At 37.2% G+C, this 58376-nt stretch overlaps 1 protein-coding gene across 1 annotated transcript; it reads left to right on the top strand.

Annotated features, from left to right (window-relative positions):
- Nucleotides 1–2097: 2097 nt before the first annotated feature.
- On the top strand, nt 2098–53812 carry LOC134853922 (dynein beta chain, ciliary-like). Its single transcript, XM_063869893.1, has 56 exons — nt 2098–2262; nt 2574–2688; nt 2993–3155; nt 3563–3732; nt 4201–4385; nt 4725–4902; nt 5281–5380; nt 5723–5934; nt 6863–7096; nt 8066–8233; nt 8494–8610; nt 9402–9566; nt 9796–9899; nt 10142–10162; nt 10516–10584; nt 11240–11366; nt 13998–14253; nt 14850–15233; nt 15618–15786; nt 17828–17946; nt 18558–18802; nt 19556–19671; nt 20159–20292; nt 21151–21320; nt 21978–22169; nt 22377–22560; nt 23218–24664; nt 25114–25244; nt 27577–27743; nt 28089–28222; nt 28722–29535; nt 29756–30670; nt 32327–32465; nt 32808–32901; nt 33646–33821; nt 34449–34582; nt 36108–36278; nt 36704–38988; nt 39386–39542; nt 39858–40046; nt 40918–41055; nt 41247–41364; nt 41739–41950; nt 42396–42550; nt 43241–43356; nt 44488–44628; nt 45502–45749; nt 46046–46204; nt 47057–47209; nt 47568–47673; nt 48120–48256; nt 50578–50752; nt 51381–51574; nt 51983–52253; nt 52610–52730; nt 53614–53812. The coding sequence occupies exons 2-56, from the start codon at nt 2632–2634 to the stop codon at nt 53651–53653; spliced, it is 13476 nt and encodes a 4491-aa protein (XP_063725963.1). The 5' UTR covers nt 2098–2262; nt 2574–2631; the 3' UTR covers nt 53654–53812.
- Nucleotides 53813–58376: the final 4564 nt, after the last annotated feature.

The following is a 58376-nucleotide window of genomic DNA, read 5'->3' as shown; positions in this document are numbered from 1 at the left end:
TTCCGTTCTGTTTTTTTAAGCGATCAGCTTAAACCTCTTAAATATGACTTTTATTCTATATGTTTATAACTTTCCTGAAACGGCTGACTTTATTTAATTATTTTAGTGTGTTTTTATGTTGCTTGTATATCAACAAAGATTTAGTCTAAATTTTTTGCTTAAGAGATTTTTTTTTGGTAAACATCTTTAAGCCGATGTTATATTAGCTTAGTTGCCTTATATTACACTAATTTAGTTTTTAATAAGCGCTGGTGCTTACTTCGCAAGATATGCGGAACAATGAAACTTTTAAGTTTCAAAAAAGTTTAATGGCAAAGTTTTTTTACTCATGGTGTGTCCACGGAAATTGTTTTAGCTTAGATACCACTTCGTAAACCTTTTTTTGTGTTAATTTATTGCTGGTAGTTGTTTCTTTGACAGTTCTTTTTCTCAAAAAGAATTTCATAAGAGACAAACTCATGAAAATGTTTGTATATCTAGTACCTTTTGATATATATTTTTTCAAACCATTTTCCGACTTAGTAGATCGCGACTCATGTTTTTGCTACTTTGCGGTAATTTTTTTTGGTACATTGCAAGTGGTGCGAAGTTCCCGTTCGCCTCCGTGTAATTTTTGAATGATGCAGATTACAATCAGACAACAACTTGAAGCGAGCGTCATACTACCTAGCCTCGTTATTGCAATTCCTTAAAGTCTTTTAAAGTCATTCTTTTAATTGAAGAAATGTCTAATCGTTCTCAGCTAATTGTTTTTTTTCTACTATTTAGGTAATTGTTCCGGCCATTGAAAATGGGGAGAAACTTTGTATTCGGGTGTGTTTTTGTGTTTTTTTTTGTTTTCCTCGCAAAATCAGGTACCACAAATAATCATTGGACTGGTGGGTTTAGTGCTATATCATATTGAAGTTTTTTCAGTCGTGATTCGAGAAAAACCGGTTTGGAGTATTTGATTTTTCGTCTAAATTCGAGCTAGTAAAGCGAGCGACCACGCTTATTTATGCTTGATATAGGGCGTTTACAAAATCTAATTGATGCTTTAAATTCCTCGAGTACATTAGTTTTTGGAGATTTTAAATGCCATTTTGAGAATCAAAAATTTTGGGAATGGAAAATTCTGCAAAAAAAATTTAAAAATTTGTTTTTAACTTTTTATGATTTTGGTTTTCTTGTCATTTTTTTCAAAATCTGTTGTTCTGTTTGTCTATATTGCTATGAGTGTCGATTATGGCAAAAGTTCAGTTTTACGTCAGATTTTTTATCAAACCACGGAGTAAAACTACTTAAATGGAAAAGAACTTCTTTACTTGTTATTTTTTACAGACTATGGTCGAAACATTCTGTGCTACTTGCACAGTAACCGGCTATCCTTATTTTGATTTAGGTGAGGGGCTTTCTTTTTTTTCTTTCTAAGCTTCCCTAACTTCAAAAAAGATTGAAGCAATTTGAGCTTCTCTCTTAATCTTATTTTGTTTTGTTTGCTCGTTTATGTATGCGAAGGTCAACTTTGCTTCCGTGAAAAATATGTCAGAAGCAGGATACACTGCAATTGAGAAATTTCTTCTTGTGATTGACAAACTATTCCATGCAAATTGACTAAATTTATTAAAGAAAATCTGATTTTTTTCCGTACCCTAATTTTGAGGCGGGAAGAAAACTAGATGACCCAAGAGAAAACGAAAACGCCTGTTAAAATAGGCTCAACATCGCAGTCATCCAATGAAAAACAATTTTTTCATTTTTGGCTATTTTTGTCTTTTCTATTTTGTTACGCGTGAAAAGTTTGTCTGAGGTCGCTGAGGTTAGTTTCAATCATGATCTGCATCATTCAGAACAGACGCAGTTAGACAAAAAATATCATACCACATTTTTGTTTATACGTTTCTCTTCAATCTATGTGGCACATCTAATACATGAATTGTTTAATAATCACGTGCTTTGAACAACGATTTGCGTTTTAACATCAATGTTATAAAAAAAGCTCCAAACATGTACACCTGGCGTCTATGTATTAAGACTGCTGATACGTTTTTGCGTATTTATTTGGCTTGATTTAAAAACGTGCCATTTGACTAAACCATCAGTTCTAATTGAAGTTAAAATCCAAACTAACGAAAATATTTAGTATAATAATGGTAAAACTAATCTGCTACTAAGCAATTAAGTCTTAGCAACCAGCTGAACAAAAATTACATTCAAATTGACTGCTCAAGATTTAAATCAGCAGCTTTTGAAAAACTGAAAATCACCAAAAACACGGCGAAAGTAAGTACATTTATCTGCCATTTTGCTACATACATCTGTTTATGGAATTGGGGTTTTTTGGAAGAGGAGTAATATATCACCGGAAAAAAAAGTAAATCAAAGAATTTTTTTTGCTGCATTTTTTTGCTTCAACATAACCAAAGAAGCAAAATTTTTTTAGTCTCACGAACATTTGTGATGCAGTTTGGTTTGAGAAAAAGTTTTTTTTTCAGGTCTATCGGTATTACTCTAATTCTAAGGTTAAGAATCCAGAAATCATGTAGCCAATTAGTGAAAACAGTTTTAATTTTGCCCTGCTTCCTTCTGTTTAGACGTGACAAAAAGAATATTAATTTGTTTCGCCAAAGAATTTGAATCTAGCCCAACACAATGGCGGATGATGACGAGGGTCAAGAGAAGGCCCAGTTGGCAGGAGATCCCACCGAGGTAGGTTCGAATCCCGACAGGGCACCTGGTTTTTAATTTAACTTCCTTCGTAATAATTCATCAATATTATTTTTATAATTTAAATTTGAATTATTTTTTATTGGTATCAAGCAACGTCATTAAACCTTCAGGTCCGTTTGCAGTGGGCCCGAGAAAAATTCTTTATTTATCTTTGTTTCGATTAGCCTTCGTGTAATAATCGAACACGAGATTTTTCAAGTCTTCGGCCTTCAAACGAGTCTGCAACATTAACCTTTAAGCAGGCTTTAAACTGGTCTAAAAAATTTGAGCCTTTCTGTTCTAGGATGTCCGATTCCTGTACTTCGAGGAGTACATTCTGAAAGCCATGAAGTTGAAGGGTGACAAGTGGGCCAAGTTAATCAATGTGGATGAGAACGCACACCTCATCTTCACCTTCTTCGACACAAAGGAACAGGACAAAATTGTGTTCACACTCAATGCCGCAGGTGTGTAAGAAAAAGCAGAAAATTTTTTTAAACGTAACATCTGAATGATTAGACTAAAAATTTTTCTACAATATTTAGTAATATGTAATATTGCACAATTTCCTTAGACAAAATTTTACTTTTTTTAAAGCAAAAGGCAGTGTTGAAGTAGTAAAACAACAAATCAGAGGTTTTTAGTATACGATATTTATGCTCTTTGCTTGTGTCAAATTCTTGAACCTAAAGAGACTGGCATACTTCGAATGAAAAAGCCATAATTTTGGCTTGAACTCAGCTTTAGCGCTGCTTTACTCATTAACAACAGCAGCGGTTCTCATTATAGAGCTGAACTTTATATGTTGGTCTTTTTCTCTCATAAAATATATGATCTTAAGTTTAAGTTTATGACCGATCCTGTGTTTGTGTAGGAGCCCTGCAAGTGTCGCTTGACTGGCCGACGTCCACTAAATCGAAGACGCTGTTCTATCTAAAGCGAAATGTAGCCAATCGGGTGACGAAGGACAACTACAAGACCTCTTTCATCTACGGCGATCTGTCTCTTGTACCCCTCGACCAACTCAACTCATTCGTCGATGATGTAACACTCCCAACTTCCCCATTTTTATCACCTTTGTTTAATTCATAGACTAGCTGGTCCGCAACTTTTTTTTTAGTTGTTTCTGCTGAAAGTGTTCAAAAATAAAGCGTACTTGGCCAAACATATATAATTCAACACTGAAAGCTGGAAAGTTAAGTGGTTCTCAAAGAAGCCACTGCGAATACACACTTCATTTTTGAAGTAATTTTAAGTTACGTCTCTTGACTAAAGGTTTCTGAAACAACGTTTTTTAAACTTTCAATTTTGTTCGGACGACCGGTGACACAACGCGTGAAAAAAGTCATCGGTCGGGATGGTTCGGGTCGAGAAAAAACTGACCGGTTTCCATCCATGTCACGTTGTTCATTTGAATCGGTGCTACAAAAATGTTCGTTTAGAAAAGAAATTAAGTTCGGCTACTGTTACCCATTGGTAAAGTATTTTATGATCGCATTTGTTATTGTTTAGATTGTGCTTCCTCTGATGGCGAATGAGAGAAATCACGACGAGTGGCCGAAAGTGATCTCGGACGACTTAGTGAGACACTGCTACGGGATGAAGAACAAAGTGCATGTTGTGAATGGACTCACCAAAGGCACCACTCTGCTCCCCATGCCAGCTGGAACAGAGCGGATGGAACACTTTGAGCCAGAGTCAGTTCCCTGATTCTTTTTTTTTGTATAATTAATCACAATTTTCTCAAATTAACTAAACATGTTTGTTACGGTATTCGGGGAAGATGACATTTCAAAAAAAAGCAACAAGATTTCTTAGATCTTTTTGAACATTGTCACAAGTTCTTCCAAAACAGCATGGTGTCATCTGCACTAAATTGATAGTCCAACCAAGTTTATAGGAGCAGATATCGACTTGTTCTAAAATTGCTTTAAAAAACTTCCAAGTTTTATTTGAGTTCTTAAGACAGATCGCGAGAATATTTCCAGCTACATTTATATCCCTCATTTTGTGATTTTTGAACTGGAAATTTTCAGGGATCGTCCTGTGGTCCATGCCATCGAGGGCATCATCATCGAATGGACCCACCAGATCCGAGACATCCTGAAGACCGACTCCTCGGCTCCGCTTTTAGCGGACTTGAACCCAAACCCATTCGTGGAAACTAAATTCTGGGAAGAGAAGTCCAAAAACTTGGCTAACATCTACGATCAGGTAAGTTGTGGATATTGAAAAAGTTGCTATTCTTCTACTGTGTTTTTTTTAATTATCCAATTCCTATGAGTGAAAATTGATTTGCCTACGTTAAAGGATTGGTGGGGAGATTCTTTGAACTATGCAGACATTGAGAGCCCATTTTCTGTAATACAAAAAAGAGAAATATCTTTTTAAGATAAAAGAAAAATATTTAAAAAAATTTAGAGTAATTAAGAACTCTGAATTCTTGGAAATCGTCATAACTCAATTTTTGGAAAGTCTTGCTATTTAGTTTTAAAAAATCAAGATATTCAGGCTTCGTTTCTAATCTTGGTCATTATTCTGAATATTGTCAATAAAATGATCTAAACAATCAGCCGCATGTTTTTTCTTCAGCTGCGAGACAAGAAAGTGAGACGGATGATGGAGACTCTGAAGCAGATAGACAGCAGCTACCATCAGGCATTCAAACGCATTTTCAGAGACACAGTTGCAGGTCAGCCCACCAAATTTTTACAAAAAATTCTTAATTAGGTCGGGTGATAGTTTCCCGATGTTTCCAGTTTTTTTTGTCATTTTTATTTAAAAAATTTTCAAATGAGAAGTTAGAACTGTTTTGGTCGATTCGTTTTTTTTGCTTGTGATGCAAAAGGCAACCAAAACATTGTTGAAAAATCTTTTCTTTGATTTTTGGCCGATTGTACTAAGTTATCTAGAAGTTGGGTTATAGCCTGGAAAGTTAAAGAGTTTTTAAATGTTATTAAGGTTACCATGACCTCACAGTTTTAGGTGTCTAGTTTTTTAGCCCTGAATTTTTAACCCTTCGTTCTATTTTCAGCCCTGAGTGAGGCGCAAGACATCTCGCTGCACCTGCGCCCCCTGAAGCGACACTTTGAGGACTTGGAGGGGGTGGAATTCAACGAGTGCAGACCCCTGATGGAGCCGATGATGCGAGTAGTGGCCCTGGTGTGGGTGCACTCCAAGTACTACCGGGCCCCCCAGAGGTTGATTGTGCTGATGCAGGAGATAAACAACCTCATCATCGAAGTGGTAAGTCTTAAACACAATTCAAACAACAAACAAACAAATTTACTATAACAAGACATCACTACATGTAAATAAGATAAACAACAGCAACAATAACTATTGATTTGTCTGATTGAAAAGGTTTACGCCAGAGTTGGATCCAAAGTTGACGAGAGGATAAGATTTCGAAGTATAATTAGAGTGTTTGTCTACGTTTTGGTTCCAACCGCCGAAGGTGAGGAAAAATTTAGGCCTTAAATATGTTTTTGTCTACGCAAAATCAGTTAGCTTAAGCAAACATCAAACGGGGACAAATTATATATCATATGAGACCACTCTTAAGGTAGCACGAAAGTTTTCCGAACAACTATTTAGTGTCGTAAATAACAGTTGCAAATGGTTCGCCAAGAAAGAATGAGCAACTCTTTACAACATTTTAGACAGAGCAGAGTCTCACTATCGGTGTTACAGATAGCTATTAGTAACCGTATTTGGAAGGTTAGTTGAGTTCCAACTAAGTTAATGCTATACCGACGGTTTAAAAGTTTGTGAAAGTTAGAAAAAATTGAAACGAAAACATTTGAAATATTGTTGGTCGGATTTTTGTCCAACAGCAAGTGTAGAAATGCGAACATCTAGCTTCAAAATTTTCATCCAGGTTTCTCGAAGTTCTCATCCAGGTTTCTCGAAATTTTCATCCAGGTTTCTCGAAATGTTAGATATTCAGGAAAAAAGTGCAAATCATAAACAGTATTTGAAATTCAAAGAGCTTCTATGTGATTTATTTTTTTTCTTCGAAAGTTGAAAAATTGTCAATCATTTTATTTTTCGGACAAAAAAAATCGCCAGTCTGGTTGTTATTCTAAGTTTGCTTGACTAAAGAAATTTGGTTTATCGCTCTTGTTTTAAAACTCTTGGCTAGAACGAGCGCGATGATTGTTATATGTTTCAGTGCCGGCTGTTCCTGGATCCTTTCGAAGTGTTCCACACTGAGCCAGAGGAAGCTACTGACCGAATCAAGCAGTGCATAGACAATCTGCACTACTGGAAGGAACTGTTCTTCAAGTACAAGGAGGATGTGAAGGGCATGTTTGAGGAGGGCCAGGAGGTGGAGGCGTGGGACTTCCCCCCTTCGCTTATCTTCAGCAGATTCGATGGATTCACAGAGAGAATCGAAGTTGTCCTGGTGAGTCTACGTTCACTTATTAAGGATCTTAGTAAGTTCCTATTGCGTTACTCAGTTATTTTTGTGACCTTTACCCTTGCGATGAGCAAGGGTCTTGCAATCGGGTACTAGACTTTTACCCTCTTACAAATCATGTTCACAGGTCCCCCTTTGGTACTTTTTAAGAAATCCATTTTTGGCCAACCGACCCTAAAATTTTTCTAAAGGGGCCTTTGGCGCCAATATAAACTAATTTTGAGAGGGAAGCGCGCGCCCAAAAAACGCGATTTTTTGGTCAACATTTTCCAAGAATTGCTTTTAATTTTTGCCTGCAGCGCAGAGCATTTGGGTGGTCAAAATTGGGTTTTTATAGTGATTTAGGAGAACTCACAAAATCAATTTGGTCGGCCTAAAAAAAATCGACAAGATGTTCGAAAATTTTTCGAAAATCCGCTCCCCTCGACAAAATCCTACATCCGCCCCTGATCTCATGCACACTTAGCCTGGAGGTAAGGAAGAAGCCTGGAGCGGTAAAGGTCTTTGGTTCGAATCTGATCAGAACCTGTTTTTTTTTCAAACGGGGAATATTCCGTTTCCAAAATGGTCTGCTTATTATTTGTCTGCTTATATTTCTTTTCGTTAGTTTAGAATTCTTTTGACATGAAAGGTTTCTGCGCAGGTATTTTCTTTTTTGCTACCAATTTTGAGCTTTTCTTGCAATTTTTAATGACAAAAACAATTTTTTGAAGTGTTTTTTTTTTTTATTTTTTTTTCGTTTGATTTTAATCATTGTCATTCATTTTTGTATCGCAAGTGATGCGAAGCTTATCTTCGCCTCAGTGTATCAAGATAGCTTGAACCAGTTCTATTTGTGTATTCGTGAAGTCAGGCTATTTAGATGGGCCGCTTAAAACTACGACTCAGCAATTCTTTACAATTAATAGGTATGTTTCTATAATTCGTACATTGTTTGTTTTTCCTTGTTTCCAGTACCTGTACGAGACAGCGATTGAGTTTACCAAGTTGGAGAAGGTGGAGATAGGGGGTCTGAAGGGCAAGATGCTCACCCAGAATGTCATGCAGATCTTCGAGGAGTTCCAGGAGTGCTTCAAGATATTCACAGAGAACACCTACGACAACCTCGACTACCAACTGCCCGTGAGTAGTGTTTTATCTCAATGAACTAAGGGCTTGTTTTCTTTGACCACACGCCCCCATAAGCATTAATTTTGTAGTTTAATGAGGGGTTTTACAAGGTTAACTAATAATGATAGTTTTTTTGGTTTCCCCGAGTTTATTAAGACTTTTACAACTGTCTGTTGGCTACATTTTAAACATTTTCTGCTAAATAATATAAAAGTATGTTTACTTTCATCGTTCACAAGTGTTCAAATCTTGTTGCTTTTGTTCATGTGTAGGAATTCCACCATGACTTTGAACGGTTCACCACCCGCGTGAATGAATTGGACCGGAGGCTGGGTGACATCGTCTGCCAGGCATTCGACGACTGCATCAACATCGAGAGCTCATTCAAGGTACCTATTGAGACATTCTTGAAGACAAAAGTGGTCACCCACTACCGACCAGATATCATTGCAAAAAATCATAATTCAAAAACCAAAAAAAAGTGAGGGGTCTTAACTGGAGCCAAAACAAGCGGAAGTTTCCGGGGTATCAAATCTCAGATGTTCTGTTCAGGGGCGGATCTGGGATTTTCTCGGGGGGGGGGGGGCGGATTTTTAAAAAAATTTTGAAAATTTTCTCGGCCTTTTTTTAGGTCAACCATAAAAGCAGTAAAAAGTCCCTGTTTTGGTCAAAATTTCAGCGCTGCAGGAAAATTTTTGGAAAAACAGGCCAAAAAAAGGCGTTTTTAGGCACTTTTTAGAAAATTTTGACCAAAAAATTGCATTTTTTCGGCGCGCGCTCGCCCCTGAAAATTAGTTTATATTGGCGCCAAAGGCGCCTTTAGAAAATTTTTAAGGTCAGTCAGCCAAAAGTGGATATCTCAAAATAGTACAAAGGGGAACCCTTTGGGTCGGCATGGGGTCGAATCCCTGAGAGAAAAGCATCCGACCCCCCCCCCCCCCCTAAATCCGCCCCTGGTTCTTTTAACCTTTGGGTACTCGACGCTTAACTTTGAAATAGTTTTGTCACTTTTTATGACGATATTTGAATCCTTATCAACACAAAAGATTAAACTCGTCCATACTCACGCCTTTGGCTTTTTTAGTTTTGTAATTTAAAATTTCAAAATTGCTGAACAATGATTCGTAGAAATCAGTTGCGGAGTTTCTTATGATTTTGGTGACAAATGAATGTGTTGCAGCTCATCGATGTCTTCGGTGGTCTTCTGGACCGGAAGCTGATCAAGAAGGACTTTGAGCCACGACTGCCAGAAATAGTTGAGAGGTTCCACGAGGAGCTGGACAAGGCCAAGGAGGTGTACGATGCCCAGATGAAATCGACCAAGGCCGATGATGCAGATCCACAGGTACGTTGAAGATCCCATTGATGTCTTGTAACTACCACCTAACTAGTTAAATCAAGTTTTGGACCAACTTTGGTAAATGCGGTGTGGTCAAGTGGTTCAGACAATGAATTTAAAAGAGCGATTACTAGCATTTAGGGCCATAGGTTAAAATCCTGCCACCGCCTGATTAATTTAGTCATCAGGGAAGGAAACTGCTTAAGTTCCGTAACGTTTTTTTTTCTTTGTGTAGGTGCACAAGAACATGCCCAGTGTTTCTGGACAGCTGAAATTCTGTAAGGAAATGCGCCAGAGACTGGAAAGACCCCACTCCTTCTTCGAGAACAGAACCAACCCGTAAGTTGAAGGCTTGTTGAAGGCTTCTTTTTTATCTGGATTCCACTATGATAGCTGGGCCATAAATTATAGATCAGTCCCCGAAGAAACTTCTATGCCCTTCAAATTTATCGGAAACGGCGTTTGCATTTCTTCTCTTACGTTTTGAAGTTTTTCTGTGATTCTAATTTGCAATTGATAACAAAACACTTTACTTGATATTGACCTTTCAATTTGGATTGTAACCGGTTCCTTCGTTTTAGTGGCCGACAAGGATTGGAAGCGTAAGCTCAGTGAACTACCAACCAAAAACCCCAATAAACTGACTAATTTCCATTTTGTTAACATTTTCAGTCAAATAAGACAGCACAAGTTCTAATCAATAAGTTTCTACTAACTTTAATGGTTATCTGGTTACATCGCCTCAAAATATATATATTTTTTGAAAACCATTTTGATTTGCATTTTAAATTATGAATTAAGGAGAAGCCAAATTCTTAAGATTTTCTGCTAGCGAAAATTTAAAGTATTCATTAAACCGATATTGACACCGATTGCGATTTCATCAATTTGATGAGATTGTACTTTTCGGCTTCTAATATGATCGAACTTATAATTTTTTATGCTCCTGTTTAAGTGTGTTCGCAAGTGACCGGGCCAAAGAGATGGAGGAGAAATACGAGGAGATGATGGCTCTGCTCTCCAAGTGAGTGAACAAATTGAGCGAAAAAAAAACAATTTCGACAGGCCTCACGCAATATGGCAGGGATCTTTTTCCTTTTCTGCCAACTCACATAAGCATCAGTTTTGTGTTACAACGCATGGTTTTACGCGGTATGCTATGAAGACCAAAGATGTTTGGAGTAGCTTTTCTAGTTCATTTTTTAAAAGGTCATATTTCGAAATAATCAGAGAGTGTGAGCAAAACCTATATCAGTAAATATTCACAAGTTGATTGAAAAAGAACAGAAAAGGCAGATTAGGTCGCATGAACAGTAAATGAAACAATAGCAGAGGTATTTATTAAGATCAAATCAAGTTCACGCGCTATCGATATTCTTATAAGTTCTGAGAGAAATCTCACGATTGGAGGTCAAATTGATTACCTTGAATTATGATTGGAATCTAGTCGACACTGATCTCTGTTTCCACATCTATCACAATATTGGGGAAGTTTGCATCATCGTCATCATTTTGGCGCAAGGTTCCATAGGAAGAGCGAACAAGATAGCTGATATCTCGAGTTGCTATTCATGTCTCTGGTGTTGTGAAAAGTTATTTCCCTGAAATGAAAAATGCGATGCTTGTTCTAATTGTAACTATTTTTCAGCTCTAACTGTGATTCTTATTATTTTTTTTAGATACGAGAAGGACACGTATGCGGCGTGGGTGCAAAAAGTGGACAGCCAGACTGACTTCAACTTGAACAAGCCAGTGCTGCTCCGATCTGAAGAGAACAGACACATCTCTGTCAACATCGACCCACAGGTCAGACATCTCTCTCTCTCTCTCTCTCTCTCTCTCTCTCTCTCTCTCTCTCTCCCTCCTCTCTCTCTCTCTCTCTCTCTCTCTCTCTCTCTCTCTCTCTCTCTCTCTCTCTCTCTCTCTCTCTCTCTCTTTCTCTCTCTCTCTCTCTCTCATCCGGGTATTCTAAGTTCAACGAGAAGGTTTTTCTGAGCAACCTCATCCTGAAAACGTTTTAGTAAGGAGGATCTTAAGTTGATTTTTTGTTGGAATTTCAGCCAATCAGAATCGAGTATTTCACACGCAGAGCTAAGCAGCTTCGATTCAAATTAAATAGCGGGCGAAGGGTACCGTACTGATTTAAGTTATCTGGACATACTGAACAAAACTTGAAAATTTAAACGCGTTTTTCTCAAACTGGGTTGAGATTAGACAAAGTGATGAGAACGAAATTTGCTTAGAACTTTACCTTATAAAACCTTGTTCAGCTGTATAAGACGCTCACTTTGATGTAATTTGCTCATCAATTGACTCATTAGGTCTAGAGTAATTTTTGATCACTAAAGAAACCAAAATGACTAATTTTGGGGTAGAGTTTTCGTTCAAATAAACTTTGCAAAATAAATTGCATCGGAATAATTCTGTTGAAATTTTGAGAAAGTTTTGTATTCATCATTTTTTGCCTAATGTCAACTCAACGATCAAACTTAAGATTTTTGCTTCTGTGTTTTTTTAATTGAGATTTTCAAAATTGGATGGAATATGTAAATTTTGACAGAACCTTGAATAATCCGGCTGCCCTGTAAAGTATCTGTAGCAATTTTGTTTTTATCCAACTCAAACCTTTGACCTAACACGCAATGTGATGTAAAAGAAGACTTATTTATCATCTAGTATTAAGTTTTTCGGAACAACTTAATTGCCTTTAATCAATTTCAATTTTTTTTTGCCGCACACGCTCCCAGTTAAAAATTGAGCCGTTTTTAATCGCACGTACATAACAAAAAATGGTCAGAATGTTTCTTAAGTTTTAATAGAAGAATTGATGTATCCATTATTTTTTGTTTTAATATTTTTGGAAAGTTCCAAAATTTGTCTGTGCGTAAATTTGATTTTTTTCGAGCTATTTTTTTTGGGTTTTTTTTTGAAATCAATAAAATTTTTATTTGCTAAAAGGAAGTCAATTTTACTCTTCAATAATAAAAATACAAATGGCGCAAAAAATGTGAATATTTTAGTTTCAGAATTTGTTTTTGAAGTTTTGTTTTTCCCAGTGGAATAAAATGTTTACCTATTGATCCAGCTTCCTCAAATTGGGTTAATTTTATCAAAAACTGTCAATTTAAAAGAGTCTTTGAATTCAAAGAGCTCTAGAATCGTCTGTGTTTTGACTCTCCAAGGGTTTCAAGTTTTATATATAGTTTTTTATTGGTTTTCTTTTGGTTATGTTTTCAATTTTGAGCTCAGGGTATCAATGTTTTTCAGATATTCATCAAAAATTTATGATAATATACAATTGAAAAGTTAATATTGGACTGAATAAAAAAGCAGGCAAGCATAGTTATTGCGCCAATCTATTCCGCAAGTCGTAACAATTAAAATAAAGGATAAAATTTAGGAACCACCCATCTTTGAGTGAGGGGCAATAAATCAATCACACTTGTATCAACAAAAAAGGTTACAGGTCTCTAAGTATAGATGCAAATTTTGTTAACTTTGCAATAGGTAAGGTGCTTATAAGCGGTTACTATTCTTTTTCCCGTACATAACTTCGTTCACAGAATTTGCACGTGAAAATAATACAATTTCTTACTTAATTTGCTATAAGTTCAAATTCCAGTAGCATTTTGCTAACTTGCGCTGTGGTAAGACACATTCTTAAAACGACAAAGCCCAGCAGTGGTTCGATTCCATTCGAGCCCTGTTCTTCTTGCAACCCTAAATTTCATACTGAAGTTTATTTGCTTATTTTTGTCGGTTTATTTCCCGTAGAAAGGAATGTTTTGAAAGTTTTGCTTATTTCGGCCTTCAAAAATTTTCTTGTAGTTTTTTCATGGTATAGGTTATGTTGTTCCAGGTTTTTTTTGGCTTTTGCAGTTTTTTGATTTTCACCTAAAATAGGCTTTTTGAAGTTTTTTTTTTCATTTTTTTTTTGGTTTTTCTTCATTTGCTTCATTCGACATTCATTTTGCATCACAAGTAGTGCAAAGCTCAGCTTTATCTGTCAAAAGTTTGTGCTGAAGTCTAATTCATGACAATAATTATATTTCCTCATATGTATCACAGCCATGAAAAATAATGGTAAAATTTGGCTTTTTAAATTACTGGATTTTTAAAGACTTGTCAATTCGATCAAAAATTTTTGCCGTTTTTTCAAGATTGCGATCATTTTCCTTAGGCTTCTACGGTGAGATACTTATACGTGTCATCTATCATTTTTGTTACATTGCGACAAACATTTTCTATAATTCCTGAGACGAATTCAACAAATTTCATTTCAGTTGATGAGAATCACCTTTTTAGTTCCTTGGTTCATATTTAATTTGCATTTGACCCTCTGAATTCCAAGAAACCATTCAGAAAACATCATTAGATGCAGTTCAAGTTTAATCCTTGTATCATAATTTTTTTCTGACATTGTTGTTGTTTGTTCAGCTGATTGCGGTGATGCGTGAAGTGAAGTACCTGAAGATGCAGGAACGAGAGGACATTCCAGAGAAGTCGCTCAACTTCTACGAAGAGACGGATAAGTACATCAAGTACCTGCAGAACCTGGACGTCACTGTGAAGTGGTACAACAAGATTCTAGACACACAGGAGACACATGAGCAGCCTCTCATTGAAGATGAGCTGGCAACTATTGATGCCCAGCTGAAGAAAGCGGAGGACCAGTTGACCTGGGTTGCACCCGGTTAGTTTTTAAAAAACTTTTGAGTCCTTTTTCCTTACGCAAGCTTATTGTGTAGGTAGACATGGCTCCAAACTACAAAAAAAACTAAAAACTGCCTGAAAACTTTAGAAAAAAAACTTATTACCAATTCAAGCTACAATTGCTAGAAATTGCTTGAATTAAAAAAAAAAACACTTAACCCCACCCCTACAAAAAACTTTCACGCAGCTTGATTGACCAACTTGAGTTACTTTTGCGAAATGTGGTTGAATTTGAAGCTCGACTTGACTTGGGGGTCGATACCTCTAGTTGTTTGATGTGGTTGGCAATGCTGCCTATGGCCATATCGCCACCCCATTCAACTGGTATGCTTATTGTTATTGTATGTACTTGTTTCGATGTTCTTTTTTGTACGCGCTCGTTATTTGTTATCAATGTAATTTTGGTTAAATGTAATTTTATGATTTCTATGCGTAATTATTCATTTTTTATAATACCGTTTTTACCCTAGCGATAAGCAAGGGTATTGGAACCGTATATTTTTGCTGTCAAAATAGTTTTTGCTTCTTTTATTGGAATATTAGAAATTGTTCTATATTGATATTGTTTTTTTTCAGGTCTCTGGGAGTACATCGAGCAGACACGTGACATGATTCACGACCTCGAAAAGCGTCTTCAGAAGTCGAAGGACAACATAGCCGACATGCAGAAGATAATGTCGGTCTGGGCTAAGAGTCCCCTCTTCGAGCGAAAGGAGGGCAAGGTTGACTCCCTATTGGATATCCATGGTCGCGAAAACGCCCTCAAAGCTAAGGCTGACTTGATCAAACAAGACGGAGAGAAGATCCACGCTCTAGTGGCCGAAAATAAAGAGCTGCTCAAAGTGCATAATGACAAGGGCAATGACTGGATGGCGTATGTTGACGTGGTCGACGCTTTGGTCGTCAAGGGATTCTTCGACTGCATGAACACCAGTTTGGACTACTTCCTCGACAATTTGGGTAAATCAATCAAATCACTTGAAATTGTTTAAATAGCTGGATTGTTAACTAACTATTCCCTTTTTTGCAAAAGAGGGAAATTCGTTTTAAGGTCCAAAATTTGTATATGTTAATAGTCGAATCGGATCCTGATATTTTTACTGAATGCTTTAATGAAGATCTGAGTTAATCTTCAGTCTTTTAATTTGAAAATCAAAGGCATATTGAAACTGTGAATTAAAAGCTAAATTCACCGCGGAATATTTCCACTTCTATATTCTTGTTTTCTAGTCAAAATAAACGTTTCGAATTACAGGCTAATGTGGCGAGATATCTCAGAGAATTGAGAGAATTAAGGATATTATTATGTCAAATGGATGTGATTTTTTTTTGTGTTTGTAATAGACAGTGGGAAGAATATCGCGGTGCTGTTTGAGATCCAGCTGGAGCTGACCAGACAGGAGATGTTGTTCAAGCCCTCTCTGGACAGTGACATGGAGACTGAACAAGTGTCCTCAATTGACCCTAAGACATTCTACGAATTGGTCGAGAGTCTACTAAATGATGTGTTCAGGTGGGTAATATAAGTCATTTTGAGTCAAGAATCTTTTTTCAGGCCGTAGGTTTGAAACCTTTTTGGTATTTTACAAATATTTACGCCAGCGAGCTTGCGCGTGTAGTTGTATACCGTCAGTCCACATTTTTTTTCTAGCAAACTCGCAATATTAATTGCAACGTTTTTGTGCATACTATATCAAAAAATAGGGTTCGAATGACATGTTTCATAGACGCCCTGAGCTGAAACATGATAAGTTATTCAAGCTGCAATCTTTTTCTGTTGGTGGGGGGGATTTGATAAATGACAATGTACTTTTAATGTATTTTCTTGCCTTTTCTTATTTTGCCTTGAGAGTTACTTTTTGCCGTTGTTTTTTATGCTTGCGAAGTGCAGCTTGGCATCTGCGTTAGACCTGTGATGATAACTTTTTTGTGTTAATTTAACTTATTGATAAGTTCATGTAAGTGCGAGAATAAATGTGTTGTAAGCGGGTTCTGCCTTTTTTAGTCAACCAATCCGGAGGCCTAACCCGAAGGTTATTTATTTAGGTTGACAAGACAAGAGCGCATATGTATCCAGCGCCCACTAAGCTATGACTTAATTGCGAGAGCTCACCTTGCAAATTGCAGCGCACGTGCGATTTCAACCAGCAATTATTTAATTGCTGGTTCAAATCACTACCGGAGCACCACAATGCCCTTTTTCCCATTAGAAATTTTGTTCGCATAATTCGCCCGGGTGAAAAATAGGTTTTTCAACTTGATTTATATTGAATCTAATTTATGGTGCTCAGTTGATGTAGAGGTAACATCTGAGACTTTTCCGCGCTGTGTTTATATTGCAAATCTTTATCATCGTTGCATAGTACAAATTTATTTTTTGCTGCGACGATTAAAAATGAGGAGGAACTTTGTATTTGGGTGTGTTTTAGTTTTTTATTGTTACGACTATTTGCTAAATGTGGAGGAACTTTGTATTGGTGTTTGTTGTTGTTGTTTTTGTTTACCACAAATAATCATCGGTCCGGGTTGTGTGATATATCATCTTGAAGCTCTTTTAGTCTTGATTCGAACGACTTTTAAAACTCATCAAAATTTTGTACCAGTGCTGAGAAGAACGGCTTGAAATTTTCGATTTTTCGTCCAATTTCAACCTAATAAAACGAACAAATAATGGGATGTCACTTAGGCTTAAAAAATTTCCATTAGAAAACTGATTTTGAAATCTTTATCTGGCACTTCCTAACAAAGAAAGTTTTCAAAAAACAATAGAAAAATAGAAAACATTTTCAGTTTTTTTTTCTTATTTTCTTTGTTTAATTTTCTTTTTTTGAGAATAACTGTTGTCGATTTTGCCTAATTTACTAAATTTTTACGCGTGTGGAAATTTATTCATCACACCACGCACAAACAACGGTAAATGTTAGTAAATTAGGCATAATCGACAACAGTTCTCTTCGACAAAAAAAGGAAAAACAAAACATGAAAAAAAAAATTCACTAATTTGAAGAACTAATTATTATGAAGAATTTGTATTTATTTTTTTTATGAATATGATCGGAACATTTTGCGCTTCTTGCATAATAACCGGCTATCCTTGTTTTTTTTAAATTTTCCATTCAAAATCAGATATCACAAATAATAATTGGAATGGGTTGAGTGATTCATCATGTTAAAGCTCAGGTTAAATCGAACGAGATCATTGAAAATTGCCCCAGTGTCGAGAAAACATGGTGTGAATTTTTTTGATTTTTAGTCGGTCGATTTTCGAGCAAGTAAAGCGACCGAGTAACGTTCGTTATATATGAAAATTATCAATTTGGGCTGAAAAAACTTGAGTCTAGTAAAGGAAGACTAGTTGTGACAGCTACATTTAGACCTTCTCTGGCATCAAAAATTTTTCTAAAAAGAATTTAAACTTCTTTGTGCAAAAAATTGAAAAAAAAATGAAACAATTTTTGAAAACAAATTTTCATTTTTTGTTTGTTTGTTCTTTGAAGGCAATAGGTTGTCCTTGTTAACTGGTTGTCCTTGTTAAATTTGTGCGTCTGTTGTAGCCTGACTAAGCTGATCAAGAGGCTGAGCATGACTAATGACCAAGAGGATTACTTCTCCCAAACTACAAACGAGGACGAACTCATCGAGAAACGACAGGAAATCGACGACAAAGTTCAAGGTTACTAAATTGTATAAAATACTGCCACATTCTTTTAAAGAACGCTATAGTTTTTGGCGCAAAATGCTCTCTGTTTAACAATCCATCTAGACTTCAAAAACTACTTTGGTTCTAGAAAAAATGCATGTTTTCAAAATAAGCAAAAAAGTTAAATACGTTTTTTATTAAAACTTGTAAATCATGGTTCTTTTTTCATGAACTTGTATGCTTCTTTTTTACCCGTCCTCTTTGATTTAAAAAAAATTCTTGACTTTCTACGTCCAAAAAGTTTGAATTTTGAGGCCAAAATGAACGAAATTCGGTTGATTAACTTATTGTAGATTATAAGAAAGACCAAATAATACCAACAATTAAAAAAAAACTTTATTTTTAGCGAAATTATTGGCGATGTCTTTTTCGGTTAGCAAATCTGAATGAAGGTGATTAACCTAAAACTGCTCAATGTGGCCCAAGAAGTTTATATTTTTACTTATTTCAGCGCTTGAAAAGTGTGTCAAAAAGTCTAATCAAAATAAAAAGCAGTTTTTTGATCGATTAAATTGCTCAAGGACACGGATGTTGCCAACAATTTGGCATCAACTATATAAATGAAATTTTAAACTCTTTTTCAGCCGGAGCAAACAAAGCGATCGAGTACCGCGCCTCATTCGAGAACCTGGCTTACCTCTGGACAGACGACAGGAAAGAGTTCATGGAACAGTTCGTGCGATACGGTCACGTGCTCACTCCAGAAGAGATCGAGCAGTACGCGGAGACTGAAGTGCCGGAAACTCCGCCCACTCTGGAACAGTTCAAAGAGCAGATTGATGGGTATGAGAAGACATACGCGGACATTGAGAGCATGAGTGCAAGCCAAGTGAGTGTTTCAGTTTTTTTTTGGAAAAGTTAATTCTTGAGTCATTTCGACTTAATGATCTTGTATGCTTTCTAATCTTTCTATTTCATGCGAAGCTTTTTCTCGTCTTGTTAGATTTGATTTTGTAGTTTAGAGAGGGAAACGTTTTGACAGACTTAACGAATGCGCGAAAATTTTCAGCCAATCAACGTCCTCTAAACAGTCGCAATCGAATTGATTTTCCTGATTATTTTTTTGAAGTTTTGAAAGGAGAATTATAATTGATTAACAAAATTTTTGGGCGTCTCTTTCTTCTGGCACGAGGGACCCACCCGTCAAACCATAAAATCATTTTTAATGCCATGAAAAAGAGGCTTGTATTTAAGAAAAAGAATAGTAAAGGATACAAGATCATTAAACCTGCCCCCACCCCTCGTCCACAACACATTTTCCATTATCATATTCCTTTGCATGCTATTATGGCTAAATGTGGGAGTTCTCAATTGTTCAACCTGCAAATTTTCATAACATCTTGTCAAAGTTAAATTAGTTACGAAATTCAAACGATGTCTAGATGTATTTGAAAAAAGCCGCCCACATTTTCATACGGGTCGGTATTTTACTAATTGTAGACACCGTTTTGAATTTCTATTTAATTTTTGTTTTGAAGAAGGAGGTTCGATCGTTCACTTGATTAATACAGAGGAAAAGTATTCACACGGGCTCCAGTTTTCACCATAATCGAATGTTATAAATTTGTTTTTGCTGCCGTAGGTGTTCGACAACTGGCTGAGGATAGACTCGAAGCCGTTCAAACAGGCACTCCTGAATGAGATCAAAAAGTGGAGCTACATGCTCAAGCAACACCTCATCGACAACGTCACCAACAGGTGTGTAACTTATTGCAAATTTAGTTAAATTGCCAAGGGACCAAGTTAACATCCTCCCCCCTAGACACGTTTAGGGGGGAGGATGTTAACTTGGTTCTAAGTTGGGAATTTTCAGCCAATCAGAATCGAGCATTTTACATGCAGCGCTTCGCAAATTTAACTTGATTTAAGCGCTGGGGTGGAGGATCTTAACTTGGTCTATTAGTCTATTAGGGGGGAGGAGGATGTTAACTTGATCCTTGCCAAGTTGTTGGCAATATCGGAGACTTCGGACATACTACTCGTTAATAATCTTTTATGTTAATTATGTTTTTTTGACATTTTCTACGTATCAAAAATTGGTTCTCGATGTCAAAGTGAAATTGAACTGTATCAGATCAACTAACTTAGTTCAGATCCATTAACCTAAAAGGATGCTACCAACGATAAAATCAAGATAATTGCATTAACTTACTGTTAAAAGCAATATGTTTTTGTTGTTGTTTAGCCTGGAGAGTTTGAAGGAGTTCATCTCGTATGCGAACAGTGGGCTGGAGAAGGAGATCCCGGAAGGAGACTACCACGGACTAGTGGAGTGCATGGCATACCTCATGAAGGTCAAACAACGACAGGCCGCCACTGGTCAGTCTACAATTATTGCACTACTCTATGCACTATAAGCACTCTCATTTTACATAACAAAAAATAACCAATTGATTGTTCAATGCATAAATAGTTATAACTGAAAAAAGGTTTCAGAGTTCATAACGAATCTACAATGATGGCATAAATGATTTTGCGCTCTAAAATTTAAAAAAGCTAACGGAAATGAGGAACATTTTTTAAACTTTTTAAATGTATCTTAGTGTTGTTTTTAGTGCGTGGTGTGTTTTGAGAACTCGTAAAATTTTAGTGAGTGATCGACTACAGTTTTCTGTAAGAATGAAATAAAAACAAAAATGAAAAACAAATGAATTTTTTTTTCTAATTTTTTTGCACAATAATTTCAATTTTTTTTAGAAATTTTTTTTTGGCAATCAAGCGCTATATGAAACATCAAAAAGTAGTTTTATTTATAGTAAAATCAGTTTTTTAGCCTAAAAGTCTAAAAAAGTAAATTTCCATATAAAGAGCGTTACTCGATTGTGTTTGACTAAATCTCAAAAACTCCAAACCGTTTTTTCTCAACACTGGGACAATTTCCAACCACGACTGAAAGGCTTTAATATGATATATCACTTGGCCTATTCTGACTATTACTTGTGGAACTTGATTTTGCGTGGAAAACAAAAAAATAAAACAGCCGAATGCTAAGTTGCTCCTGTTTTCAATGGTCAGAACAATAATAAATAATATTTTAATTGACTCTTAAGGTGGAGTAAAGTGGAGTAATATAAAATAAATCGGGTGATCAACCTAATATCCTCCCCACAATACATATTAGTTCTAGAAATGGGAATTAAAGCCAATCAGAATCGAGCATTTTTTGTTGCGTTTTAGACACAATGTTTGAGCCGATCAAGGAGAAGATAGAACTGCTGGAGTCCTATGGTCAGGAAATGAGTGACGAAGTGCATCAGAGACTGGAGGAGTTGCCGGAACAGTGGAACAACACGAAGAAGATCGCATTCACTGTCAAACAGAATGTCGCCCCTCTCCAGGCCGACGAGGTAAGAACAGGCCGAAACAATACGATTGCGTGTAACAATACCTAAAATTAACTTATCCGAAACAATAAAATGGTTGGAGCGCGACGCTGATCGGTCAATTAAGAGATATCCGTGTCTTAGAAAGAAAAATTTTTCTTTGATATAAAAAAAAGTAAAATTTGACCAATCGGCGCTGAATAGAATTAATTTTTTTTCTCTTGCAAAAGTTAGTGTTCCTGTTAAAAATAAGTAAGACCTGCAAAACTTCTTAATTATTACTCTATAGTTCATTGATTGGGTCTGAAAACGTCCAGGCGAATGCTTTGAGCCTTAGTACGAGGATAATTAAGCCAAAAGTAGTCTTTGTAAAGTCTCTTCCTAAGAGTCAATGATCTTTAAGACTAATTACCACTACAAGAGCTCCAGAATGCGAGGCTTAAATAACTCTGAGACAGTAGCGGGTTTGGGGAGGGGGGAGCGAATGCTCTCCCCTCAGGGATTTGCCCCCTGACCAAGCATCATTTTCAAACGTCTAGTTGGCAAAAGAGCATCCTTTTCTTGAATTTTTTTCTGCATGATTCATTGTCTACTAGTTTTTAAGTGATACAAATTATCATAAACTACTCAATTGGCATTGAAGTTGACATTGCAATCGTTTGCTTATCTTGTTTTTCCCAGGTCGCCAACATCAGACGCAAGTGCACCTCATTCGAAGTGCAACAGCATGAGTTCCGCGAGGAGTTCAGACAGACAGCACCCTTCGCTTACACAACTCCAGACCCATACGAACAACTGGACGAGCAACACCTCAAAATATCCCAGCTGGAGGATGATATGGCTGCTCTGTACAAATCAGCCGGACTATTTGAGGTCAGTTTAGAAGTTATTCGTGACATTAAGAAAATTTAACAAAAAAAAATTGGTTGTTCTGTGATGATACGAGGAGGGGTAGGGTGGGGGGGGGGGGGGGGGGGGGGGAACATTAAAGATAGGTTCGTCCACGAATCTTTAGTTCTTCAGTTATTATATATGAAAGTATAGTTGAATCTTTGTATATTGTATATCTGTTTTGTGAAGGTGAATGTGCCGGAGTACCGTCAGTTGAAACAGTGTCGGAAAGAGACGAGGATGTTGAAGAACTGTTGGGACCTGAGGGACCTGATCACGAGTAGCTTCGAGGAGTGGAACAGCACCAGGTGGACGGAGATCAACGTCGAGTCCATGGACATGGAGTGCAAGAAGTTCGCCAAGGAGATCAGAAGTAAGTGCAGAAACTTATGAGAATTGATTCTAAATTACTTTCAATTTTAATTAATTTACCATTTTAAATTGCGATTTTAAATTAATTTCAATGTAATTCTTAAATAAAGATCTATGAACTGACATAACAATAAAATTGACTCTAATTTTCTTAAATAAAATTTGATTTAATTTTTAATGTATGATCTTTCAACTAACTAAGCAAGCCTGCAATATTGAAAGCACAGACATATTTAATTATTATGTTTTTGGTTATAACCACTTGATTTCAATCTAGTTTTTTGAACTTATTCTAGTTTTTTGACATCTAGTTTTTTGAACTTATTTTCCTAATTTAATAACTAATCTTAGGTGCTGTAAACAGCAGAAACTTTAATTCTGGGATGAATAACCAAAATTAAAGGGTTGTTTTTCTACTAGAATTAGTCAAAAATTTTAGCTCAGAATACAATTTTTCAGCTTTTCACCAAACCGCTGTCTTTGCTTTCAAATTTTGATCTAAATAAATTGAAACAAATTAAAATAATTCAAATAGTTTTAATAAATTCAAAAAATATCATTTACATATCTCTGTAATTGTTATTTGTTTTCTGACATTTGTTGTTTGTTGTTATTTGTTTTCAGCGTTTCACAGAAACATTGCGCCATTTTTTGCTAGGTCTGGACAAAGAATGCCGCGCTTGGGATGTCTACACTGGAATGGAAAATGCCGTGAAAAACTTAATGACGTCACTGCGAGCCGTAGGAGAGCTTCAGAACCCGGCAATCCGAGACCGCCACTGGAACGAACTTATGCAAGCCACAGGAGTCAAGATCGTCATGTCCAGTGACACTACATTCCTTGACCTTTTGAACTTGAACTTGCATAATTACGAAGACGAGGTCAAAGGAATTGTGGACAAATCAGTCAAAGAAGGCTCAATGGAAAAAGTGCTTCGAGAGCTGGACAGAACTTGGACTTCTATGGAGTTCGAATACGACAAACATCCGAGGACAGAAGTACCCCTGGTCAAAGCCAGCGAGGAGTTAATTGAGACTCTTGAGGACAATCAAGTCCAACTTCAAAACATGATGTCATCCAAATACATCGCGCACTTCCTGGAAGAAGTGTCAGAGTGGACCAAGAAGCTATCGACTGCAGACTCTGTGATCCAGATCTTTGTCGGAGTCCAAAAAACTTGGTCGTACCTTGAGAGTATCTTCATCGGATCCGAGGACATCAGACGACAGCTTCCCGAAGACTCGGTTCGTTTCGACGGTATCGACAAAGACTTCAAAGAGATCCTATACGAAACGGAAAAGACGCCGAATGTAATTGAAGCGACAAACAAAGAGGGCTTGTATGACAGGCTTGAGGTTCTACAGAGTGGGTTGGCTCTTTGTGAAAAGGCGTTGGCAGAATACCTCGAAACGAAACGTCTGGCGTTCCCACGGTTCTACTTTGTATCGAGTGCCGACTTGCTGAACATTCTATCAAACGGAAACTATCCAGAGAAAGTGGCGCCGCATTTGTCCAAACTGTTTGACAGTTTGTGCAACTTGCAGTTCAAAGAAGGCGATAACAAGAGCGCTAAAACTATGTTTGCAAATGACGGCGAGACAGTGGATATGGACGAAATAATCGACTGCAGCGGACAAGTTGAAGACTGGTTAAACAGAGTGCAAGATCGCATGCAAGAAACGGTCAGAAAATCAATCGGAGACGCCACCGCTGCTTATGAAGACCAACCACGTGAGCAATGGCTGTTCGATTGGCCCGCGCAAGCCGCACTGGCAACATGCCAAATATGGTGGGTCACTGAAGTCGGCTATGCGTTTGCGAAGTTGGAAGAAGGCTACGAAAATGCGATGAAAGATTACAACAAAAAGCAAATTAGTAATCTAAATGCACTAATTATGTTGCTAATTGGAAAACTGAGCTCAGGTGATCGTCAAAAGATTATGACCATTTGTACGATTAATGTACACGAGCGAGATGTGATTCTGAAGCTGATCGCAAACAAGATTGACAACTCGCAGGCTTTCTTGTGGCTGTCACAGTTGAGACACAGATGGGACGAGGAACAGAAGCACTGCTTCGCCAATATCTGCGATGCTCAGTTCAAGTCAGTATACATTTCGTTGCTGATTAGTTATTAGTTAACCCCGACGATACCCTCTAATCAAAAAATAGCCATATAAAATTTGGCCTTCACCAAAAAATTGTTGTCTCATGTATCAAAAAAGGCCTTCCTGTTGAGGTTTTTAGCAAAAAAGGACGTTAGTGAGGCCTTTGTCCTCTTCAAAATCATAGTATATAGTATATTGTCCAAAAATGTACCTGTTGATTTGATTAAAAAAAGTTGTGGTAGAGAAATCTTTCTGTGATAATATTAATTTCTCAGCTGCCCTCATATGGGCCAAGTTTGCTATTATTTTGAGATACTTTGCTGCAAATAAATCGTACCCAAAAATTTTTCCGAGACATTATGAAAAAAGTATTTCAATATCCTTTTGCTTTTGAATGCAATTTCCTTGCAACACCTGAAAATAAGTGTTGTTTATTGTGGTTTAGATACTCGTACGAATACCTCGGCAACACCCCTCGTCTGGTCATCACACCCCTGACAGACAGGTGTTACATCACCCTCACCCAGTCCCTCCATCTGATTATGGGTGGGGCACCCGCAGGACCCGCCGGAACAGGTAAATAATGAAGATTGCTGCAAAGTTTTCTTGTTCTTAATGTCAATGTATGGAAGGGCGACAATTCTAAACCAGCGACATTTCTAACAACGCGCGAGAGGAATACTGCGCGTGAATGAGTGTTCCCGCTTAATCTACTGTTACGAATTGTCGCTTGTTACTAGTTTTGCGCTATTACGAATTGTTGCCCGTTACGAATTGTCGCCTTTCGCCAATTTAGGGCGAAAAAAGTTATAATCGAGAGTTTTGTCTTCTAACTGTTCGGTAACCTGAAAATTGTCCAAAAATAATAATGGAAAGAAAGATTTTATATATATATATATATATTTTGGTGTTCTTAAGTCATTATAATGAGGTACAGCATAAATGATACGAAAACTTATTAAACAAAAGTGACTATTTCTTGCAGCGTATCATTATTAAGCAATATCGCAGACCGATTTTCCTGGAAATCAGATTTTGATGTAAAATGAGAGTGTTACGACCATAGTCTTTAAAATAAATACATTTTTTTTCAAATTAGTGTCAAATTAGTGTGGTGTGATAAAAAAAATTGAACAAAAAAATAGAAATTAGGCAAATGCGACAGTTATAGTCAAATGTGTCAATTGAAAAACTGTTTTTGTAAAAAAAATGACAATAAAAAGATTTTTTTTTGTTTTGGATTCACAAAATGGCGCTAAAACACTCCAACAACTAATTTAATTGAGTAAAACTACGTTTTCACGGCTTAATTTTAGTTTAAGTAAGCTATTGTAAGCCTGCACGCTCACCTTATTAGCTCAAAATTAGACCAAAAATTTAAAATTTCCAACCGAGTTTTCTCGACACTGAAGTTTCTTAATGTCTTTCAAATCACGGAAAGGGTTTTTATATGATATAACACTCGACTCATTCCAACGATTATTTGTGGTACCCGATTTTGCGTGAAAAATTTAAGAAAAAAAAGAAAAACTAAAACAACCGAATACAAAATTCCTCTACATTTTTTCAACTAGTCGGAACAATAATGGACAACTCCCAATATTTAAAGAAAGCAACAATTCACAGCAGTACATGAATATTTGAACAAACCTTTTTATTAACAACCTAGATCTATGGCAGATTCGGGGCGGAGCATGCGATTGCTACTTGCCAATAACAAGCTATGAACTAAAATAATCACATAAACAATTGATCCGCCTGAATGCATCTGACTATTTTGTTCTATTAAGTTTTAATGAACATAGTGAAAACATTTATAATTTTCCTAGTTTTTTTAAAGGAAAAGTTCTAAAAGTTGTTCAGACTCAAACTTAAGTTTTTTTACAGTTGGATTTAACATTTTTACTCTTGCGATCAGCAGGGGTGGTCCAATCGGGGCTTTTTTTCCCGTAAATAACTTGTTCACAGAATGGTCAAAATAAGAAATGGTAAATTAACTCTTGTACCAATTAAACTAGGCTGTTCTTGGTCCTTTTTGTTGGAAATACTGCACAGACATTATTTGAGCACAATAGATTTTTAAATATCCGTCCTATTTTTAAATTTGGTCGTAATTTAACCAGTCAATTTAGTAATATTTAGTAAACTTATAATAGTGTCGGCTTTGTGCGCTTCGGCTTGTTTTATGTCGGCTTAGTGGCCTCATATTGCATCTTTTGATAAGCGGAAAAGTTTTATATGTGCATGTTTGTGCGTGAATTGAGGGAGAGGGGGACTTAAAAACTTCTTGGTTTTCAAGTCCTTTTTGAATGTTTTTTTTTCGGCTTAAAGGAGTTCTGTTCAGGTGTTTTCGACTTTGTTATTGCTTGGATTTGTTTTTCCGGTGCCACTTTCACAATTTTGTGTTTTCTTTTTTTTCAAAATTAGCTCTCTTGGTTTTGATAGATCTAATGAGTTTTCGAGAATTTTCCGATTTTTTCCGACTTAGCGGCTTCCTTGTATTGTGCCACAAGTAGTGTAAAGCAAATTTTGCTCTTCATTTACGAAATTGCTACCAGCGCAAAAAAAGTGATTGACTTTTTGTTTCCAGAGTGAATTTTAGTTTTCAGATTTTCTTGCGGAATGAACAAATTACCTATTGACTTAATTGAGTTTTTTGAGCTTTCCTCAGTGAATTTTTTCTAATTGAGTTGGTTTTTACGGAAAATTGTCAATTATAAGAGATTTTTGTACTAAAGAATTTAAAGGTGATGTATTTTGTTTCATGGAAAATTGTAAAATATTTAATAAAAGTATCAAATGTTCTAGGTTTTCTTTGTTCATTGACACTTTTCCAACTTTCTGTTGCCTATACTTCTGAATGATTAATGGAATGATTTTGCATTCTTAATAATGAAATGATTGTCAGGCAAAACGGAGACGACCAAGGATCTCGGGAAGGCCCTGGGTATCATGGTGTACGTATTCAACTGCTCGGAACAGATGGACTACAAGTCGTGTGGTAATATCTACAAGGGACTGGCCCAGGCAGGCGCATGGGGCTGTTTCGACGAGTTCAACCGAATCTCAGTCGAGGTAGTTATATGAGATCAGCTAGCCTAATGAAATATTAGTCTAAAAGTTGAGAAGCTTAAGCTATCAGTCGGCTTAATGGCCAAAATATTGTTAGTGTAAGTTCATTTAAGAATCTTGAGCTCAATTGGTCAAAATTATGAAAACTTTTGCTTATAATCCAACTACTTTTGCGTTAGGATTTATGTTAAAATCAGATACTTTTCTGAACCAGAAACTGTTGTGTCTCTAAAATTGAATACAACTCTTGAGTCGCTGTGAGCCTCGATCTTCAAAATTTTCTAATTGAAAAGTGGATGCCAATTCACTTCAGCTCCAAAAAAGGACCTTCACCTGTCTCTTTTGTAGGTGTTGTCGGTGATTGCGGTGCAAGTGAAGACTGTTCTGGATGCTATCAAGGACAAGAAAGAGGTGTTTGACTTCATGGGAGAAGTCATCAAACTCAAACCCACTGTGGGAATGTGGATCACTATGAATCCAGGGTGAGAAAACTATTTTTATGATTTACTCGCATCATCGGATATGTATGATGTAATCGCAACGGAAGTAGATTCTAATCGGATGTTTGTCAAATTGGATAAAGTGACAGATTATGCACTAAATTTTAGCTCACCGAAAAGCAAATGGCTGTTTTTTTGTTTTCTCGTTGAAAGTAGTCCCATTGTTCCGAATGCTGGTTAAGTTTTTGGAAAAAAGAAATTTGAAAAGTATGCTTCTCATCAGTGAAAAAAAATCAAATCATCGAATTATTGAAAAAATTTAGTTGTTTGCGTGTTTAAGAGTTATATCTTAATAATCAGATCCATTGGTAGCTGTCTTCAAATATTTTCGAATGGTTAATGTTTCATAATTGCTATTTCATTTTCATCCCCGTGCGTTTGGTTGCTGTTCTGTTTATTTATGAAGATAAACCTGATGATAGGTTTCAATAAAAAAAATTATGTAAAATTATTAGTTGCCTTATCATTTTCTCCTTGGCAGGTACGCTGGTCGAGCCGAGTTGCCGGAAAATCTGAAAGCTCTCTTCCGACCCTGCGCTATGGTGGTGCCTGATTTCGCCCTCATTTCTGAAATCATGTTGGTTGCCGAGGCCTTCACAGAAGCAAAACTTCTCGCTCGAAGATTCATCACGCTCTACACTCTTTGCAAAGAGCTGTTGTCGAAGCAAGACCATTACGATTGGGGCTTGAGGGCAATCAAGTCTGTGCTTGTCGTTGCGGGATCCCTGAGACGAGGAGATCCAGGTCGTGCTGAAGATCAAGTCCTCATGAGAGCTCTTCGTGATTTCAACGTGCCTAAGATCGTCACGGATGACATGCCTGTTTTCTTGGGTCTCATCGGAGATCTGTTCCCTGCCATGAACGTCCCGAGAAAACGAGATGAGGACTTCGAAAAGATCATCAAAAAGACCGCCACCGATTTGAAACTGCAGACAGAAGACAGTTTCATTCTCAAAGTCGTCCAGTTGCAGGAGCTGCAAGAGGTGCGTCACTCTGTCTTCGTCCTTGGAAACGCGGGAACTGGTAAATCTCAGGTACTGAGATGTCTGCACAACGTGTACAAGCAGCAGAAAAAGAAGGCAGTCTTTGTGGATCTGAACCCGAAAGCTGTGACTAATGACGAGTTGTTTGGAATCATCAACCCGGCTACTCGTGAGTGGAAAGATGGACTGTTCTCTGTCATCATGAGAGATATGGCGAATATTGCGGGTGATGCGCCCAAGTGGATTGTGCTTGATGGTGACATTGACCCTATGTGGATTGAGTCACTGAATACAGTCATGGATGACAATAAAGTGAGTCATTGAATTACTTTGGTTACTTTTTAGTGTTAAAAATGTGAGGATTGAAAACTCATCGCAGCTTAAACGAAAAATCTCAACTGCCAAAAACTTGAAATAAGTTTTGGTGTCGCAATTAGTTGTTTCGCAATCTTCAAGTCATTTTTTATTTCTGAGATATCAAAAAAACGACATCTGTTGAAGGTGATGTAAACTTAATTAACTGCTTCTTCAGGTGTTGACTCTCGCCTCCAACGAGCGAATCCCTCTCAACCCAACGATGCGTCTCATGTTTGAAATCGCCCACCTCAAAACAGCCACGCCAGCTACAGTATCCAGAGCTGGAATCCTCTACGTCAACCCGCAGGATCTTGGCTGGAACCCTATGGTCCAGAGCTGGATCGACACCCGTGAAATCCAGACTGAAAGGGCTAACTTGACTATTCTCTTTGACAAGTACATTCCGCCGTGCTTGGAAACGATGCGAACTAGGTTCAAGAAAATTACTCCGATCACTGAAGCGTCTCATATAATGACATTGTGCTACCTTCTCGAGGCGATGTTGACGCCTGAAAATACTCCTGCAGATTGTCCAAAGGAACTGTACGAACTCTATTTTGTATTCTGCTGTGTCTGGGCGTTCGGAGCTTGCATGTTCCAGGATCAGCTTGTCGACTACAGAGTTGAGTTTACAAAATGGTGGTCAAATGATTTCAAAACTGTCAAATTCCCCTCCCAGGGAACCGTCTTTGACTATTTCATTGACCCTGAAACCAAGAAGTTCGAACCCTGGACAAAAATTTTGGACAAGTTCGAGTATGATCCGGATTTGCCTCTGTCTGCCATGTTGGTGAACACGAGCGAAACAGTTCGAATCAGGTATTTTATGGACATTTTCATTGAGAAACGAAAACCAATCATGTTGGTCGGAAATGCTGGATCGGGCAAGACTGTGATAATCAACAATAAACTGAACAGTCTCAACTCGGACCAATATGTGATCGCAAATGCGCCGTTCAATTTCTACACGACCAGTGAGATGTTGCAACGGGTGCTGGAGAAACCCCTGGAAAAGAAGGCGGGAAGGAACTACGGACCTCCAGGCACAAAGAAATTGATCTACTTCATTGACGACATGAATATGCCCGAGGTATGGTAGATTGAATTTTTAAAAATACTAAGAAGTTGTAGGAAATTATTTAAAATATGAGGATCAAATAGGAAGTAAAAAGGACCAAAAAGAGTATAATGTCCAAAAATATTAATGGGAGTGTCTAAGTTTTGCGTATTAGCAGTCACGGAAGTACCCCTTTAAAGATTCGCCCCTGTCCACTTTTTGGGACTATTCTACGACATCTATTTTTTCAACCAATCCAAGATTTTTCTAAAGGCACTTTGGGCGCCAATAAATTACCTTAAATTTGAAAAGAGAGCTCGTGTGAATTTTTTGCTCGATGAACAGTGCCTAAATTTACCACATTTAGCACTTTTTGCACACGCGAAAGAGCATGCTTGTGGTGCAGATTTTTTTTTCGGAAATAAAAGGTCTTCCCCTTCAGTGTTTTGTGGGAGAGCGCTGAATATCAACTTAGTCGACCTGTAAGTTTCGACATTTGTTTTCGAAAATCTGATCCGTACCTCTCGGGCAAAGCGCGGATTGGCGCAAAAGCAAAAATTAACTCATTAGGTATCGATTTTTTGAGAGGAGAGGTGCTCAGCATCAAAAACGATGTTTAAAACCCTCATGCATTGTTCAAACTGTGTCTCAGTTTTATTAATTATGGCCCATCGAAGTCATGGTACATCATTTCCTATCTCATTATCAATAAGAGTAATGAACGTAGTGAGTATTCTTATATAAGTCTTGCTGATTTTTTCACACAAGGAAAAAAAATTGTTTACACTCAATTTTGATTTTTCGCTGTTTGACTTGTGATATCTTTTTAAGTTCAGTGAAGTTCCATTGTTAAAAGGAAGGCAAATTCCGCCACTATCAAACAGCAAAAGTGTACAGATCATGAAAAACGTGATCGACTTCTAATTTCGAACATGGAAATTAGTTATCAGATTTCCCAGCGAAATAAAACTTTTACCTATTGATTTAGTTTTTTCAAATTGGGTTAATTTTAACAAAAAGTGTTAGATTCTTGACTCATCATATGGAATATGACTAAGCAACAGCAGTTGTAATCTTATACGATCTCGATAACTTTTAGTTTTTTAAACAATGACAATAAAAAACTATGTTTGAAAGATATGGATTGTTTGGTTATTTATAATCATATGAAATATTTCCAAAAAAACTGCAGCTAATAATAATTATTAATTTAGCATTTACATTAGCAATTAGCAAAGCTTTTTTGTCGTTTTTTCGCTAGTATTTGCGAAGCGCATCTTCCCCTCGGTGTCGAGCTTAAGGTTTGATCTCTTTTAGTAGCGCGTAACTTTTAACAGTTTCAAGAGACGAAATAGGCGATGGTTGCCATAAACGTGATCTGTTCGATGAAAATTCCCAGGCGAAAGACGAATTTTCAAAAAATTACCGTTATTGCGCATTTTCATTTAATTGTTTTCATACTTAGAGAATTTTCCCTGGCTGATTTTTTAAATCTTAATGTTCAAGGCATCTAATGCTCTTCGATTGATTGATTATATGGTAGCAATATTACCAACAAGAACAATCGCTCGAGTAATAAATACATCAAAAGTTCTGTTCAACTTCCAATCAACAGCAAAAATTCTCAATGACTAAAAAATTTCATAAAAAAGTATTTACGGTAAATTGTTTTTTTTGTGTGTGTTTCAGGTGGACAAGTACTTCACTGTACAGCCGCACACTCTGTTGAGACAGCACATGGACTACCAGCACTGGTACGACAGAGTCAAGCTGTCCCTCAAGGACATCAACAGCGTCCAATATGTGTCATGCATGAACCCCACTGCAGGTCAGTCGCTATCAATATTCAACTCAATTTTGGGTCTTTTCTGTTAAAATGGGCCTAAAAACAGAAAAAAATTATTAAAAACACGTAAATTTGAAAAAGACTTTTAGCTTGCATCTGACTTTGAGTAATTCAAACCAATCACGATCAAGCAATATGAACGATTTTTCAAAATATCGAAATCTTCAAATTTGGACCGTAAAACAGAAAAGACCAATGTTTTTGTATGGTATACAATGATGACCAGGAAAAAAGTCTTCAAAAAAAGGTTCAATTATGTTAGATTAGTTACTGATAATATGTTACAAGATATCAAATCAGAGATGATTTTGTTGTTTGTTCCAGGTAGTTTCACCATCAATCCTCGACTGCAGCGTCACTTCTCAGTGTTCGCAATCAGCTTCCCCAACAACGAGGCCATAGTCACCATCTACAACAGGTAAGATCTCATTTTTAAGCCATACAAGCTTTGATCGCCAAGAAATTAAAAAAATTACTTTTAATTAGCAAAAACATTTCTTTGTTCTTACCATTTCAAGAAGTTGCGATCTTTTTACACTCGATTTTAAATACTTCGAGGAGATTTCGTTGCAGGTCAAGCGTTGTATCATATAAAAAATTGTCTGGGTGAAAAAGTTGTCTCGGTGTTGAGAAAAACTTCAGAATGTTTGGCCATTCAGACTCAAGTTTAACTAACAGCAGAAGTGTTCTTTTTGTAGGTCTTCATTTTGCGTCTTGCTTTGGAAGAAACACTGTTCATTTTTTGTTTTAACGTTAAGAATGGTAGTTTGATATACTTTTTAAATTGATTTTATAACCTGCGGGTCAATTATTTCACTTAAAATACTAAACGTTTTTTGAAACGTTTCAATTTTTTTTTTGAAAAAAATAATGTTTTTCATTTTTTTTCGTTTTGTATTTTTTTCCTTGCAATAATATCTGTTTTTCGAATTTTCCAGTGCTACTTGCACAGCAAACGGCGTTCCACGTGGCTTTCCAAACTGCTCTTTGAAAAAAAACGCTATGGCTTAGAATCAAGCATTTAATTTTATAATGGGTAAAGGTGTCAAGTATTCATGGACGGATATCGCATGTTTCCGAGTTAGAGGATTATTTAAAGAGTATTATTTAAAGCGTATTGTTTGAAGAGTTTTATTTAAAATGTGTCGTTTTTTGCTGCTAGCGTCCTAAGCCAACACCTGCAGATGATGAACTTCCAGCCGCCGATCCAGAAACTGTCTCTGAACGTGGTAAATGCCACCCTGGGATTCCACCAGAGGATCGCCCAGGTGTTCCTGCCCACTGCAATCAAGTTCCACTACAACTTCAACTTGAGGGACTTGACCAACGTGTTCCAAGGTACAGCCATAGTTTAATTGTGGTTCCTGTAACGGATCCAGACTGAGTTATTTTGTTGAGCGAAGCTCTTTTTTGCGTCTAGAATTTTCACGTGGTATCACTATTGCAGACGAAATTGGCCAGGTTGTGGTAGACCTGAAGCTAGATGTCAAGTGAGAGCTCGTCCTCACAATTTATCATTGCCACGGTTCTTTAACACATTTTTTTTTTCAAATGCACCAAAATTTTGAAATAAATCAATTCATTATTTCAAATTTTTTGTCCAAATTCGATTCAATTTTCAATGACGTCTTTTTTCGTTTTCGTTTCTAATGGCCAAAAAAGAACATTCGAAATGAGCAATTTCAAAAAAATGAGCTGAATGCCGAGAGAGCTTGATTTATAGTTAGTTTTAGAATGAGTTAAAACTAATAAAATGTCTTGAAATTGAAAGACTTATAAGTTATTTATTTTGTTCTATGAAAGCAAAAAAACTGTAATTTTTTTTATTATACTTGAATTCATCAGCACTTTTCCAAATCTAAGTTGACTGTGTTATTATATATCATGGTTACAAAAACTCTTTCAACAGTTATTATTTTTAATTTTTTGGTCACATTGAACAAAATTAACCTTTTGTCTTTCTAGGTCTCCTGTTCTCGACGCCCGATTGTGTGAAGACCCCCATGGACATGTGTCGACTGTGGATCCATGAGTGTCGCAGAGTCTACAGGGACAAACTGATCGACGCCACCGACATGGACAATTACGACAAGCTCGAGGTCAGTTACGAGGAGGGACCACAGAGAAGACGCCTTGTATTTTCACTGAAATTTATGACTACACAAGCAAAGCTTGTGTTATAGTATTAACTCTCTTTTTTCCAACCTATGTCTCAAATATTGTTGCAATGCAAATATTCTTGCGACAAAATGTGATCATTTTGAAAGGGTTCATTTTGATCAATAACCAGCTAATTAGTTCTGCCAATGCTAATGATATTAACACAGACTATTATATTGCAAATAGCACTTTAGCTTCAAGGTATCATGGATCTGTAGCTTAGAGCTAGGGAAGGAGACCCTCAACAAAGTAAGAGGGTTCGAACCTGGGCAGGGTCGGATGTTTTAATGTACTTTTTGTATACCAGTTAAAATGCGTCCACTCTATAAATTGAGGCATGTTAGTTGGTAAATTTCCTTTTTTCCAAATTTACTGGTACTGCTAATGCGTCATAATTGGCTTGCGTCACTTAGCAATTATGTCGACTCATACTTGGCGTGCGTCACTTAAGATGTTTTGTAGACTCAATATTTTACTCATTCAGTTTTTCCCATATCGGTCATATTTGAGCTTTGTATGCGAAGTGCAACTTCGCCTTTGTGTAAATAATAGAATTATGAAAAAAAATAAAAGTAAATTAATGAAAATGAAATAATAATTGTAAAAAAAACTTGTTTGTTATTGGACTGAAAAATAATTTGTTCTACTTGATTTTAGAGCAAAATAAAATAAAAACAATTCTAAAAGCAACACAATTATTAACAATGACAAGAATAGCTGGTTGCTGTGCAAGTAGAACTTAATATTGCGACCATATTCTTAGAAAAATACATAAAAAAGTTTTTTCATGTTTTTTTTCAAAATAGTGTTTTTTGTGCGTGGTGTGATGCATGGATTTGAAAAAAAACTAAATTTTAGGTTTTTTTGACAATCACAGTAAAATAGGCATATCGGGAAAAAATATTTCGTCGCAAAATGACTAGAAAAAAAACAACAAAAACAAAATTTAAAAAAATGGCGCTAAAAAACTCAAAAATAAATTTACCAAAAAATTCATGGCTTAAATTTTTATGATAAGCCTCTCGCTTGCTTTAATAGCTGGAAATTAGACTGAAACTCAAAAATTTCTAAACCGATTTTTTTTTGACACTGGGACAAATATTCGAAAAATGCTTAGTGTCGTTCGAATCAGGATTGAACGCGTTTTGAAATTATATATCATTCAACTCATTCCGCAAAAATTCTATCTCAGTTTTGAGCAACATAAACTATCTTTTCTACCTTAAAATTTCTTTTAAAATAATCGTTTTAAATCATATTTTACCATACAATATAAAGTTTTGAACAAATTTTTCAAGGCTTACAGTTCCAAACGAAGTTTTATAGAGAATTAGGGATATTAGATTGCAAATAATAATCAAGCGGTATTATCAATAAAAAAAAGTTGGTACGGGATTTGAACCGGGGACTTCTCGTCCTAAAATCTGCCAGTTGTAGTCCATTGCCCAATAATGCCATATTTAGGTGGACATGGTGCAAAAAGGGTGGGAAGAAATGAACCTGGACGAGGCCATGCATGCCCCAATTCTGTACACCCACTTCTCCCAGGGTATGGGCGACCCCAAATACCTGCCTCTAACCGAGTGGACACAACTGAACAAACTGCTAGTGGAAGCTCTCGAAGGCTACAATGAGGTGAGTCCAAGTTTTCAAGTTGCCCTAATATTCAAGTTGTCCAAATATTCTAATTGCCCGAATTTTCAAATTACCTTGAGTTGCAATTTTCCCAAATTTTCACATTGCACCAATTTTGAAGCTGCCCAATTTTCTATCACATTTTTGATTTGACCCATGTTTTTTTCAAATGCAGTGACTTAAAGAAGCAAAATTGACAACTTCGTCAAATTAACAACTGAGTTTAATCGACATCAATTTTGCGATCATTTTGGTGCTTGTTAGAAAGTTTTTTCAGTCTAATTTAAACAAAAAATGATCTCCTTAATTGCATCACATTGCTTTAATTGTATTTTTTTTCTTAATTGTAATTTTTTTTTCTTAATTGTAATTTTTCTTCTTCAGCTAAAAAAAATGAAACAAAATATTTTTCTGGTTTACTTTAGATGAACGCTCAAATGAATCTAGTCCTGTTCGAAGATGCGATGAGTCATATAGCGAGAATCAACAGAATCTTGGAGGCCCCGAGAGGTAACGCCCTCTTGGTCGGAGTCGGTGGTTCGGGTAAACAGAGTTTAGCCCGTCTTGCCGCTTTCATAAGCTCACTAGAGGTATTCCAAGTCACCCTCAGAAAAGGCTACAGCGTAACTGACCTCAAAACTGATCTGGCCGCTCTTTACATCAAAGCGGGTGTCAAGAACGTCGGAACTGTGTTCTTGATGACCGACTCACAAGTCGCAGACGAGCGATTCTTGGTGCTGATCAACGACTTGCTCGCATCGGGTGAGATTCCAGAGATTTTGCCGGATGACGAGATCGAAAATGTCATCGGCGCCATGAGACCCGAAGTGAAGGGAATGGGAATGGAAGACTCGAGAGAAAACTGCTGGAAGTTCTTCATCGACAAAGTCAGAAGGAATCTCAAACTAGTGCTCTGCTTCTCGCCCGTCGGTGTCACGATTCGAGTCCGAGCGCGACGGTTCCCCGCGATTGTCAATTGTACGTCAATCGATTGGTTCCACGAATGGCCCAAGGAAGCGCTTGTCAGTGTGAGCTTGAGGTTCCTGTCTGAAGTTGATCTTTTGGGTCCCGATCTGAGAGAGTCGATAGCCGAGTTCATGAGTTTTGTTCATTTAAGTGTTAACGATATGTCCCATACCTATCTGACGAATGAAAGGAGATACTACTACACCACACCTAAGAGCTTCTTGGAACTGATTATGTTGTACCGAAACTTGCTCGGCAAGCAACACAAAGATTTGTTGGCAAAAATGGAGCGTCTTGAGAACGGTTTGCAGAAGCTGCAAAGCACGTCATCACAGGTCGATGACCTAAAAGAGAAACTGAAATCGCAAGAGGTCGAGTTAGCTCAGAAGAACGAAGACGCAGACAAGCTTATTGAAGTGGTCGGCAAGGAAACCGAAATGGTGAATGGCGAAAAGGAAAAGGCTGCAGAAGAAGAAGCGAAGGTGACGGTGATCCAAAAGGAGGTATCAATCAAACAAGCCTCGTGTGAGGAAGATCTTTCGAAAGCGGAGCCTGCTCTGAAAGCGGCCCAGGAGGCCTTGAATACCCTGGACAAAAACAACTTGACGGAGCTGAAGTCTTTCGGATCACCCCCAGCTGCGGTGGTAACTGTGACGTCAGGTGTCATGGTTCTATATCTGGGAGGAGCGGCTGGAAAAGTTCCAAAAGATCGCACCTGGAAAGCAGCTAAAGTCATGATGGGAAATGTCGGAGAGTTCCTGAACAATTTGGTTACTTTCGACAAGGACCATATCCATCCAGCTGCGGTGAAAGCCATGGATGAATATATGAAAAACCCAGAATTTGATCCAGAGTTCATCAAGGCTAAAAGTTCGGCCGCTGCCGGTTTGTGTTCATGGGCTATCAACGTCATCAAGTATTTCGAAGTTTACTGCGAAGTTGAGCCAAAACGAATGGCTCTTGAACAGGCCAATAGAGATCTGGCAACTGCTGAGGCCAAACTAAGTGTGGTGCAAGCCAAGATTGCGGAACTGGATGCGAATTTGGGTAAACTTACCGCTGAGTTCGAGACTGCAACGGCTGCTAAACTGAAATGTCAACAAGAAGCAGAGGCTACTGAAAATACGATTAAGCTAGCCAATCGGCTAGTCGGAGGCTTGGCTTCTGAAAATGTTCGTTGGGCCGAATCAGTTAAGAAATTCAAAGAGGAAGAAGTTACTCTGCCAGGAGACGTTCTGCTAATTTCGGCATTTATTTCATACGTGGGAGGTTTTACGAAAAGATACAGACTTGATTTAACCGACCATTTGTGGACGGATAAACTAAAAACTTTGAAAACCCCGATTCCTGTGACCGAAAATTTGGACCCGTTGATCATGGTCACTGACAGAGCCCAAATTGCGTCCTGGAACAACGAAGGGTTGCCGAGTGACCGAATGTCGACTGAAAACGCGACAATTTTAACAAGCTGCGAACGTTGGCCGCTCATGATTGATCCTCAACTGCAAGGAATTAAATGGATCAAAACTAAATATGGAGACGCCTTGACTGTGATCAGATTGGGACAGAAAGGATACCTGGACACACTGGAAAGAGCCCTCGCGAATGGAGAGACGGTTCTGGTCGAGAATCTGGGCGAAGAAATTGAGGCCGTTTTGGATCCGATTCTGGGCAGGAACACTATCAAGAAGGGAACTGCGATTAAACTGGGAGACAAGGAGATTGAATACAACCAGAGTTTCAGGCTAGTAAACAGTAGTCTTGTTATTTTATTTAACGAGTTCATCTTCACTTAGTTTTTTGGAATCTGCAACCTATTATTTCAGAGATTGCCATGGACCAAAACATTACATTTTTAAAATGAGGGATTGTGCAATGCTTATTGCTTGATATAACGGCCAGTAGTTCTAGATTTTCATGCTTTGGAATCAAACGAAGTTTTGGAGTCAAATGAAAGAGAACGTTTTCGGAAATTTTGATCACACTTATTTTTGGCTGTTTAAAATTGTGAAAAACTGTCCAAGTTCTGTTTGGAATCCTTAGTTGTTGAAATGGCTTTTTTTCAAAATGCTTTGTCGGATTAGTAAACTGGTGTATTGGTAATAATTATAGGTTGATTAATAACTACTGTTTAATTATAGGTTGATTCTGCACACGAAGCTGGCCAACCCGCATTATAAGCCAGAGATCCAGGCACAAGCTACTCTGATCAACTTCACTGTGACGAGGGATGGGTTGGAGGACCAGCTGCTGGCTGACGTCGTCAGTGCCGAGAGGCCGGATCTAGAGGAACTAAGGGTGAGACTTTTTCCAACTTTTAAGATTTTTTATAATTTTTAATGTACCTTTTTATCTAATTGTCTCAAATTTGGATAATAAAAATTATTTATTTCAGCAACTGCAACTTATACTGATTTTAGTGTATTTTTTGTTAGTGTGTTTTATCCCCGACTATGTAAGCGTTTTTGAAGCAGGTGGATTAGTTTAATTACAGTTTAACATGCTTTATTATCCTTTTTTTACTCTTTGCATTATTTTTACACCCTGTCAGAAGATAGATTAAGTTTTAATTTTTCGATCATAGAAACGTTTTAAAATTAGCTTTCTATTTAGCTTGACCTGACTAAGAAGCAGAATGAGTTCACGATCACCCTCAAAGAGCTGGAGGACAATCTGCTAGCGAGACTGTCGGCCGCAGGAGGCAACTTCCTAGGAGACACTGCTTTGGTGGAAAATCTGGAGACTACTAAGAGGACGGCCAGTGAGATCGAAGTGCAAGTAGCAGAAGCGAAAATCACAGAGGTGAACTTGCTTTCAAATTTGTTCAACTGATAATTGTTCCGACTTTCGATACGAAAGTAACGGAATATTTGTGCTCGGGGTGGTTTTTTTTTCTACAGACAAATTTCGACTTTTTAACTAGCCATTTTTGACGGAATTCTTTTATATCATTCGAAAGATATTGTTGTCCTAAGCTCAAATTTGAAAAGATATTTCACCTGTGATCATTTTTCGTAAAGTTATGGGGGTTTAAAAATGGCCATTTTGGCCAATTTGGGACAATTAACGCGCGATATATTTCGCGCTATTAACGCGTAAGCGGAGAGTTAATCCGTCTTAGAAATTGGTGCAAATTGGTTGAAAGAAGCTTATGTGCCATAATTGATTTGTTACAAGGAGCGATATCTATCCTTTTGTACTTTATATGGCGTGTGGGGGATGATTTTCATAAAAAGTTTCAAATTTTAGAAATTTTTTTTTTTAATTTTGTTTTATTTCATTTAATTTTTAAATGTTATTACTGCTCCATAAACCTTAAGAGGCAGTCGGAACATTCAGGACTTCGCCCTGATACGAGCAGTCTTGTTTTAACTGAAACTTAAAATTGTGCAGTGTGAAAAAAAAACGGATAAAAAATTGAAATTTTAGGTATATGTCAATTATTTCAAAAAATAAATTGAACTTCGGGAAAGAGAATGTACGAAAATTGTACATTAACAGCACGTAATTCTTATAGTTCTTCTTTTGGGCTGAGAATTGTGTTCTCGTCGTTAAGCTACTATGACCCTGATGGGCCTCGAACCAGCGACCTAGGTAGTTAGAGGCCAAGACCTAAGACACTTAGCCACCGGGATAATTACAATGGATAAAATGTGCTTGTTGTGTGTTGTAGGTGAAGATCAATGAGGCGCGTGAACTGTACAGGCCAGCTGCCAACAGGGCCTCTATCCTCTACTTTATACTGAATGAGATGGATAAGATCAACCCCATCTATCAGTTCAGTCTCAAGGCATTCAACGCCGTCTTCAAGGTATTCACCTATTTTACGAACAAAATCAGCCAGTTATTATGCAAGTGGTACATATTGTTCCAAACAGTTATTCTCGCAAAAAATATATGAAGAAAATCAAAAGAAACTTTTTGAAAAATTTTCAAAAAAGTTCCAGAATTTTTCTGGCCTTTTATTTTGGTAAGTTTTTCTATGCCTATTTGTGTGCTTAGGTCGCGATAGACAGGGCGGCAGCGTCTGAGAGTGAGGACGAGAATGAGAAGGTGAAACAGAGAGTGAAAAACTTGATCGATCAGATCACTTACCAAGTATACATCTACACCTCAAGGGGTAAGTCAAATCACAGGAACTCAACTTCATATTAGGCCTTCATAACAATTTCAAAAGATTTTTTTGCCAGCGACCTTTTATGGCTTCTTTAGAAAAAACTTACGAGTAGTCTAAAATTGCATGAGATCTCGAAAATAAGTTGGGTTTAATCAGAACAATAAGACGGAGATGACGGAAAGAAAGATTAATAGCTTGTTGCTTCTCCTCTTTTCTCCCTGCAGTTAAGTTAACGAGTTAAGTTAAATGACATCAGTAACCACTAGTGGACAGTCAAAGAATCTATTGGGGTTGCAAATACAGTCGAAAAAATGAGTGCACCAAGTTTTCGAACGTTTTTCAAATCCAGGAATTTTTCAATTGTGTTTTTATTCCAGGTCTATTTGAGAAGGATAAGCTAATCTTCACTACCCAAGTAGCCTTCCAGATCCTGCTGAACTCGAAGGAGATCTCAGCCCCGGAGCTGGACTTCCTCCTCCGATTCCCCATCACTCCCAACGTCACCTCCCCCGTCGACTTCCTCAACAACAACTCGTGGGGGGCTATCAAGTCTCTGTCGGCCATGGAGGACTTTAAGAACCTCGACAAGGTGTATTTTTTATCTGAAGAGTTTTTTCAAGCATTTTTTTATTCCGACCAGTTTGACCAACGTTAATTTGACTAAAAGTCACAAATCAATGTGTTCCAAATTATTACAAACAGATTGGATAAGATGTGTTGTTTGTTTGTTTGCTGGAAAGGTTTTTGACCATAAACTATCATGCAGTTTTTCCTAAATCCTGAAGTTTTTATTCTTTTTTCCAGGACCTGAAGGGTTGCCCCATTTTCATTTTGAACATTTTGACAATCGATTTTTATGTGGTTTTCAGGAAAGGTTGAAATGTTGAGATTTTTCTATGATAATTGCGAGCAAGATCAGAGAACAAGGTGGTAGAAAATTCTACTTCTTGCATGCACCACATGTTTCGCGTAGTAGTGTATAATTTATTCAATTCATAAATTGAATATTATATAACATTAATGTGTGACTTTAGGACCTGGAGGGCAGTGCGAAGCGGTGGAAGAAGTTTGTAGAGAGTGAGGCGATCGAAAAGGAGAAGTTCCCGCAGGAGTGGAAGAACAAGACCTCCCTTCAGCGACTCTGCATGCTCCGAGCACTCAGACCAGACAGGATGACATACGCCATCTCGTGAGTACTCGACTCGAGGTTTCCAGACCAAATTTAAGCAAGATTTGAGACGTTTGAGTGGTTTTGTTAAACGATAGCGCTCAAAATCTTGCTTTACCAGCTCTGATTAGTTGACAAAATTTTCGCGCTTTAGGTCCCGCGCTGTTGAGAAGTTTCCCCCGCCTAGACTAAACTGCACTTTGTTGTATAATAATTTACAAAAAATTGCAACAGAGTTAGTTAAAAGAGCAATCTGCCAATTTTGTTCAAATTTTGCATGCAATTTTGAATTTTTTCCAAATAATTCGCTTTTGCGTGCAATAATTGTCTGAAATTGTCTTTTGCTCTTTTTACTTATTTTTTTCTTTTCCATTTTTTTCAATTCTCCATACCTAGCAACGGTTATTCACAGTTGATCCTTTAAAGTTGATCCTTTAAAGACTAAGCATCTCATTATTCCAAATAACACTATATATTTTTCACTTTGCTAAGGGAGGGAAATCAGTGACACAACAGTGCCATGTTGTTCCGTAAAGAGCCGGACAACTTGTATGTTGGTTGCTTCTTTCGTAGTTAAATTAATATTTTCATCTTTGGTGAGCCTAATCTGAATAAAAATAAAGAATCACCTGTTGAACATTTTGAATTGCTAATCTCAAAAGGCCAATAATTAATCTATGACCACAATCTATGTTTTTTTTTGTATTTCAGACTGTTCATTGAGGAGCGACTGGGTAAGAAATACACGGAGAACAGGTCGATTCCCTTCCCAGACTCCTACAAGGAGAGCGGACCTGCAATTCCCATGTTCTTCATCCTTTCACCAGGTATGAATTATTTCATTAAAACTTACGCTTGTATCAATGAAATAAGTTATAAGATTAGGAGTAACAGTCTATGAGGGATCGAATTACTCAACCAACTCTTGTGGGATAATACGAGTCAATTTTTCGAATATATGTGTGTTAAAATAAACAGCAGGCAAATAATCAAGCAGCCCACGTCAATAAAATTTATTAAGAGTGATGAACGTAGTGAAGACTCTTATATAGGTCTTGGTGATTTTTATTTTTTTTTCAGGAAAAAGTCTAAAAAATCTTTATTAACTACAGATGTGCATTCATACATATTGATGCATTTATGATTGAACTTAGGTATATATCCACTTTTTGAATTCAATTGAAATTCATCTGCTGAAAGTGACGTAAATAGCACTCTCCAAATACGAACGTGGAAATGGCGCGAAGAAAACGCGAACTATTTCTAGTTTCGAAAGTGGAATTTAATTTTGAAGATTTCCCAGCGGAATAAAAATTTTGATCCAGTTGGCTATAGTTGGGTTCATGTTATCAAAAAAGCGCCAGTCTTAAATTGTTTCAGAAATTCAAAGAGCTTAAAGGGCATCTATTTTTTCTTTGAAAGTCGAAAGTTGAGATTTTTTCAACAAAGTTAGTGTTTTTTTTTAATGTTGCGTTTTCAATGTTGCGTTCATGTTGAATAATGAACTTGCGCTCATTACTCTTTTCTAATCTTCGATTGGCTATGTTTTTTGATTAGGGATGCTTAAAAAATAGACTGGGGGACCCTTTGGGTGATCAGGAGATCAAAATTTTGATAAGTGAGCGTTTTTCGATGTTTTCATAGTACGCGAGCATTTATGCTTATTCAGACTCATTTCCTCGGCAGACTAGTTCAAAAGCTACGCTAATTCGATTTCGTTCCAGACGTAAAAAAAACTGTTGGTAGTTTAGAGAAAAAACATCCCGAAGGTTTTTTTTAAATTAAGTTTTTTTAGTTTTTACAATTGATTCTTTTGAAACCGGTTAGTACTAGTAGTAGTAGCAAAAGACTTTATTTACCAAAAAAGGAAGTTTAATTTTAACGAATTACCTAACGAATTACCTTTTTCAATTAACAGAATAGTGATTTGATCAAACTACAACAATCCGTTTTTTCAGGCGTGGACCCATTGGTGGATGTGGAGGCGCTGGGCAAGAAGATTGGGTTCACTTTTGACGCCAAGAACTTCCACAATGTCTCCCTCGGACAAGGACAAGAGATAGTGGCTGAATCGGCAATCGCAAAAGCCTCAGAGGAAGGTAGGTAGTGCATCTATTTCGGATTGCTAGACAGTTAAGAATGGTTCGAATCTCAATCTGGCAGAAAATAATTCAATATTTGTGAGTAGTAACTTAAGAATGCTTATTTATAACCAACTTTTATAGAAACTTTTGTAGCAGTGCCATCGTCAGGTATATAATTTGAGGCATATTGAACAGTTAATTTTAAAGAACATTTGGAAACAAGGTTAGCCGGTTACTGTGCAAGTAGCACAAAATGTTCCGACCAGTCTTAAAAAATACAAAAAAAAAGTTTTTTCAAATTCGCGTCGTTTTTTTCCTGCGTGCTGTGATACAAAGATCTGAAGGGAAAAAAAGAACTTAGGCATATTTCAGAATCAGGTCAATTGTAAAACAGTTTTTGAAGAAAAATGACTAGAAAAACGAAAAAAAAAATTGAATTTTCAAGTTTTAGATTCTCAAAATTGCGCTCGAAATTAGACCAAAAGTCTAAAATTTCAAACCGGTTTTTCCCGACACTGAAAAAAGTTTCAAAATTTTTTTATGTCGTTCCAATCACGACTGAAAACGCTTTAATATGATATATCATTCAACCCAGTCCGATGATTATTTGTGGTACCTGATTTTGCGTGGAAAACAAAAAGCAAAAAAAACTAAAACGCACCTGAATCCAAAGTTTCTCCCCGTTTTCAATGGTCGGAACAATAATCAAATGGCAGAAAAGTCGGGAGTCCTTTTAAATGGAAGATGGAAGAGATTTTATATCAGTCATTTTTATACGGGTTTCATTGTTTTGGTAACCTGTCTGTTATAATAGTACCAGAATTTTGGAGTTTAAAAAAGTTGGGCCATTTTACGCCATAAGCTCGAGTTAATTAATCATTCTTTTAGGCCATTGGGTCATTCTACAAAATGTGCACTTGGTTGCAAAATGGCTGCCGACTCTGGAAAAGAGGATGGAAGAGGCTGCGGCCACTGCGCATGAGTCATACAGGATCTACATCTCGGCCGAGCCAGCCCCCACCCCGGCGTCGCATATTTTGCCCCAGGGTATTCTGGAAAACAGCATCAAGATCACGAATGAGCCGCCTACTGGCATGTTTGCTAATTTGCACAAAGCCCTCGATAATTTCGACCAGGTGCGTGTTTTGAGATGATCTTGCAAGTACTTTGTCACAGCTTTATGGCACACCTTTAAATCTCAGTACCATTAACTAGGAGTGGTATTCGAATTTTATTTCCCATTTTTAAAAGTTTAAGGGTCTCTCTCTACCATACATTGAAATCATTTTATAACGAAAGTAACTCTCTGATCGCTGTTTCCGATTTTCGATTGAAAATATGTATCATTTTTTTCGACACGCACTCTCCAACCTGAACTAGTTACGTATCTAGTTAATAATTAAATATTTAGACAATTAGTTAATTGTTTCAGGACACGATGGAGATGTGCTCGAAGGAGGCAGAGTTCAAGAGCATCCTGTTCTCCCTCTGTTACTTCCACGCTGTCATCGCCGAGAGGAGGAAGTTCGGACCCCAAGGATGGAACAGGGGATACCCATTCAACACCGGAGACCTCAAAATCAGCGCCATGGTAAGCAGCTAATTCATTTTCCAAAAGTTTCGCGAATTGTTTCGACCAAATTACTCGTTTCTGATTGGCTGTGAACGAAACATTTTGTTCCATAGTAAGCACGTGAATATTATCCCCTAAACCGGATAGAGGGGGGGGGGGGGTCGTTCACTTTTTCCTAGTAATTCTTCATTTTATGCAATTATCTATTCATTCTAACCAATTGTTAATCATCATCACTAATTCGGGCCCCGAAAATCATCTAAGCAATCCATTTTGTTGAGTTAACATTAAAAACGCCGCTCTAAAACCTCTTTTGGCTTCATATACGTCGGTATAATATGTAAAACTTTCATTACGACAAGCAGTTAGTCGAATCGTATCTGGTATTTTTGTTGTCTATCGTCGAAAAATAAATTAGTGTAGGTAGTGTAGTTCTATAGGAATGAAGCTCAATCAGAGTCAGAGGTGCACCATATTTTGTAATGTGATGATAATGGTAAAACTCGTTTTGATTTCAATTTTTTTTTCATAATGCTTCAAATCGGAGTGACTTTTACAGAATTAAAAGTTGAGTTTTACAAATTAGCTCGCGAAACTGCAATGAAGTTGCTTCAACAGCATGAAATGATGTCTTTAGTCACTGCATCTCACAATTTGATTTTGTAAAAAAAAACGAAACTGATAATTATTTTTGCTTAACTTTGTGACCCCTTTTTTATAGAAAAGTGAATAAACCAGCCGGAAACTAATAGAGCAAAAAATCAGCCGAAAGTCACGTCATTTGTGTTGAATTTTGAGTGGTTTTTGTAGCTGTTTCATAACTGTTGCATAATGATTATGTAACTGGTCAGTGTTTTCTTCGTTTTGCAGGTGTTGTTCAACTACCTGGAGAACAATGCGAAGGTGCCGTGGGAGGATCTGAGGTATCTGTTTGGGGAGATCATGTACGGGGGACACATCACAGACGACTGGGACAGGCGACTCTGCAGGACATTCCTCGAGGAGTTCATGGGACCAGACCAGGTACCCTAATTGGCTATGATCTTACACTATCTCCCTCCGTCCCATTTTAAAACTTATTCTAGAATTTTATTTTAAAATTTTAAAAATTGTTCATATGGTAGTGCGCACGTACCAAATTTTGTTCAAATAAGTTCATGTTGGAATGTTGTTTTTTGAAGTTTAGATCATCAATCATATTTCAATCGAATTTCAGAAAAAGTCAAAGGGAGAACTGGAAAAGAGCTCTTTTTTGAGCATCCGATTCAAATACACAGATCGATTATCATTATAAAGATTAATTGTCCTGGAAGTCCAAGTGTTTTCGTGAGTCATAGATTTTCTTGCGTTTTTGTTAACTCATGGTTAGATTTTTGTTTAGCTGGACAGTGAGATCTGGCTGGCTCCTGGATTTGCCACTGCTCCCAACAGTGACTACAAGGGATACCACACCTACATAGACGAAGCACTCCCAGCTGAGAGTCCAGGTAATAACTAACAACACCCGAGAGGTCAGATACAGTTAAAGTAGGTTTCCATCGAAAAGAATGAAAAGGATGTTCTTTTGTACCGATAAAAAAGAGTTTCTTCTGAAAACTTTCGATACCTTGCTTTTCAATGGGACACTTCATTTCACATATATCAATGCAATGACCGTAAATTACTCGATAATAGTTTTAGTAATACAAAGTATGATATTTGGGTCCTGAAAATATAGCTGGTTTCTGAGGAAAAACTTACGTACTATAAAATCTTCGGAAAAAGTATTTGCAATTGCTGCTCACTTTGAGTTTTAGAAATTTTCTCAAAATGGCGAGAGCCAACTTTCATACTTACTTTTTCTGGGGACCAAACTATCATACTTGTTTCAGTTAGGAGTAAATAGTTGATGCTTTCAAATATATCTTATATTTCTTTGTTTTCTTGTCCTTAGTGCTGTACGGTCTGCACCCGAATGCGGAGATTGACTTCCTGACGACGACTAGCGAGAAGTTGTTTCGCACAGTGATGGAAATGCAGCCCAAGGACGCGGGAGGGGGCGACGACGGGGGAATGTCCAAGGAGGAAATGGTAAGCGAATACATTCTATCATGCATTTTCTCCGAAAAACAAATCATTTCTCTTGCCGCAGTTTTTTCCGAGAAGTAACATGTTCTCCTGTCGCAGTTTTTTCCGAGAAGCAACCGAAAATTAACATGTAATTTTTTACCAGGGAAGGAACAGCGGTGCTCCGTAAAAACTGAACAGATCGTATGATGTTCTTTTCCCTAGTCAATGAATCGTGTAAATCTTAAACGACAGTCCATAAAAAATCGACGCAAAAAATATCCCGCACTCGAAAGTGTTTTGTCAAGATACATCATATTTTTTATTTTCCGTCAAAGCTATTATACGTTTAATCCTGGGTAATGTAATTCACCGATCAAACTAACACAAAACAGAATCAAACAGAAAATATCCGAGAAAACTTTGAAACGAATTGATGAATAAATTTTTCTCGATCATTTTATTTTAAAAGGAAGAAAGTTAATTCAATAAAAATTCACGTTTTTGCTGATATATTTTATAACAGCAAAAAGTCCTGAAAGTGATTCTAGTTCAATTTTGTTTTCTCGCCTTTACAACTGTGATGCTTTCTGAAGGCCTCCAGTCGTAAATCGAGCAATGTCTCATTTGACTTCGGATGGCTTAACGACTGCCACCCTCCGTTAACTGAAGAACTATGGGTAAAAATATGGAGACAAAAATCATCTTCATTTATAGCTTAATATCCTCACTTTTTTTGGAACCTAATTGCATTGCTTATTATCACACGAGGTTTCATAAAAATTTTCATATAGCTCTATCGCTTCAAATAAGTCTCAAAATTGCTTTTGGCCGAACGAAACCGTTCGAAGTTAGAAATGAGCTTCGTCTTCATGAAAATTTAGCGAAAATTTTCAGCTTCTTTATAATATTTTCATGCTTCTTCTCAATTTTAAATCTTCATTCATTCAATTACGCGATGGAATTGCGGTTATATTGACAAGAAGGTTTCGAACACTAAATCTCAATGCTGCAGAAAAAACCATGAAAAGTTTTGTCAAAGTAACAAACTTTTTCCATACTTACTACCCTTGCGACAAGCAACGGTATTGCAATCGGTTACTAGACTTTTTCCCCTAAACAACTTTGTTCACAGAATGGTCAAATGGTAATCAGTATATTTCATACCCGCTACATAAATGGTTACTTTTACCGCTGTATTGCTAATTAAGTCGGCTTGCTTGCCTGGTAATTTATTTCGGTAACTTTTTGTCGGTTTTTTCAGTACTTTTTTCTTCATATTCCAGAGGGTAAATATAATGCATGTTTCCTTATTTTTTGTATACTCCAAAACTTTCTGTTAGAAAAGAAAAACTGAAGGAAAAAATTGCAAAAAAAAAATCATTTTTTTCGGATGCCTGGTTTCTGTTTTTTTGTTTAATCAAAAAGTGCGTGGAATTAGTTTTAACTTTTATGTGATGTGTATTTAGGATCGACCGTATTGTTTGAATGTCAAAAAATTTTCGAAAGAAATTCCAAAATGTTTTTTTATTTGCATTTTTGACTTGACTGTTTTGTCAACGAAGATATGTGGCAAAATTTGCACGAGAGTCAGGTGTGTGCTTCTTTCTGGCTGAAATACCTGAATTCGTTTTTTTGTCCATTTAACTGGTATTTTTTTTTGTTTCGATCTATCAGCTCTCTTAACGTTTTGTATCAACTTCATATTCGATAATTTTGATGTAATTGGGTTATTTTTATAAGCCTTAAGAGTTTTTTCAGGTTTTCTACAATTTTTTTGTCGTCGAATTTATTTGAGTGCTTTCAATTTTTTGTAGTTTGTTTTCAATTTTTTCATTTTGCTCTTAGTTTATAGCCAATAACGGACAGGACCTTTTCATAAACTCAATTGTTCCTGTAGGACATGAAGGTTCCTCATTTGCAAAATTTAAAGCAAAGTTTTTTAGTACATTCAGAACTATTGGATATCGGTTTTTTGGACTAAAATTTTCTTATCATTTCCATCTATTGGTTGTAAGAAAGACATGAATGAAGTTTGTGTTGCCTGAATCCTTCTTATGTTGTTCAACAATTGCATTAAAACGTTTCGTGATTTTTCAAGCTTAAGATTTTTTTAAAACAGAATCCATTCAAGTTTTTCTTTTGCCACAACATCTTTAGTTATTTCTCATTTTTTTGTATCCCAAATGGTGTGAAGCTCAGTTTCGTCTCTGTGTACAATTATAGACGTAGACTTTTTGCTAGTCTGAAATTGTTCTGAAATTGTATGACTGAAGCCTTATTCGCTACCGTATACACCACATCTTATATGACCTTTGACCCCTTTTTTGTGCTGGGCTGTGTAGGTGAAGCAGACGCTGGATGACATAATGGAGAAGTTGCCAGAGTCGTTCAACATGGTGGAGTTGAGTGGGAAGACGGAGGAGAAGACGCCCTACACTGTGGTGTGTCTGCAGGAGTGTGAGAGGATGAACACCCTCACCAACACCATCAGGGGGTCCCTCAAGGAACTGAACTTGGGTGAGGAATTATAGAGGGGGGCTTCTTTTGGTTAATTGTGATCGATGAGGTTCTGTTATGATAGAATTAGAATGATACGGTTGCTAAAAATCTAGAAGTGTCAAGTTGGTTTCCTATAATTGAACACCTTCGTCAACAGCATCGGGGAAGGGGGAGCTTTTTTGGTTAATGGTGATAAATATTGTCATGTATAATAGAATGATATGGTCCCGACACGAATGTTGGTATTTACTAAAGATACTGAATTTGGCCAGAAAATAAGCTTTTTTTTCATGTCAATCCTTTATAAATCATGAATCATTTCAAAGTATCGCCCTTAGGAAAAAAAGTGTTCGCTTAAAAAAGTTTTGTCGCCATACCGCTCATACATATTAAATTTCAAAAGGGAACTGTTCTTTGACAGCATCAGATTAATTGCTGAACCAGTTAATGATCTTTAGCAGTCGTTTTAATATTGGTTTCTGCTCCAGATGTAACCTTTAACTTTATGTAATCTGACTGAGAAAAAAATGAGTGAAAAGTATGTGAAACCGGAAACTGACTAACGATGCGCTCTTATCATTCTAAGAATTTTGTTTTAAATAAATTTGAAGGATTTTGAATTTGATGTTGAAATTTGATTGTATAGGTCTGAAAGGTGAGTTAACAATCACGCCTCAGATGGAGGAATTGATGAATGCTCTGTTCCTGGACAGTGTTCCTGGCCCCTGGGAGGCCAAAGCGTATCCCTCCACTTTCGGACTGGGCCAGTGGTATGCGGATCTACTGCTGAGGATCAAAGAACTCGAGATATGGTCCAACGATTTCTCACTACCCAACACTGTGAGTACCAAGTTGGCTCCCTTCTCAAGGCCGAAGGACCAATTGGCCAAAAATTTTCAACCAATCCACATTGTTTGAATTGTTCAACTTCGATTGTTTTTTTGCGAATTTTTGAGAAATGGGTTTTGATTGTCTAAAATAGATTTCTACTCTGAACGATTCCTCTTCACAAGTATTCTTAAACAGACTCTCGTTGCCTGAATGAAAACTCTTGGTTATCAGCTCTTTGCAAAGTTTACGCCTTAAAAGCAAAACATTCAAGTCAATGTTTTTCGACACAGACAATTTTTTTTTCGATAGTTTTTTTTTCGAATCAGGACATCACGGACATTAAAAAAACTCACCCTCGGCCATAGCAGTTCCATTACTCCTATACTATAAGTGTTCATAGGAAAAGCTTTGTTTTAGGTATGGCTCGGCGGTTTATTCAACCCTCAATCCTTCCTCACAGCCATCATGCAGCAGACTGCGCGTAAGAACGAATGGCCACTTGACCGAATGACCATCTCGTGTGACGTCACAAAGAAGAGCAAGGAGGACTTCGGCAGTCCCCCCAGAGAGGGTGCTTATGTGTATGGACTGTTCATGGAGGGCGCCAGATGGGACACACAAAGTGGCTTGCTCTCCGAGGCTAGGCTGAAAGAGTTGACCCCTAGCATGCCCGTATGCTACCTCAAAGGTATGCTATTCAGAGGGAGAGGGAGGTTTTGGAAAAGCAAAACAGGGGTTCGGAACTGGGTTGCAAAAAAAATCAATGGCGATAATATGATTATAAAAATTGTGCGAGATTTTTCTAATTTGTTTTACGGCTTATTTATATTCTTATATATTATATATATTCTAGTTTAAATTGGCCAATATATATTCTATTGACTATAAAGCCTGAATTTCAAGTTATTTGTTTTTTTTTAGTCAACAAAAATTATAAACAATACCAAGACTGTTTTTATAGTTTTCACAATTTCTGTTTTATTTTTCACTTTTTGTCAGTTTGAGTGCAAATTTTTAGCGTTTTACCTTTTTTGTCTATTGTAGCTATTCCCGTGGACAAGGCAGATCTGAAGAACATGTACCCCTGCCCTGTCTACAAGACCCGAATCAGGGGTCCCACTTTCGTCTGGGTATTTAACCTGAAGACCAAGGAGAAACCTTCCAAGTGAGTAGCCCCCAAAATTATCAGAAGAAAAGTTTTAAAGCACAGAAAAAAACGGACAATTAATAAAAATCCATAGCAGAATTTAAAATCAGAAAAAAACGTACAAACAAATAATTTGCTTAAAACATTCATAAGCATGAAAGGAAATCAAAAATTGATTTTAAACAGAGTATTTTTTGCATTTTCTTGAAATCAAATAATGATTTTGAGTATTTATAGCATAAACTGAAATCAAAAATAACATTAGAGTAATGAAATGAAATTTAAAAAATAGCCTTAATTGGAATTAAAAAACTCCAATTAAGAGTTTTCTTATCATAAATTCAAATCAAAAAATGTTTTAAGAGTGTTCTGAGGATAAACTAAAATAAAAAAAATCATAATTTTAGAATGTTCTTAGCATAGTTTGAAATAAAAAATGCTTTAAAGTATTCTTATTAGAAATTGAAATTGAAAAAAGATTTTAGAGTATTTTTAGCATAAATTGAAATTTAATTTTGTTTCAGAGTTTTTGAAATTGAACTGTAAACATGATTTTGGAGTTTTGATAGCATAAATTGAATTTTTTTGGAGAATTCTTAGCATAAATTGAAATCAAAAAATGATTTTAGAGTATTAATAGCTCAAATTGAAAGCAAAAAATGATCTTAGCACATTCTTAGCAATTCAAAATTATACCAAAACGTTGCATATGCAAAGAGATCCCTAAAATTTGATTCAATCAACTTGCTTCAGATTAAAAGTTGATCAGATTTTGCTTGGTTAGTATATCGCGACACTCGAAAGTCAACCAAAATGCAAATTGACACCAAATAGTTTTTAAACTTTTTCAGTTTAACAGGCTTGAGTCAGCTTTATGAAGTTGAGTGGTTTCTGTTTTCAGGTGGATCATGGGCGGTGTAGCTCTACTGCTCAGTGTATAGAAGTCACTACAAAACAAGGGATCCACAACAAAACGAGGAGGTCACACACAAGCATGACTAGGAAAAATAGAAACTTGCACTCGAATATGATTCAAAAATTGAACCTGATAATTTTGAAAAATGTCTTAAATCTCTTTGACAATAAAATCATATCAATTTCTTGTTTTTTGCTTTGTGAAAAAGATTCGACAATTCAAGCTAAACTTACTGAAAGCTAAAGAGATTGAATCAAAAGGGGTTTAATGTAGTGGTGGTTGGTTCGATGTTAATTCAAAACTCTTCCTTTTTGACCACCTGCGAAAAATGTAATATGGAACGAGAAAAAGCGCTACTATCAGCTTGTCTAGAAATCTTCAGGTCTGCTATATATTGACCATATTTGGTAGTGGAAGCAACCTTCAATCGGATCCAAAATAATCCCGAATAGATCCGAATTAAGTTTGAGTTTTTTTGAGTTTTTTCCAAACCGAAAGCACCGAAGAGCTTCAAACTGATAACTTTCTGAACCCAATTGGACATCTACGTCAACTAAAAGGCTGAAAAAGCAGAACAAATTGCGGAATAAAGGCCGTTACTGCGGTCTATTCACAGATTGATACGAAAAATGTTTTTGCTCCACATTTTTTTTCTTTAGTTTTTTTCTTTAGTTTATTGTGTTCGTGGAACATAGGGATTGGTAAAGACAAATGTTTAAAAACAAACTGCTTCTATCAAGAGAAATTTCTGAATTCGTTAAATGGTTTTTAAAAAAGTTTTAGCAAAAAAACTAAGTATAAAGTCTTGTAGTTTTAAGCTTTGTTTTTTCGTTCCAATCACAGTCAATGTCAAACAAATGTCATTTAAGTGAATATACATATAATTAGTTTGCCTCAAGTTGTTTTTGACTAGTTTTATGCCACGCTCAAATAATCGCTTTTGGGTTTTCAGACTTAAAGATAAATTCCTAAAGTTTCGGATAAATTAAAGAAAAAAAACATCGCAAAACTGTTTTTCTCAAACTCCTGCAATTTTATCCAATACAATCACATCGTGAATTGTTTTGTTTCATTTGAACTGAACACAGTTGATTTTTCATCGAAGAGTATAAACATTGTACTTGAAAACTTTAATTGTTAGAGCCGAAAATCTGAATGAAAAACTTAACCCTTCCTTATACTTTCCATTAATTTTTTTCGAATGTTAGAACAATAAACGTTCATTTTTTTGATGATTTCTTTACATGAAGCTCATATTCAACTAACACAAGAGGTACTTGAAAAACTAGAGAATCGAAGTATCATAATACACACTTGACTATATGACTATCTAAGCACAGAAACAGTTGGTTCTGACGCCCTTAGAAGTTGGTTTTTGAAGAGAAAAAACTCAGCAAATTTTTTCAAAACAGAAGTAAGCTTAAACTAAACATGCTAAATATTTCTGAATTTTACCAATCAATTTTACTTAAGTAAACTATTACCAAAACGAAATGATTTTGCAACTAACCCGCGCTGGTTTTTCTACTTTTTTTAATCTACTTGAACGAGAACACGACAAACACAGTCGTACAAAACGCCCCCACACATGTGTGGTGAGGGAATTAAAAAGCTAATCCTAAAGACCGGAATTCTAGGATAAAGTGGTTGTTTTTTTCTCATGAAAAAGTTTCCTGTCGGCTTAGGTAGCCGAAGGTAAAACCAGTTATTGAAATCAAATTTAGGATAGAAAGTGTTGTTGAATAAGCTACAAAACTCTAACCGGATTCACAAACTAGGTCAAACGACAAAGTACTAATCGAAGTGTGAAAGCACTACGAACAAAACCAGTTAGTTTGGTCTTGGCAAATTAGGTTGAATAGCACCGTTGAATGAAATTAGATTACTACAGAGAAGGGCAAGTAATGGCCATCCAGATAGCTGACTAATTTTATGATTTGCTCAGCTACTCAAGTCATCCTCTTTTAATTTTTTTTTATAGGTTTTAAGTTTTCCGACCATACATAGGTTGCATTTCAGTCTTTTTTTCTGTTAGGCGTTCAAAATTTTTGATGCCATCAAGTTCTGGTCCCAATGCTCTTTCCTTCCCGCATGAATAGTCTGTATGAATTTCGTCGACATCCTCTTGAGCTGTGTCGTAATTGGATGCCGATTGCGTCTCCATTATTCGTTCTGTTTCTGCGAGTACTCGTTCCCTTTGTTCCCGTCGCTTTTGTTCCCGGATGCCCTTTTCAGTGCTCGTTGTCGAAACCGTGGGTGTTTCATCTCGGAAGTGTACGGGACCTAGATCGTTCAAATTGATCGTATCGCTCGTTTCTCGCGATTAATCTATCCGGGTTTCTGGTAGTTTTCCCGATTTCAGTGTTGTCTGAGCCTCCGCTTTTTTCTGTCTGATTTGTATTTTTCTAGTCCTTAGCCTGAATCTCTTAGTCAGCGCGTCTTCGCTTTGTGTCAAATGAATCAGGGCTTAACTTGACGAAACTTGAATCTACCTGCAATGCCGGTGGCGATATGGTCTCAGCTGTCTTGTCTCTAGTGTTCGGCGGGCTAGATGTGCGTGATATAGAGGTTTTCTTGGATGTAGGCGTGTGATCCTATTTTTTGATACTCGTTTTCTCTTCGATTCTGATGGGCTCCGGCGTTTTCGTATTTCGTCCTTCTCTGCATGACGATTTTCTGTAGAGCCCGTTATTTTCCGCAAGATGTGCTTTTGGTGTCACTTCAATTTGGTTCTCGCTGTGTTCCGGGTGGCCGGACTGACCCGTGTCGTTTGCTGAGCTTTACTGCTCGGCGGTGATCCTTTCTTTGCTGCAAACTTCCACAGTGGGAATCTCTCGATAGTCGGGGCCAAGTCCGAGTGGTAAACAACCTATTGCCTTTTTCCCGAGCGTTTAAATCGTATTCGCTGCGTTTGTTGCTTGTAAGATCGTTGTGCCCTCTGGTTCGTCTATATCCAGTGTTGGCCTATTTGTCCATCCGCTTTCTTGTTTGCTCATTTCGCCATTTTTTTTCATCTTTATTACCGATGTCACTGCGTGTGTCTGTGTCCCTTCTTTGCTCGTCAGACATCAGCGTCGTTACCAGCGTTTCCTTGTCTAAACAGGACTTAACAACTTTATCCTAATTAAGTTCAGCCAACTGGTTTTTTTATACTTTGTTTGAAAGCGGCGAGTTCGGTTTGGGCGCGACGTTGGCCACGAATGGTGTCAGCCCGATAGTTTTAGTGATGTTGTTTTGAAGGAAGCTAACAGTTCTTTAATTGCGTTTTTGAGCTTCAAGGATTCTTTTCTGTCTTCTCTTTTGCATCTGAACAGTTTTTATCAAGCGTTCGACCAATCCTTAAGTACGATGGTCTTTTGATGGGGCTGCAATTGGATCTACATTATGGTTCCACACTGTTCAGTTGGTGCCGCCCCTGAAGCTTTAGCATGATTGAAGACTTCAGCCGCAGAGAATTTTGAAAATTGATCTATGGCTAATAGGATGCACATCTCTTCCTTATGTATCGCTCCGCAAAATCCATTTGAGTTTCTTGACTTGGTTCTTCTATTTTTTTTTCAGCGGTTGCCAATCAGATTTTGAAATCATGGGGTTGTGCTCTTACCGATTGTGGAACGGGGTTTTCTCGGCTTTGCTAATGAGGGATCGATGTTTGAGTGGTCCGCTCCAAAGCTGAGGTCATTCCTAGTTAACTCGAGTGAGGGGCGTGGAAATTGTCGACATCATCCATCTCTCAGAGCTGATGATTTTGCTACTTTCTCGTCTACAAAAACAATCCTTCCTTCTACATCAACTTTTAAGAATTGACACTTTTCAGTGCTCGTTGTCGAAACCGTGGGTGTTTCATCTCGGAAGTGTACGGGACCTAGATCGTTCAAATTGATCGTATCGCTCGTTTCTCGCGATTAATCTATCCGGGTTTCTGGTAGTTTTCCCGATTTCAGTGTTGTCTGAGCCTCCGCTTTTTTCTGTCTGATTTGTATTTTTCTAGTCCTTAGCCTGAATCTCGTAGTCAGCTCGTCTTCGCTTTGTGTCAAATGAATCAGGGCTTAACTTGACGAAACTTGAATCTACCTGCAATGCCGGTGGCGATATGGTCTCAGCTGTCTTGTCTCTAGTGTTCGGCGGGCTAGATGTGCGTGATATAGAGGTTTTCTTGGATGTAGGCGTGTGATCCTATTTTTTGATACTCGTTTTCTCTTCGATTCTGATGGGCTCCGGCGTTTTCGCATTTCGTCCTTCTCCTTTGCATGACAATTTTTTGTAGAGCCCGTTATTTTCCGCAAGATGTGCTTTTGGTATCACTTCATTTTGGTTCTCGCTGTGCTCCGTGTGGCCGGACTGACCCGTGTCGTTTGCTGAGCTTTACTGCTCGGCGGTAATCCTTTCTTTGCTGCAAACTTCCACAGTGGGAATCTCTCGATAGTCGGGGCTAAGTCCGAGTGGTAAACAACGTATTGCCTTTTTCCCGAGCGTTTCATCGTATTCGCTGCGTTTGTTGCTTGTAAGATCGTTGTGCCCTCTGGTTCGTCTATATCCAGTGTTGGCCTATTTGTCCATCCGCTTTCTTGTTTGCTCATTTCGCCATTTTTTTTCATCTTTATTTCCGATGTCACTGCGTGTGTCTGTGTCCCTTCTTTGCTCGTCAGACATCAGAGTCGTTCCCAGGGTTTCCTTGTCTAAACAGGACTTAACAACTTTATCCTAATTAAGTTCAGCCAACTGGTTTTTTTTTTACTTTTGTTCGA

This window comes from Symsagittifera roscoffensis, chromosome 9, assembly GCF_963678635.1.
Source record: "Symsagittifera roscoffensis chromosome 9, txSymRosc1.1, whole genome shotgun sequence".
NCBI lineage: Eukaryota > Metazoa > Xenacoelomorpha > Acoela > Convolutidae > Symsagittifera > Symsagittifera roscoffensis.
The sequence above is the reverse complement of the archived record's forward strand: the minus strand, read 5'-3'. Positions and strand labels throughout refer to the sequence as shown.

Bases quoted from the DNA above. Each gene is read 5' to 3' on its own strand.
- LOC134853922 (XM_063869893.1), top strand. From the start codon at position 2,632: ATGGCGGATGATGACGAGGGTCAAGAGAAGGCCCAGTTGGCAGGAGAT. The intron at 29,536-29,755 runs GTGAGTCATTGA...CTGCTTCTTCAG, and splicing joins CAGTCATGGATGACAATAAA to GTGTTGACTCTCGCCTCCAA. The intron at 41,951-42,395 runs GTGTATTTTTTA...GTGTGACTTTAG, and splicing joins ACTTTAAGAACCTCGACAAG to GACCTGGAGGGCAGTGCGAA.